The sequence below is a fragment of the Bombina bombina genome, chromosome 3 (assembly GCF_027579735.1).
Source record: "Bombina bombina isolate aBomBom1 chromosome 3, aBomBom1.pri, whole genome shotgun sequence".
Lineage (NCBI taxonomy): Eukaryota > Metazoa > Chordata > Amphibia > Anura > Bombinatoridae > Bombina > Bombina bombina.
The window spans coordinates 1,174,337,503-1,174,409,591 of NC_069501.1; the positions used below are offsets into that span (position 1 = coordinate 1,174,337,503).

A 72,089-nucleotide genomic window follows, 5' to 3' on the forward strand; every position below is an offset into this window, starting at 1 on the left:
GTGCATAAATTTGGGTACCCCAACAGAAATATTGCATCAATATTTAGTAGGGCCTCCTTTAGCAGAAATAACAGCCTCTAGACGCTTCCTATAGCCTGTAATGAGTGTCTGGATTCTGGATGAAGGTATTTTGGACCATTCCTCCTTGCAAAACATCTCCAGTTCAGTTAGGTTTAATGGTTGCCAAGCATGGACAGCTCGCTTCAAATCACACCACAGATTTTCAATGATATTCAGGTCTGGGGACTAGGATGGCCATTCCAGAACATTGTACATGTTCCTCTGCATAAATGCCAGAGTAGATTTTGAGCAGTGTTTTGGGTCGTTGTCTTGTTGAAATATCCAGCCCCTGGCGTAACTTCAACTTTGTGACTGATTCCTCAACATTATTCTCAAGTATCTATTGATATTAAATGGAATCCATGTGACCCTCAACTTTAACAAGATTCCCAGTACCGGCACTGGCCACACAGCCCCACAACATGATTGAGCATCCACCACATTTTACTGTGGGTAGCAAGTGTCTGTCTTGGAACTCTGTGTTCTTTTGCCGCCATGCATAAGGCTCCTTGTTATGACCAAATAACTCAATTTTTGTTTCCTCAGTCCACAGCACCTTCTTGTCCAAATGTGCGTTTGCATACCTCAAGCGACTCTGTTTGTGGCGTGTGTGTAGAAAAGGCTTCTTCCGCATCACTCTCCCATACAGCTTCTCCTTGCATGATCTATCTGAATCACAAAAGAAAAAAATTGGGTTCAATGTCCCTTTAAGTAGATGAAAACATGAAAAAGCATATTTATTTAATACAGTGTTAGACTGTATATATTTACTGTAAATATTTCACATTCCAATGTTCAACACATAGCAGAATATGTTCTATTTACTTATAAATAGATATTCCTATATATATATATCTGTATAAAAATGTATATATATATATATATATATATATATATATATATATATATATATATATATATATATATATATATATATATATATATATTTATATATTGTACCAAAATACCATCAGATATATGTAGAAATATGTATTTAGGAATAAATAGAACATATTCTGCCATGTAATGAACAGTTTTTTGCTCCATTGACTTCCATGGGGGGATTAGGTTATTGCAGACACAATATTTTAAGTTAGTTTTTTGCACATGTCCGGTTAGCACAAGTGCAATAACATTTTACTTTTAACTCATAATATGGGCTCAACCCGATGCATGCAAAAGGTTTACTCCTAGTGCAATCAGCACTCTAGCGAAAGCGCTAAATAGCGCTCCTCTCATAATCTGTCCTTTATGATGCAAAAATGTGTGTGTGTGTGTTTTTTTTAAGATCGTTATTTTTAAATGGAATGTTCCTAATCTAAGAAAGGATACTTTAAAAAGGTGTCTGCCTGCTTATTTTCAAACATTTGGACAGAGTTATATAACTTTCAAATAATTATTCAGTTATTAAAGTAACTAACACACAGATGTTATTGGTGTTATAATATCAGATCTGTGTAAATATTACAATACTTTAGCATTACAATACTTTACCCCGCATGCCCGATGTCTCGGGGTCACATTTGACTCAGATCTTTCTTTCGCTCCTCACATTCAGTCCTTGGCTAAAGCCTGCCGCTTCCACCTAAAAAAATCTCTAAAATTAGACACTTCCTTACATAAGAGACAACTAAGATTTTAATCCACTCTCTCATCCTTTCCCACCTCGATTACTGCAACTCTGTCCTCTCTGGTCTCCCCACCTGCCGCGTAGCTCCTTTACAATCCATAATGAATGCCTCTGCAAAGCTCATCTTCCTTACACGTTGCTCTTCATCTGCTGCACCTTTCTGCCAATCCCTTCACTGTCTCCCTCATGCCTCTAGGATCAAACACAAAGTTCTCACTCTGACAAACAAAGCCCTCAATTGCACTGCTCCCCCCTATATCTCAGACCTTGATACTCTCCCTCCCGTCCCCTTCGCTCTGCTCATAACCTCCTATTCTCCTCCTCTCTTGTTACCTCATCACACTCCCGTTTACAGGACTTCTCCAGACTGGCTCCCATCTTGTGGAACTCTCTGCCTCTCTCCACAAGACTCTCCCCTAGTTTTGAAAGCTTCAAGCGCTCCCTAAAGACTCTACTGTTCAGGGATGCATACAACCTACGCTAACCTTTCTTTATACCAGTTCCTCTCCTCCATTGCTATCCCCTGAACCCCCATAGCATGTAAGCCTAAGAGTCCAGCTGTTTGTTGATCACCTTCTCAAGAGCTAACTACAACAGTGCAACTCTTGGCAGGGCCCTCTACCCATTTGATCCCTATAATTGTTTTGTTGTACTCCGCATTTGTTTATAGCGCTACGGAATCTGTTGGTGCTCTACAAATAACCGATAATAATAATAATAATATTTTCAAAAGATTTCATCTGTTCACTCTTATGTGCCAAAAAAAAAAAAACGTGAAAGTCTATTTATGATTGCCAAATAACATAAGCCTCAAATAATATATATTTTTTTTAATTTAAATAAATACTTGGGAAACCTGTGGAGTTACATAAATGCTATGATGAATTACACAAAAAGAAAATTTACCATATTATTAGCAATGCTACTTTTGAAAATGTTTTAATTTCAATGCATTTGAAAAAAAGCATCATACGGAATATTTCAGCTCCCCCACGAAGGTGTACTCTCACCAACTAGCTTCAACTGTCAGGGTCTTCTCTTTATCTCCGAATAAAATCAAGCTGTAAGCACTCACTGAACCTCTGTAAAAAAGAAAGAAAAAATGTTTATTAGTAATATTTCGGGACAGTGCAGTGTCCCTTCCTAAGACAGCCACAAACTAGCAAGAATATCCAAGACATAAAATCCCAACTAGCACCACACCCCAATCTAGTCCAATCACAAGTACCCAGATTTAAAAGCCCAATAAGGAGGCACCATGTGCGAAAATCAGAAAGGAGAATGTACAAACAGAATATGAAAAGTAGAAACCATCATGCCCATAACCACAAATTCTAAAAAATCTAATAGTGTACCATAAAGGAACAGCATGGTATAGATAAACATCACCTGAATCACTATAGACATCCATTCCAGGTTACTGTTCAGCACTCTGTGAGGTTATTTATCCGTGCAAGTTGCCAGGGTCCATACCAAAAACCCAATAATAAATAGAAAGTTCAGGCTGCAGCAGCACTGTGTAAAAAGATTTTTATTTAAGCCAAAAAGTTAATACAACGTTTCGGACCAACTGTCCTTAATCATGTATAAAATCACACTGACACATACAGGCTTAAAATACCCTTAACCCCTCCCACTCAATTGCAATACACACCTGTGGTCATCTATCTACATCCATAAATTTGTTAACTCCCCCTAGTGTGCACAAACCTCTTTTTATTCACATACTTTTTGAACAGAATAGAGATTCTCATATAAATTCATAGTTGTTTTATCATTGTGTGTACACAATATAGACATTCTAAATCAAAGATGCCTATTCATTTGTTAGCACCAAGAATTTTTTATGAATAGAGGAGGTATGAATAGAGAGATGGACTGGAGTGTTTTTTTTTATTACTGTCCCTTTAATTTAAGAGATAAAGACAATAAAAGGGTCTAGTAATAAAAAATTCTTGGTGCTAACAAATGAATAGGCATCTTTGATTTAGAATGTCTATATTGTAGCATTATATAAGTAGCATTAACGTTGGTGAGTGCTGATCTTTTTCTGTACTATATATATATATATATATATATATATATATACACCCATACACATATTTAGACATACACACACATATTTAGACATACACACACACACATATATATATATATATATATATATATATATATATATATATATATATATATATTCATTATAGCCCTTTCCAGTCAAACAGCGGTCAGCAGAGTCTGGTAATTGGGGACCTGCCTTAAATGTTTATAAGGGATTACATGCTGTTAGAGATTTGAGAATCTTTGCCTCCTCCTATTTGTTAGGAGTTGAATCCCAGGCACAATGGCTCATGGACTCTCACCACCATGAAATAAATTAATTTATCAGGTAATCATAAATTAATTTATCAGGTAATCAATGGGTAAACTATGTCTGTGTCACATGTGAGACAACTGCACTTTTGCTTTTCCATCAATATTCTGGTAGTGACACTGAACAACTGTTTCAGTTTCAGGATTCTAGTGAATTTCTCAAGCTGCCTGATAGGAAAATTTGACAATAATTTAACCATAAAAAATGTTTTATTGATAAAGAGTTTTCTTCGAAAACATTCCAAATTTTGAAGCAAACATCACCTGCATACAACTGGCAAGATAAATAACACAGCTGACTTGTATAAAATGCTACAGCATTTCACAAAAATTGTGAGAGCTTTATTTACCCTCTCCCTCACACTTTCTGAAGTTGTGTTTTGTTTTACAATAGAGAAAATAAAAAGTGCAATGAAATGTGTAAAAGATACACAGAAATATACAATGTATGATACTGTTTTGTTGAATTAACACAGAAACTTAAGAAACATTATCAGAATTTGTAAAATCACTGCTGAATCTAAATCTAAATGTATTACAATGAAAAATAGAAAATGCAGAGTTTAAATATTACAATACAAAAATGACCCAATCTAAAGTGTAAAGCAATATAAAATACAAACGGCTAGATTACAAGTGGAGCACTTAATTATTGCACTCCCAAATGGGAAAATTTGCCCATTTGCAGGAGTGAAATAGTTAAAGGATTACTTTCTGTTATAATTTTTAAGCTAAACAACTAACATATTAAAGTTAATAAACATTAATTAAAACCTACTGACCTATATTTTCTCCAAAACAAAGTTTCATAACGTTCTAAAAGTTATATTTTTTATTCGCCGATGATGTCACGTTATCCTGCCCACTATTTTCAGCACTGTGTGTTCAAAATACTTAAACCAATAACTTTGTGTTTAAAGCGCCATTTTGAAACCTAGGTATTGTAAACGGATTGGTACAGAGCAAAGGATACCCACAGAGTGGGTTTGGAAAACAATTAAATTTGCAGACAAGATTTCTGATATACGTTAGAGATATGTTAATGAAATGCTATTGATAAAAAGCGTATTTGGGGTAGTTAGTTAGTAACAGGCATAGAAAATATTTACTTACAGTGGCCCTTTAACCAGCATTACAAGTGGCTGGTTATTGCTACCTCGACCTCGCGGTAGAAATTAGCACTCCGAAAATTAACCAGAGATTACATCTCTAGTTATTTTTCTCAAAGTGCCCCACCAGGCAGTTTTGGGGCTTTAAAGTTGGTTAGAGTGAGGTGTAAAAGTGCCTTTACATTGCGGTCTATGGGAACTATGTGTTCTCATAGACTGCAATGTAAATATATATGTACTGTATGTACTTATGTATATGCTTATTTATATATATATATATATATGTGAATGTGTTAATATGTGTATACAAATATTAACACATAAATATATATGTATATATTCATTTACATTTATATTTAAAAATACTGCCCACCGCTGTGCTACTTACACCCTTTGCTGTATGAGGTTCCTATGGAAGCACGCTCTCGTGAGCACAATGCTTCCTAGCAATGCAAAAGCGAGCTTGCGTTCATTGCGATTAACTTGTAATACCAGCTGGAACGCTAATATCGCTTGCACAATTGTAATTAAGCCCAAAGCTCTTCTATATTTCTCTAGGCATCTCTCTCCTTTACATACACAGGGCTGGCCTTAGGGCAAGGTGAGGAAGTTGGCCACCTAGGACCCTGTACCGCCTAGGGCCCTGCGTTTGTGCCAATTTTAAACTTTTTAAAATTACATATTATTTTTACATTTATTTTTGCACCATTTTTTGACCAGCAGCCCGGGAACTCAGGACTCGGAGATGGTGGTGACTGGTGGTGAGGAGTCACATGACAGTGTGGCATATCAGAAGCAGAAGAAGCTTCAAGCATCAAAGCAGCCATGAGCAGTAGCAGCAGGGGCCAGGGGTGGAACTACCAGTGGTGATGCATGCGACGGTCCCACGGGGGCCCAAATTCAGACAGGTCAGGTTGTGGGGGGGGGTTTTAATACTTTTTTTTTTAATTAATTTTTTTTTAAATTGCGGGAGGGGGCATTTTATTGCTGGGGCACCATTTGTTTGCAGGCCATACCCATCTTCCCTACTATAATTACCCAGGGATTACTGAAAGTGATCAATTAATGTGCTAATCGCATAGTATGATTTAGATGCGTGTGCCACTTTCATACTGATCTATCATCTTGTTAGGGAATTTAGGACGTGATGTTGGAAGCGCAAATTATAGCTTATTTATGTTTTTTCTAAATAACTCACAAGATTTGTCAGTGCTAGTATTTCTCATGCAAGCACATTTTAGTGTACCCTTCCTCTCTAGTGATGCTTTTGCTGGGGGGCTGAGGGCATCATTGTATTGCAGGGAGCTGGGAGCATCATTTTATTGCTGGGAGCATCATTTTATTGCAGAGGTGCTGGGGGAATCATTTTATTGCAGGGGGCTGGGGGAATCATTTATTGCAGGGGGGCTGGGGGCATCATTTATGGCTGGGGGAATCATTTATTGCAGGGGGGCTGGGGGCATCATTTATGGCTGGGGGCATCATTTTATTGCAGGGGGGCTGGGGGCATCATTTATGGCTGGGGGCATCATTTTATTGCAGGGGGGCTGGGGGAATCATTTATTGCAGGTGGGCTGGGGGCATCATTCATGGCTGGGGCATAATTTATTACAAGGGGGCTGGGGGCATTATTTATTGCAGGGGGGATGGTGCTATTACAGTATTATAAAGTATTTTACATGTGTTCTGATCCACCATATCATGGATATTGAAGCTATCCTAGCTTTTCAAATAAAAAACATCTTTGAGTAGTCTGCTTTCAGTGTGGTTACATCAGCCATTAAATGCTTCTTAGTTGTTTATCTTAAAATATGATTTGACTGTCTTCCTTGGCCGCTGACTTCTATTGGTGTGGTGCATGTTATGTGAGGTGTCACTAATAAAAGCTCAATAACACAGCTTGGCATACCATCATGTGTCACAATACCTCAAGTTATGAATTATAAATTGTATAAAGTAAATACCACACAACTGTAATTTGTAGCTAACCAGCTTGCCTTCATTACAGTAAGTACCTGCAACTAAGCTTAAGCAATTGACACTATTTCAGTTGCTTCCCATTTCTATACATTTTTGCTTTGGGTTTTCAAGGTATTAACATCTGTAAGATTATGTGAATATAGGACATCAATGTCTAATGTCTACAGCAAACAATGTAACTTCAAAGTTAAACTTTACTTTCATTCAGCTAGATTACGAGTTTTGAGAGCTATAGGGAAATTAACGACTGCCACAAAAGCGGCATTATTTTACCTCCCTATAGAGCTGCATTTAAAGGTTTACAAAAAGCAGGCTTTTGCGGGTGATATGGTGGTGTTTAGCTCCATACCGCACCGATATACAAGTGCTACTTTGACGTGCTCATGCATGATTTCCCCATAGACATCAATGGGGAGAGCTGGCAAAAAGAAGCCTAACAAAAGCTCCGTAACGCAGCCTCATTGATGTCTATGGGGAAAGAAAAAGTTATGTTTAAACACCCTAACATAAATCCTAAGTCCAAACACCCCTACTCTGCTGCCCCCGACATCGCCGCCACCTACATTACAGTTATTAACCCCTAATCTGCCGTCTTTAACATCGCCGTCACCTAAATAAAACTATTAACCCCGTAATCTGCCGCCCTTAACATCGCTGCCACCTACATTACAGTTATTAAACCCTAATCTGCCGCTCCCAATGTCGCCAACACTATACTAAAGTTATTAACACCTAAACGTCTGGCATCCAACATCACGAACACTACATACATAAATTAACCCCTAAACCTAACCCTAATGTAACCCTAAGCATTAATCTAACCCTAGCCCTAACACCCCCTAACTTAAATATAATTAATATAAAGCTAAATAAACCTTACTTAATTATTTACTAAATAATTCCTATTTAAAACTAAATACATACTTACCTGTAAAATAAAACCTAAGCTAGACTTTTTTTAAAAGAGTTGGGGGTGGGGTTGGGGGTGGAGATATGGCTGGGTTGGAGGCGAAGATTGGGCGGCTTGCAGGCGGAGATTGGGCAGGGTTGGAGGCAGAAATGGGTCGGGGTTGGAGACGGGGAAAAAGGGGCCCCATTTTTTCATCCTGCCTTGGGCCCGCAATGGCTAGGGCCATCCCTGCACATACAGAAGTGCAGATAACACCCCTTAGAGAACTATTTTTTTTTAATGAATTGGATTGTGCTGTCAAAGTCATAAATATGTGAATCTTGAAATTTACAATTATGCAAAAAAAAAAAGTATGTTAAAAACAGAATAAAAAAATTAATATACCTGTAAAAAAAATTCTACAGAGCACAAGTAACAGTCTACCTCATAGTGTAGTTCAAATGAATTAATTCAGAATGTGAGCAAAACTTTGAAGATGTAAAGAAAGAAAAATTCAATCTCATTATAGAACGTCATACTGACCTTTGGCATAACCTTTTACTCTATTACAAAGTTGTATTACTTACTGTGGAAAAATAAATTGAACATTCTACAATGTACACATATATCTAACTACTCGGCTTGTTAAACCCCTGACCTCTGCATACCCAGGTTAGAGATAATAAAGACAAGTGTTTCATATATTAGTGATCTTCCATCTTTTACTTCTGAAGATTTTTTCTGAAGCTCTATTTTCAACGACCTTTAAAGTAAGACTGTGATGATTAAATCTGAAAAATTGGTGCAATGATAAAGTTAACAGATTGACAGATATTTTTACGTAGCAAAAAAAAAAAAGAAAGAAAAATACAAATCCAGCAATGGAATATATAAAACAGATTGTTAATGGCAGTCAATTATAAAATGATGTAGCAAGTTAAATTCTTAACTTTCTTAAATATGCTGGGCATTTGCTTGTTTTACTATTGAAATGTATTATTCAAAATACTAGATTATTAATGTCAGTTTTAATATTTTTAACAAATACTTTTTATTTTTGTGAAGCAAGAATAAGTTTTTTAACATGTGTAAGATAAACAGCATAAGCCATGATTTGGCGCTAATACAGATCTAGGGCTAGTTTCTATTGAGGTGGTAAAGTTTGGAAACTGGCGGTAAAACTATTTATCTCCATTAATCCTTTCCCGCCGTTAGGACGTTCTATGCTGTAATAACTGTGTTGGGCTTTAGCGCTGTTAGAACGACATAGAACATCCTAGCCGTTTGGATGTCATGAAGCCATAACAGCTTGGTAAATGGGATCGCAGACTGGAGGGCATGCCTAGCGTCATAGGCACTCCCCCCTGACCCCATGAACGATTGCGTGATTTCAATTTGTTTACATCAGAACTTAGTTCTGATGTAGATAATTTAGTCCAGGCAGGAAAGGTTTGAAGTCTATGCAGAATTATTATGCTACTACCAGTTTCCAAACTTTACCACCTCAATGAAAGCTAGCCCCTAGTTTTTTTTTGCTATTGTAAACTGTGTAAACTGGTGAAATAGCATTAGACACACCCAGGTAATTGCTCTTTCCAGCCCAAGAAACTCCCCTGTCCCTCCCACCTTCTGAAACTGTCCGGCTTATTTCACATAGACAAAATACAAAGTGTGATGCAATTTGAAATAGAAACACAAAAATTGTTATACAAAGTATAATCCTATTATGTTAAAGTTACACAGAAACATTCAAAGTACAATCCGAATTTGTAAAATCAAAATCTTAAGCAAATTGCATACAAAATTGAATGCAATAAAAAATACAATATAAAAAGAGAAAAGCTTTAACACTACAAAACGTTAAGAGTAAAAATATGAAGTCTAAAGTAATAGAAAATACAAAGCACAAATAATAAAGGCAAATAGAATCTCAAATGTACTATTTTGTATTGTTCTTGTTTCTCTTTCCAATCCAGGTTTGCAAGGAATGCCTCTCGTAAAAATATTGAAATAAAAATTGCCTTTCTAGAATAGAGGGATCTATATGTGAGAATCATTTTAGATATTCTCATTTAAGCAGACAGATTTAGAGAATTGGGCCCTTAACCCAGAAAATGCACTGGGAGGGGCCACAAGTGCCAGAAAATCATTTAGAACTAGAAACATTTAACAAGATTAAAAAAAGATTTGCTGCATAAATGCATGCTGATTTTGCAACAATACACGTACATACAAGTCAAGCCACACATTCAATTTCATGCTTATTCAAAAAGAGAGATAGTTTGTGTTTATATATGCCAATATATGTGCCAGAATCTTTGCTTGAAAACCATGTAAAAAGTGTGTATCTCTGAGTTAAAACCATGAAAGTTTTTTTTTTTATTAAATATTTTCCTGAAAAAAATGCTGTATGTATATATTTAATAATATGCTCATTGCTCAATTGATAGTTTTTGCTGTATTTAATAGATATAGTTGCTCGTTATTTAATGAAAGCTCAGACTCATAACACAAATGTTACAAGTGAAATGCATACTATTTCATTGTCCTGCCTAATATTGCATACTATGGGCTAGATTACAATCGGAGCACTGTTTAGAGCTCCCACTCGAGTGAAAATACCTCTAGAAGTCACCATAGATATCACAACCACTGTAACTTTTTCTCCCTATAGACTTTAATGGAGAGCGTAAAGAAAAACCTAACACTTATCAATCGCGCGCTAACCTGATAGGAGTTGTTAATATTTTACATTCAAAAGTTCTTCACATACAGGACAATGTTATTTTTATTTTAGATACATATATATATATATATACAGTGGGACCTCGGTTAACAAACGACTCGGTAAACGAAATTTCGGTTTACGAATGAAAATTCTGGGGAAAAAATGCCTCGGTTTAAGAATTTTTTCGCAATACGAACAAATTATTTGGTTTTCAATGCATTCCTATGGGAAACCGTGTTTCGTTTTACGAATTTTTTTCGCAATACGAAACAAGTGTCCCGGTTTTGGAGCCATTTGCAGCAAGTTGCTGAGCCTTTTGGAGCCATTTGCAGCAAGTTGTGGAGCCTTTTGGAGCCTTTTGCAGAAGGTTTTGGAGCCTTTTTTCTCACCTCCGGAACGCATTAATTGGTTTTCAATGCATTCCTATGGGAAACCGTGTTTCGGTTTACGAATTTTTCGCAATACGAAGCGTCCCGGAGAACGCATTAAATTCGTAAACCGAGGTCCCACTGTATATATATATATATATATATATATATGTATATATATATATATATATATATATATATATCTGTTTATACCACTGGACTGGAGAAATGTACTTATATAAATATATTGAAGCCCAACTCTTTGGGCAAGATTACAAGTAGTGCATTATGGGTTTTCCACATGCAATGTGGTCGTTTCACGATCAATTTCCATTGCATAGGTATTACACACTGCATTCACCTTTTATGTAACAATTCTTTCCGCGCTCAAAGAGCTGTAGTTAGTTAACTGCTTTGGGCAACAAAAAAATTTCACGAAACACTTAACAAATACATTACAAAGTACAGTTACACTCATATTAACACTGTCTAATAAAAAATATTAAAAAAATATTGCACACAACAGTTATAAGGGCTCAAATTGAGATCTCGGGTGTTAGAAAAGAAAAACTGAGGCAGGGATTTTACCTTGACATACATACACATACTTCTCCATTGACTTCTATTGGGAATATGCGAACATGTACACGATTTCATAATTCACAGCGTGCAAAATAAGTTATTTCTCAACTTGTAATAGCTTTGCAACCCCATATGACAAAAAGCCATAACGCACGCAGAATAATCACAACTGATTTGCTGTGCGAGTTGTAATCTTGCCCTTTGTGTGGTTGTTCACTTTGTAATGCATAGCATTACATTATAAGATATCCCACAATTAAAATAAGGGGTTAATTATGCATCAAAAAAAGTTTTGTTTTTTTTTAAAAGAAAAGGCTATATTTATAGCAAAGAAAGTTAGAATATAGCAGAATATAGCAAAGGTGGTCTGATTATAAATATTAAAAACGCAGGGATGATGAAAAGAGATTTCTAAAGTATAGTTTGACAGCATTATGTTGAGAAATGTGTTTGATCACCCTGTATATTGCATTAAATATACACAGGACATGAATAATTCAGAAAAAAATTGACAGAGTGTACATGTAATCATTTTAGAAAGTGCAAAGTACTTACATTACATATTTTCTTTTTATTTAAAAAAAATATAGAGAAAACTGAATCTTGACAATCTACAAATGTCCAGTCTTCAACTTTACTTTCAGAGTAAGATGCCAGAGCCACAATAACAAAATATAGAAACTGAGTAATAAGGATGGTGGAGAGAACAAGCAAACATGCTACTCCAGTGCTATATTTTCCTGTCAATCTGAATTATCCCTTACCCAACAGAAACAGCTGCTAATTGAGAGTGTGTTTAAAGTATTAGTAAAAATGTTAAGCTTCAGTGGAGAAGACTATAAAAATATGCCACATCCCTCAATCAACACCAATCAAGCAGAGAGAACTTGAAGAGAAAGAAGACTAAACACATCTAACTAGTGATATTCCACTAAACCAACATCAATGGGACACAAGCATTGTACTTTTTCATCTGGCCATACATCTTGCTAAAAGGTTAAAAGTAAATAAGAAAAGAACAAGATCACAACAAGCAGAGATAGGCTCTATCACATTTACTAACACACTAGTTTGTACAATTACCTGGTGCAATACAGTGCCCTCCATTAATATTGGCACCCTTGGTTAATATGAGCAAATAATTCAGGGAAAATTGTTAAAAAAATTACACAAAAATACTCTGCTTTCATGGATGTCAAACAATTGTAAACACAATATAAGTTTATAAAAAAAAATAAAAAAATCTTTGTTAAATATATGTGTGGCACAATTATTGTCACCCTTTTAGTCACTACTTTGTGTTACCTCCCTTTGCCAAGATAATAGCTCTGAGACTTCTCCTATAATGCCTGATCAGGTTGGAAAATAAATGGCAAGAGATCTGAGACCATTCCTTCACACAGAATCTCTCCAGATCCTTCAAATTTTGAAGTCAACACTGGTGGACTTTCTTCTTCAGTTCACCTGACAGGTTTTCTATGGGGTTCAAGTCAGGGGACTGCAATGGCCATGGCAGGGCCTTGGTTTTGTTGTCAGTAAACCATTTTTGTGTTAATTTTGATGTATGTTTTGAATCACTGTCCTGCTGAAAGATCCAACCATGGCCCATTTTAAGCTTTCTGGCCAAGGTGTTCAGCTGCTCATTTAATGTCTGTTGATATTTGATAGAGTCCATAATGTATCCTAACAAAATGTCCAGGTCCTTTGGAAGAAACATTAAAGAGCCACCACCATATTTCCATATGGCTACCTCTCTGTGTGCACCAAACCCACCTCTGGTGTTTATTGTTAAAAAGCTCTATTTGGTTTGATCTGACCATAGAACACAATCCCATTTGAAGTTCCAGTGGTGTCTGGCAAAATGAAGATACTTGAGTTTGTTTTTGGATAAGAGTACAGGCTTTTTTCTTGAAACCCTTCCAAACAACTTGTGATGATGTAGGCAACAATGGATTGTATTTTTGGAGATTTTTGACCCAAAGACGCAACTAAATTCTTCAATTCTACAGCTGTGATCTTTGGAGATATTTTGTCCACTCAAACCATCTTCTTCACAGTGCATTGAAACAATATAGAAACACATCCTCTTTCAGGTTGATTCATTACATTTCCAGATGACCATGGCAACTTCTTAATTATTGCCCTGATGGTGGAAAAGAGCATTTTCAATGATTTTGCTATTTTCTTATAGCTACTTCTCATTTTGTAAAGCTCAACATCCTTTTACTCACACATCACAGCTATATTCCTTGTTCTTAACCATTGTGATGAATGACTAAGATAATTTAGCCTATGAATTACCTCATATTTATACCCCTGTAAAACAGGAAGTCAGGGTTGAACAATTTTCTGTTCCTAGTCACCCAGGTGTAAAAAAATGTTAAATATTAATGGGAATATGCTTCAAATATATTTTTCACATATGATTTCATAGGGGTGCCGATAATTGTGAGACATATATATATGAGAGAAGAGTATTTTTGTGTATTTTTTTAACAAAAAATCAAAAGGTTATACAATAAAAAAAACAACTCTCAGCTTTCTTTGCTCATATTTACCAAGGGTGACAATATTAGTGTAGGGCACTGTATACAGTATGCTGTACTTAGTATAGGTTGGTAGCCATGACATGACTGTTTATTAATATAGGGCAAGATTACAAGTCATGTGGTATGACTTTCTTGCATGCAATATGGTCTATTCGCAAGCAATGTTCATTGCCCTGATATTACAAGTCTTGAAAACAAGAAAGTTTTACGAAACACTTAAAAAATACACTACAAAGTACAGTTACACTCATATTAACACTGTCTAATAAAAAATATTTTAAAAAAAAATATTGCACACAAAAGTTATAAGGGCTCAAAGATAGGAGATCTCGGGTGTTACGAAAAAAAAGCAGACAAAGGGATTTTACTGAGAGATACATACAGATATATTGCTAAAGATGTATTTGTATGTACAGTATGTATATATATATATATATATATATATATATACAGTATGTGTGTATGTGTGTGTGTGTACATATATATTAATGTATTTATATGTTTATATATATATATTGACAGACTTATATAAAAATATATATGTAGACATATAGATAAATATTGACATATATATAAGTGCATTAGAGCCCTTTGCCATTAAGTAGATGACATCATAATAAAACATGTATATGCAATATTCATATTTAAGTTTTTAACTATGTATTTACTATAAATATTTCACATTTGCTAATGAGAATATGCTATGTTGTATTCGCTATGGGTGTTTTTTTTTCCAACAATTTTTTTGTTCTCCTTGACTTCTATGGGGAATGCAAAATTGCTATGGTGATTGTGCAATCTCGGGCTTTAGGTTTTATTTTCAAATTGTTTTCTCCATTGTCCTCTATGGGGGAATACATGCATGCACACGTGAAAACGCAACTTAGATTATGCGCGGTATTCAGGTTTGCATGTGCGCAAACTAAAGGCCAGATTACGAGTTTTGCGCTATGAGCGGCTCGGTAATAACTTGCAAGTTATTTCCACCGCTCACCTTTAATAGCGCTGCTATTACAGGTTTTCCAAAATCCTGCTTTTGTGGGCAATATGCCAGCGTTGAGCTCCATACCGCACACAAATACCAGCGCTGCTTTGAGCTAGTTTTACGTGCTTGTGCACGATTTCCCCATAGACATCAATGGGGAGAGCCGGCTAAAAAAAAGCCTAACACCTGCAATAAAGGAACGTAAAGCTCCGTAACGAAAAGAAAATTTATATTTAAACCTAACACCCTAACATAAATCCTGAGTCTAAACACCAATAATCTGCCGCCCCCGACATCGCAGCCACTTACATTACACTTATTAACCCCTAATCTGATGCTCCCAACATTGTTGCCACCTACATTACACTTATTAACTCCTAATCTGCTGCCCCTAACATTGCCGCCACCTACCTTCACTTATTAACCCCTAATCTGCCACCCCCAACGTCGCTGCCGCCACTATACTAAAGTTATTAACCCCTAAACCTCTGGCCTCCCACATCACTAACACTAAATAAATATATTAACCTCTAAACCTAACCCTAAGTCTAACCCTAACACCCATAACTTTAATATTATTAAAATAAATCTAAATAAAACTTACAATTATTACCTAAATAATTCCTATTTAAAACTAAATACTTACCTATAAAATAAACCCTAAGCTAGCTACAAAATAACTAATAGTTACATTGTAGCTATCTTAGGTTTATATAATTAACTATTTATATAATTAAATAAATTACATTAATTAAATACAATTAACTAAATTGCAAATAACTATTTATATAATTAAATAAATTACATTAATTAAATACAATTAACTAAATTACAAAACAAAATAAACACTAAATTACACAAAATAATAAAAGACATTATCAAATATTTAAACTAATTACACCTAATCTAATAGCCCTATCAAAATAAAAAAGCCCCCCCCTCCCAAAATGAAAAAAAAAAACCTAGAATACACTAAACTGTCAATAGCCCTTAAAAGGGCATTTTGCAGGGCATTGCCCCAAAGAAATCAGCTCTTTTACCTGTAAAAAAAAAATACAAACAACCCCCAACAGTATAACCCACCAACCACACAACCAACCCCCCCAAATAAAAACCTACCTAAAAAACCTTAGCTCCCCATTGCCCTGAAAAGGGCATTTGGATGGGCATTGCCCTTAAAAGGGAATTTAGCTCTTTTTCATTGCCAAAACCCCTACTCTAAAAATAAAACCCACCCAATAAACCCTTAATAAAACCTAACACTAACCCCAGAAGATCCACAGTTTTTGAAGACCGGATATCCTTCCTCATCCAGCCGGTGGAAGTCTTCATCCAAGCGGCAAGAAGTCGTCCTCCAGGTGGGCAGAAGTCTTCATCCAGATGACATCTTCTATCTTCATCCTTCCGATGCGGAGAGGCTCCATCTTCAAGACATCCGGCGCGGAGCATCCTCTTCTTTCGCTAGATCTTGAAGAATAAAGTTTCTTTTTAATGACATCATCCAAGATGGCATTCCTTGAATTCCGATTGGCTGATAGAATTCTAACAGCCAATTGGAAATTAAAGGGTAAAAAATCCTATTGGCTGATGCAATCAGCCAATAGGATTGAGCTTCAATCCTATTGGCTGATCCAATCAGCCAATAGGATTGAGCTTGCATTCTATTGGCTGTTCCAAACAGCCAATAGAATGTGAGCTCAATCATATTGGCTGAGTGGATCAGCCAATAGGATTTTTTACCCTTTAATTCTGATTAGCTGATAGAATTCTATCAGTCAATCGGAATTCAATGGACGCCATCTTGGATTACGTCATTTAAAGGAAACTTCATTCTTCAAGATCCAGCGAAAGAAGAGGATGCTCCGCACCGGATGTCTTGAAGATGGAGCCGCTCCGTGTCGGGGGAAGACTTCTTGCCGGTTGGATGAAGACTTCTCCCGGCTTCGTTGAGGATGGATGTACGGTCTTCAAAAACTTTAAGTGGATCTTCGGGCGTTAGTCTTAGGTTTTATTAAGGGTTTATTGGATGGGTTTTATTTTTAGATTAGGGACTTTGGGCAATGAAAAAGAGCTAAATGCCCTTTTAAGGGCAATGCCCATCCAAATGCCGTTTTCAGGGCAATGGGGAACTTAGGTTTTTTAGATAGGATTTTATTTATGGGGTTTGGTTGTGTGGGTGGTGGGTTTTACTGTTAGGGGGGTGCTTATTTCTTTGGGGCAATGCCCTGCAAAAGGCCCTTTTAAGGGCTATTGGTGGTTTAGTGTAGGCTAGGATTTTTTTTATTTTGGGGGAGGGCTTTTTAATTTGATAGGGCTATTAGATTAGGTGTAATTAGTTTAAATATTTGATCATTTCTTTTTTATTTTGTGTAATTTAGTGTTTATTTTTTTGTAATTTAGTTAATTGTATTTAATTAATGTAATTTATTAAATTTTAGTGTAATGTTAGGTGTTAGTGTAACTCATGTAAGGTTTTATTTTACAGGTAAATTTGAATTTATTGTAACTAGGTAGTTAGTAAATAGTTAATAACTATTTACTAACTAGTCTACCTAGTTAAAATAAATACAAACTTAGCTGTGAAATAAAAATAAAACCTTAAGATAGCTACAATGTAACTAATAGTTATATTGTAGCTAGCTTAGGGTTTATTTTACAGGTAAGTATTTAGTATTATTTAGGTAATGATAGTAATTTGTATTTAGATTTATTTTAGTTATATTAAAGTTAGGGGTGTTAGGGATAGGGTTAGACTTAGGGTTAGGTTTAGGGGTTAATATATTTATTTAGTGTTAGTGATGTGGGAGGCCAGAGGTTTAGGGGTTAATAACTTTAGTATATTGGCAGCGACATTGGGGGCAGCAGATTAGGGGTTAATACGTGTAGTTAGGTGGCGGCAATTTTTTGGCCGCAGATTAATAACAGTAATGTAGGTTGCGGCGATGTTAGGGACAGCAGATTAGGGTTTAATAAGTGTATTAGGTGGCGACGACATTGGGGGCAGCAGATTAGGGGTAAATAATATTTAACTAGTGTTTGCAATGCAGGAGTACGGTGGTTTAGGGGTTAATATGTTTATTATAGTGGCGGTGATGTCCGGAGCGGGAATTAAGAGTTAATAATTTTATTTTAGTGTTTGTAATGCGGGAGGGCCTTGGTTTAGGGTTTAATAGGTAGTTTATGGGTGTTAGTGTACTTTGTAACACTTTAGTTATGAGTTTTATGGTGCAGCTTTGTAACGTAAAACTCATAACTACTGACTTTCAGGTTGCAGTACAAATCTTGTAGTTATAGGCTGTACTGCTCACTTTTTGGCCGGACAGGCAAACTCGTAATACCGGCGCTGGGGAAGTCCCATTGAAAAAGGACTTTTTAAAAGGTGCGGTAGTTACGTTGCATGATGGCCAAAAAAGTGTGCGGTACAGCTGTACCTACAAGACTCGTAATAGCAGCGGTAGTGAAAAAGCAGCATTATGAGGATTTTTCACTCATAACGCAAAACTTGTAATCTAGCCATAAGTTATTTAGCAACTTGTAATACCTGCGCAACCCTAAATGTGCAAAACCCTTAATGCATGTTGTTTTTGCGGTTGCGAAAAACTGATTTGCTGCGCACTTGTAATCTAGCCCATACTGTATATAGCAATGAATATTCTCTGACCAACTTCCTTTGTCTGCAAATACAGTTAACAGGCTTTTCATCTGTTGGATTACAAAACAACTGACTACCAGCCAGGTACTGTATAGGAGTTGTACAAATTTAAAATTGACACTCAAGTGAAAACAAACTTTTATGATTCAGAAAGATTGCTGTGTCTTTATATAGTCACACTTTCTGGGGAACAAGATACTACTGAGCATGTGCACAAGCTCGCAGGGTATACGTATAGTAATCTGTGATTGGCTGATGTCTGTCACATGATATAGGGGGCGGGAAAATGGGAGAAAATGAATTTGTCAGAAAAAAAATCTTCTGTTTATTTGGAATTCAGAGTAAATGTTATTGTTTTGTATTTTTATTATGTACTTGTTAATTATGTTATTCTACTGCATTGAGTAGTCCTTTAAATTCAAGGGATATTATTAAACTTTCATTATTCAGACAGAGGATGCAATTTTAAGAGGCTTTCCTAGTATCCAATTTTGAACAGTCTTTTTTATATGCACACTTTCTGAGGCACCAGCTCCTACTGAGCATGTGCACAAGTTCACAGGCTATACTTATAGTACTCTATGATGTTTGTCACATGATAAGAGAGGCTGGCAAATGGGGAGAAAATAAATTTGTCAGAAAAAAATATATTGCTTTGAAATTCAGAGTAAACGTTATTGCATTGTCTTTTTATTATGCACTTTTTAATTATGCAATTCTACTGTATTTAATGGTGCTTTAACTATGAACTCTTGCAAAAATCTGTGAGAAAAATCACAAAGAAGAGGGCGCATCCTAGTGCAATATTGCAATGATGCTGACAACAGACAATTCTTGTATTAAAATAATACTCACAAGGGTCGCAATACACTTTTGTTCAAGGAAGCCTATCAGCCAACTTAGTAACGAATGTATTCCACTTACCAAATAATTGCCTTCATATAACTCTGTACTAACATTTCTCACCCTTGCAGCCCCCACCTCCTGTTTCTCACCCTCCAACCCTTCTAGATTATAAGTTTCCACAGGAATAGGGCCCTCAATTCCCCCTGTATTTGTTTAAAAAAATATTGTTCTGTCTCTTAATAATATTGTATTATAGTTGTACTTTTATCTTTTGTACACAAGGACAGTTCTGCGGAATTTGCTTGCACTGTATAAATAAAGTATAATAATAATCTAAGTGGTCGATCTATTGGCTGAGGCTTTTTTCCGGCTCTTTTTCTTTCCAAAAAGGCCAATTTTCATTTTGACTCAATCACAATAGACAGACAGACAGATAGATATAGATAGATGATAGATAGCAGACATACAGAAAGATAGATGATAGACAGAGAGATAGATAGATAGATAGATAGATAGATATAATTGTTATTTTGATTAAAACAAGGTACACCTATTGCTAGAAAAACTACATTACACTTATCTGGGTAAACAGGACTTTATTCTTGATATTATATTTATATGGGAGCAATGAACACAAACTTAATAGACACCCCACTATAAGGCATCATCACTCACTTAAATCATATAATATGCACAGGAAATAGAGCAAAAGGTCAACCATCATACAACACACCCCTCGACACAAACAACCTAATAACCCATTGCATAATAGGAGATGCAAACACCAAATAGGCTCTCCCTCTTCTACTCCCTCTTTCACCCCTGCCCCCTTTTTCCTTTATGAGTGAATTGTTTAACTTACGAACAAGGACATTGTGATGCTGTATTTTCTGCACTGTCAAAAATGAAGATGTTAGGTAAATTTACCCTGATGATAACCTGCTTTGTAATCTCTTGCTCATTCCAGGCTTGGGATCAGTATCAAAAGCGAAAAGGGAAAGCGATGGGATAGCGCAAAGAATAGCTGAGAGGTAAAAAATAAAGGGCCTAAATATGATAATAAAATATATAATATAAATAGTAAAAAATAGTAAAAAATGTGTGTTAGCGCCACAAATGAATAAAATGCAGCAATAAAAAATATGTTTAAAAAGATTGTAAATGGATATTCTGGCTGGATACACTAACACCAATAGGATTGAATGAGCAAGATGGATATGGCTCTTTTCTATAATATAGGACTGTCATGCCATAGGACTGTGTGGGATTATAGTATTATTATAATATACTTAATACACCTCTATGTGTGACAATACGAATTAGACCCTACTATGGGACACTATGTCATCTAATTATACTGTACTTTGCATTTACATGTTTTATGGTTTATATGGTCCCTAGTTCTTTTTCTTTGATCTTTGTATGGATGTTAATTGTATTAATGTACAAATTACTCTCCTTACGTTAATATAGTTAAAGCCATCTAATTGTATAGGCTTCACTGCCATTGCAATTTGTGCCTAGTGTCTCACACATATTAGTGTATCTACTTCTACTATAGGCATGTTATGCATTGTACGCTTCTGTTGATGCAACTATAACTGACTACAATAAGCGGTCCAGAATTTAATCATTAGTATCCCCCACTTACGATTGGTCTTATTTGATCCAGTATTTTCCTTTCACCATGAACATATATATAGTAACCCCTTTTTGAACATAACTTAAGCATAAGAAAACGTGCTGTTTATAACATGGTATCTTTTTTTGGGTAATTACTGCATTAACATATATTACATAACTTTGAATATACTTAAGGGTTATAGATTACGTTCTTTGATAATGATTTTTATGTTCTTTTGTATTGACCCAATAGCCATTCCTTTAATTCACTCTATTTCTGATAAACCTGATGTAATTCTTTAAAGGATTACTTTCCTTTTTTTTTAAGTCTAAAACAGAACATAGATTTTGCATATAAAATATGATATAAATGTAAAGTACCTTCTTATTGTTTGTAACAAAGCTCCCTTTTGCCTTAAAAGTATATTTTATTTTATGGCCATGACATCACGTCATCCAGCCCACAAATGTGGGCCGTCTAAGGGCTAACAAACTCGCCAATCATATCTCTTAATTTTGCATATAACTTACATATATTATTGGCATTCAACGCATGCGCAATAACATTTCCTTTCTCTCGCATGCGTGCATTGGGGCACTCAAGCTTTCTTGGGACTCAGACAGGCCTGCATCGCTCCAGTATTGCACTTAGATTTAGCGTATATATGAGGTCAATCCTCTTTTTTAGATAGTTCCTCTTGTGCAATCCGTGAGCCTATTTGGGTGCACACCTGCCTGAAGCTTACCCGCTGTCTATATATTTATATTGAATGCTGATTTCAATTCAATATTATGTTATTTGATTATAGTACATAGGTACGGTTGTTACCTGGGTATGCTAGCTCCCTATTTTAATCTAAGTTTTACATATACCTACATTGATAGTTTTTTTCTATCTTTTATTATATTTATTAAATGTTAAGTTTTAATATTCAACTAGTCTTGGACAGCCTCTTCTGTCATATACCTACATTGATAGTTTTTTTCTATCTTTTATTATATTTATTAAATGTTAAGTTTTAATATTCAACTAGTCTTGGACAGCCTCTTCTGTCATATAGTTACTCTACCTGTTCTTTTGAGTGCTCTATAACTATCCAATTTCCTCTTCCTTTAATACCTCATTCCAAATGTACCTGAATGTTCTTTATTAGCTGTTAATCAAATGTAAATGTTATTTTTAAAACTGAAAAAAATATTTAAGACAAAAAAAAGAAAACGTAGGTACTCTTGGTTTGTGTTTAAATGCATATTATTTATAGTTACAACTTAACTTTAATTCATTTGTATGTCTAACAACTGATAGAAAACCTTTTTTTATGTTTTACTTTTAATATATGCAATGTAACAACTGATTTCAACCAGATATACATTTAATTTGCTACAGTAAAATTGCTAGAGAAATTGAAGAAAGAAAAAAAAAAGCATTTCTGAAATTATGATTAACATTTTTTAGCTGCTATGGTCCATTCAAGAATTTTTAGATTACACATTTCACACCTCTGAATAGATGTCACTTTAGATTAATAAGAAACTAAACTTATTGAAGGAAAATTAGATATGCATTAAAAACAGAACAATAAGCAATTAGAAATTAATCTATTTCAAGTATTTGAACAAGAGCAATAACTCAGATATTGCAAATAATCTCCAGTATAGGGCACCTTGATTGAGTGAAGTTACATTAATGACACTGCATGGAAATTTAATGTTCAACAAGCTTTTGAAATGAGATTTTGGGGCAAAGGTTGGGTTGGCATTGAAGCAAAAGTGGTATTTTAAAATAGCAGGAAACATAGTCAAAGTTAACATTTTCAAGGTTGCTGGTAATAGACGGTCCCCAGCAGAGCTGTATATTCTTTATTTGCTTTCCATTTCCCAAAAGAATAAACTAAAATAGGAATACTCAGCAAATAATCATTTATATCTAACTCAAATAATATGTATTAGTCTCCCAGTTATTAATTTAAAAATACCTTTGTATTACTCTGTATCTAAGTGTTTAATCATTAAAAAATACTTTTAATAAAATATGACGTCAATGTTATCTTCATTATTTATCGGCAATACTTTTTTCATTATTTTTTTTCAAGGAAAATGGCCCTTACTAATGCTATTTTTTTCTGATCACAATTCAAATTCTCAGTACTTAAAGGAACAATAAATGTAAGATATAATGATGCATTCAAACAAAAGATTAGGCTCAGATTAACATGTAGATGTATTTATTTTTTTAAGGTTTCATTCGTTGTTTAAAGGGACAGTCTAGTCAAAATTAAAATATCATGATTCAGAAACGGCATGCAATCTTAAACAACTTTCCAAGTTACTTGTATCCTCAATTTTGCTTTGTTCACTTGGTATTCTTTACTGAAAGTTAAACCTAGGTAGGCTCATATGCTAATTTATAACCCCTTGAAGGCCGACTCTTATCTCAGTGCATTTTGATAGTTTTTTTACATATAGAGAATGTTAGTTCATGTGTACCATATAGATAACAGTGTGCTCACTTCCGTCAAGTTATTTATGAGTTAGCAATGATAGGCAAAAATGCAAGTCTTTTAAAAGAACTGAAATACATGGGCAATCTGCAGAGGCTTAGATAGAAGGTAATCACAGAGGTAAAAAGTATATTAAGATAATCATGTTGGTTATGAAAAACTTGGGAATGAGTAATACAGGGATTATTTATCTTTTAAAACAATACAAATTCTGGAGTAGAATGTTCCTTTAAATATTGACAAAATAATTGAATAGTTTTAGTGTAAATAAAACAATGTAACACGTTTCTTTCTCTGCTGTGGCCAATTACAGACAGTTATAAATAGGCCACTAGAGTGTGGAGCCAATTGCTGTATGGTATATAACAGTGCTTTGCACTTCCATTTCTAACAGCTCACAATGTCATAACGGAATTGCAGGGGAAGGGGACAATATTAAATATAGCTGCAAGCAGCAATAGAGGTGGCCAGCGCATCATTTTTGCAAAGCCATATAAGTAGTTATGTCACAAAATAAAGCTATACAACAACTGTTTACAGTTCTAACATAAGTATTTGGAAAAAAAAACGCATTTTCGAAATGTTTGCATTTTTTAAAATGGCTACCACACCATATGACCTATACTTTCAAAATGAATGAATGTTACTCTAGGTGACAATATATGGTTATACAGCAAATTTCACAGCTTTAACATAAGCGGTTGGAAAGAAAACACAGTTTCAATTTTTTTGCGTAAACCAATATGGCTGCCACAGCTTGTGACTAATTCCTTCAACATGAACAACTGTGACTCTAGGTCACAATATAAGACTGTACAGCATAAGCGGTTGCAGAGAAAATAGACTTTCGAAATTTTTGCGTAAACCAAGATGGCTGCCCGATCGTAAGATATACAGCCTCTATATTATGCACAATAGTGCTCACTATAGATGTCCATAAACATGGCAAAAATAAAGCATTTTTGTAAAACAGTTTTTGTTTTATTATTAATTTAAATATATCGTTAAGCAATTTTGAACAATTCAAAATGGCTGCCAAACAACATGACGTATCAACTTTTCTTGAACAAATCTGAATTTTAGTCCTAAGATAACTCTATAAACAAAATTTCAAGTCTGTCCCATAAGCGGTTTCGGAGAAGAAGATTTTTAGAGTTTGTAAAAATGGCGCATACGAAACAAAATGGCCGCCAAGCTATGCACTGTATGGCTTTCAAATCGCACATACTAATGCTCACTATAGACCTCTACAATTTGCAGAAGTTTCATGAAAATTTGCAAATGTTTTATTTCACGAAGGCGACTGCGCAATGCGAATTTTAACTGCAATATTGTCTTTAAGGGTTATGACTATGTGTAATCATGGGTCTATTACACTGTAATATTGTTAAATATTGTAAAACTAATGTATAAAGTGCAAAATTCCGCAATTAAATGGCGATAAAAAGGTTAATGTCTCACAGAAGCCATGTTGATTATGGAAAAATCGCAATTTTAACAATCTTGGTAGAGGACGTTGCAACGAGCATATGTGCAAAATTGCGCTTTATTGCACTAAGCGGTTTAAGAGAAGAAGATGTTTAAAGATTTTCGCAAAATGCAAGATGGTTGCTACATCATGTGACCAAGTCACTTTTTTGAGCAATGGCAAATCTAGGTCATAGCAGCACTAAGCACAGCAAGTTTCAAAGTTGCAACATAAGCAGTTCCAGAGCTAAAGATTATTAAGCAGTTCTCGAAATTTGTCGCAAAAAACAAGATGGCTGCGTAACCTTATGACCTATGAGTTCAATATTGCATGAGATGTAGCAATGCAATAGTCTGTACCAGCATACCTGATTTCAAGAGTTTAGCATAAGTAATTTGTGTTTTGTGAGCAATTGACTCAAAAGAGGAAGTATTGAATTACAAATAATTACGATAATCATAAAACCGATATTGCTGCCGCATCATGTGACTGATTCTCTCCTAATGTGCAATTATGAATCTAGGTCACAATATAAGACTGTGCTGCAAATTTCACAGTTCTTACATAAGCGGTTGCAGAGAAAATAGACTTTCGAAATTTTCGCGTAAACCAAGATGGCTGCCCGATCGTAAGATATACAGCCTCCATATTATGCACAATAGTGCTCACTGTAGATGTCAATAAACATGGCAAAAATAAAGCATTTTTGTAAAACCGTTTTTGTTTTATTATTATTTTAAATATATCGTTAAGCAATTTTGAACAATTCAAAATGGCTGCCAAACCACATGACGTATCAACTTCTCTTGAACAAATCTGAATGTTAGTCCTAAGATAACTCTATAAACAAAATTTCAAGTCTGTCCCATAAGCGGTTTCGGAGAAGAAGATTTTTATAGTTTTTAAAAATGGCGCATACGAATCAAAATGGCCGCCAAGCTATGCAATGTATGGCTTTCAAATTGCACATACTAATGCTCACTATAGACCTCTACAATTTGCAGAAGTTTCATGAAAATTTGCAAATGTTTTATTTCACGAAGGCGACTGCGCAATGCGAATTTTAACTGCAATATTGTCTTTAAGGGTTATGACTATGTGTAATCATGGGTCTATTACACTGTAATATTGTTAAATATTGTAAAACTAATGTATAAAGTGCAAAATTACGCAATTAAATGGCGATAAAAAGGTTAATGTCTCACAGCAGCCATGTTGATTATGGAAAAATCACAGTTTGAACAAACTTGGTAGAGGACCTTGCAAGGAGCATATGTGCAAAATTGCGTGTCATTGCACTAAGCGGTTTAAGAGAAGAAGATGTTTGAATATTTTTGCAAAATGCAAGATGGCTGCCACATCATGTGACCAAGGCACTTCTCTTGAGCAATAGCAATTTTAGATCATATTAGCACTAAGCACAGCAAGTTTCAAAGTTGTAACATAAGCAGTTCCAGAGCTAAAGGTTTTTAAGCGGTTCTCGAAATTTGGCGCAAAAAGCAATATGGCTGCCAGAGCATGTGACCTATGAGTTCAATTTTGCATGAGATGTAGCACAGCAATAGGCTGTACTAGCATACCTGATTTTAAGAGCTTTGCAAAAACAGTTAAGCAGTTATGGGCAATTGAATACAAAGCTTGGCGAAATAAAAAGAATAATAATAATAATAAATATAGCTGCAAGCAGCAATAGAGGTGGCCAAGCGCATTGCCTATGCAATGGCATACAAGCAGCTAAGTCACAATATATAGCTATAAAGCAAGTTTTTGCAGTTCTAAGATAAACAGTTGGAAAGAAAACACATTTTTGAAATTATTGCGTTTTTAAAGATGGCTGCCACACTATATGACCAATACTTTCAGCGTTAACAGATGTAACTCTAGGTCACATTATATGGTTATACAGCAAATTTCAAAGCTTTAACATAAGCGGTTGCAAAGAAAACACATTTTCGAAGTTTTTGTGTTATTCAAGATGGCGGCCATACCATGTGACCAATACTTTCAACATGAACAGATGTAACTGTATGTCACAATATAAGGTTATACATAAATTTTCACAGTTCTAACATAAGTGGTTGCAGAGAAAATAGATTTTCGAAGTTTTCGCAAAAAACAAAATGGCTGCCAGAATATATGATATACAGTCTCCATATTATGCACAATAGTTGTCACCATAGATGTCAATAAGCATGGCAAAAATAAAGCATTTTGGTAAAACGGTTTTTGTTTTATTATTAATTTAAAAATATTGTTAAGAGTTTTTGAACATTTCAAAATGGCTGCCAAACCACATGACGTATCAATTTCTCTTGAACAAATCTGAATGTTAGTCATAAGATAACTCTATAAACAAAATTTCAAGTCTGTGCCATAAGCGGTTTCGGAGAAGAAGATTTTTGTAGTTTTGAAAAACAGCGCATTCGAAACAAAATGGCCGCCAAGCTATGCAATGTATGGCTTTCAAATTGCACATACTAATGCTCACTAACGACCTCTACAATTTGCAGAAGTTTCATGAAAATTTGCAAATGTTTTATTTCACAAAGGCGATTGCGCAATGCAAATTTTAACTGCAATATTGTCTTTAAGGGTTATGACTATGTGTAATCATGTGTCTATTACACTGTAATATTGTTAAATATTGTAAAACTAATGTATAAAGTGCAAAATTACGCTTTTAAATGGCGATAAAAAGGTTAATGTCTCACAGCAGCCATGTTCATTATGGAAAAATCGCAATTTTAACAAACTTGGTAGAGGACCTTGCAAGGAGCATATGTGCAAAATTGCACTTTATTGCACTAAGCGGTTTAAGAGAAGAAGATGTTTAAAGATTTTCGCAAAATGCAAGATGGCTGCTACATCATGTGACCAAGGCACTTCTGTTGAGCAATGGCAAATCTAGGTCATAGCAGCACTAAGCACAGCAAGTTTCAAAGTTGCAACATAAGCAGTTCCAGGGCTAAAGATTATTAAGCAGTTCTCGAAATTTGTCGCAAAAAACAATATGGCTGCGTAACCTTATGACCTATGAGTTCAATATTGCATGAGATAAAGCATTGCAATAGTCTGTACCCGCATACCTGATTTCAAGAGTTTAGCATAAGTAATTTGTGTTTTGTGAGCAATTGACTCAAAAGAGGCAGTATTGAATTACAAATAATTACGATAAACATAAAACCGATATTGCTGCCGCATCATGTGACTGATTCTCTCCTAGTGAGCAATTGTGAATCTAGGTCACAATATAAGACAGTACAGCAAATTTCACAGTTCTTACATAAGCGGTTGCAGAGAAAATAGACTTTCGAAATTTCCGCGTAAACCAAGATGGCTGCCCGATCGTAAGATATACAGCCTCCATATTACGCACAATAGTGCTCACTATAGATGTCAATAAACATGGAAAAAATAAAGCATTTTTGTAAAACGGTTTTTGTTTTATTATTAGTTTAAAAATATCGTTAAGCAATTTTGAACAATTCAAAATTGCTGCCAAACCACATGACGTATCAACTTCTCTTGAACAAATCTGAATGTTAGTCATAAGATAACTCTATAAACAAAATTTCAAGTCTGTCCCATAAGCGGTTTCGGAGAAGAAGATTTTTAGAGTTTGTAAAAATGGCACATACGAAACAAAATGGCCGCCAAGCTATGCAATGTATAGCTTTCAAATTGCACATACTAATGCTCACTAACGACCTCTACAATTTGCAGAAGTTTCATGAAAATTTGCAAATTTTTTATTTCACGAAGGCGATTGCGCAATGCGAATTTTAACTGCAATATTGTCTTTAAGGGTTATGACTATGTGTAATCATGTGTCTATTACACTGTAATATTGTTAAACATTGTAAAACTAATGTATAAAGTGCAAAATTACGCAATTAAATGGCGATAAAAAGGTTAATGTCTCACAGCAGCCATGTTGATTATGGAAAAATCGCAATTTTAACAAACTTGGTAGTGGACCTGGCAAGGAGCATATGTGCAAAATTGCGCTTTATTGCACTAAGCGGTTTAAGAGAAGAAGATGTTTAAAGATTTTCGCAAAATGCAAGATGGCTGCTACATCATGTGACCAAGGCACTTCTGTTGAGCAATGGCAAATCTAGTTCATAGCATCACTGAGCACAGCAAGTTTCAAAGTTGTAACATTAGCAGTTCCGGAGATAAAGATTATTAAGCGTTTATCGAAATTTGTCGCAAAAAGCAATATGGCTGCGTAACCTTATGACCTATGAGTTCAATATTGCATGAGATGTAGCAGAGCAATAGGCTGTACCAGGGACGGACTGAGACCAACAAGGGCCCCCGGGCAAAAGTGTGGCAGGGCCCCCCACCTCCCCTTTGCTCCACCTACCTACCTCCTCATCTCCTCCTCCTACCCTATTGCCCCTCCCATTTCATGTGCCCCTCCCACCTCCCTTGCTCCTCCCACCTCATATGCCCCTCCCCCACCATGTTTTTACTTGCCATATAAAGAGACAATTTTTTCCTTAAAGTCATTACACACACACCTGACTCACACAAGCACGGCACACACACACACACACCTGACTCACAGAAACACTGTACACACACATCTGACTCACACAAACACTGCACCCACACACACACATCTGACTCGCACAAACACTGCACACACACACATACATACACATCTGACTCACACAGATACTGCACACACACACCTGACTCACACAAAAACTGCGTACACACACACGCACCTGACTTACACACATATCTGACTCACACAAACACTGCACACACACACACACCCGACTCACACAAACACTGCACACACACACACACATCTGACTCACACACCTGACTCACACAAACACTGCACACACCTGACTCACACAAACACTGCCCACACACATCTGACTCACACAAACACTGCACACACACACACACATCTGACTCACACAAACACTGCACACACACACACATCTGACTCACACACACACACCTGACTCACACAAACACTGCACACACACACCTGACTCACACAAATACTGCCCACACACATCTGACTCACACAAATACTGCCCACACACATCTGACTCACACAAACACTACACACACACACACACACATTTGACTCACACAAACACTGTGCACACACACCTGACTCACACAAACACTGCACACACACACAAATCTGACTCACACAAACACTGTGCACACACACCTGACTCCCACAAACACTGCACACACACACATCTGACTCACAAACACTGCACACACATCTGACTCCCACACACACCTGACTCCCACAAACACTGCACACACACACATCTGACTCACACAAACACTGCACACACACACACACACACATCTGACTCACAAACACTGCACACACACACAAATCTGACTCCCACACACACCTGACTCACACAAACACTGCACACACACACACATCTGACTCACACAAACACTGCACACAAACACCTGACTCCCACACCTGACTCACACAAACACTGCACACACACACACACATCTGACTCACAAACACTGCACACACACCTCCTCCCACCTCATATGCCCCTCCCCCACCATGTTTTTACTTGCCATATAAAGAGACAATTTTTTCCTTAAAGTCATTACACACACACCTGACTCACACAAGCACGGCACACACACACACACCTGACTCACAGAAACACTGTACACACACATCTGACTCACACAAACACTGCACCCACACACACACATCTGACTCGCACAAACACTGCACACACACACAAATCTGACTCACACAAACACTGTGCACACACACCTGACTCACACAAACACTGCACACACACACATCTGACTCACAAACACTGCACACACATCTGACTCCCACACACACCCGACTCCCACAAACACTGCACACACACACATCTGACTCACACAAACACTGCACACACACACACACATCTGACTCACAAACACTGCACACACACACAAATCTGACTCCCACACACACCTGACTCACACAAACACTGCACACACACACACACATCTGACTCACACAAACACTGCACACAAACACCTGACTCCCACACCTGACTCACACAAACACTGCACACACACACACACATCTGACTCACAAACACTGCACACACACAGACATCTGACTCCCACACACACCTGACTCACACAAACACTGCACACACACACACACACACCTGACTCACACAAACACTGCACACACACACACACACACCTGACTCACACAAACACTGCACACACACACACCTGACTCACACAAACACTGCGCACACACACATCTGACTCACACAAACACTGCGCACACACACATCTGACTCACACAAACACTGCGCACACACACATCTGACTCACACACCACAAACTCTGTAACACCCCCCACACAAACACTACACACACCTGAATCACACACCAAACACTGCAACACACCACACAAACACTACCCTACATGCACTGAAACATATTTGACTACAGAACAAGATCCATACTCTGCATCATCTTAAATTACTTATTTATTTAATTTGTTTGTCCTATTTATAGGTACTTTTCCAAGAGTAGACAGAGGCAAGCAAGTAGGAGTTAAAGCCCTGAATTAAGTGTGTAATAAAAGTTATAACAATCAAGCTAAAAGAGATGAACGATTAAAAGGACTTTTGTGTCTTACTAGCCAGATGTAGCCAGTCTTCTGTCTATTTAGATTAAATAATCTGCCTTCTCTTCTATGTGAGATAGCATCAATCATAGGCAAAGTACTTTGCAGTGATGGTCCATGTGGAACTTTACTTAGTGGGCTGTGAAACTACTGGTGCTGCCCTATTTATTGGCCCCCTCATACAAAATAATTGCTTAACTTTAACCCCTGCAAAGCATGACAGAAATCTGGAACTAGCCTGCATTTGTTTATAGGAGCAACTTTAAAGCAGTGTTCAAGTTGTTCCCTAAAAAGTTATTGCAATTAGCAGAGCTGCATGAAGTGAGCTTTGTTTTTTAAACTGTGAGATAAGCAGCAGTTTACATTAGATTTTTTTTAAAACAAAGATAAACAAAGCTAAGGCTCTTACCCTAAAGCAGTTCAGATGATAACCTGCAGACACGGACAGCTGCCTTTTGAACTACAGGGAGGACGCTTTCTGGTTGACTAGGCAACAACCAAGCCTCCTCCCCCATCTGCGACTCACAACAGAAAAGTGACAGATAGGGATATAACCTGAAGCTGCTAAGTACAGTATTAGTTTTGTAAAGCAGCATTACAGTGTTATTTTGCTGTATGTGCGTGCACCCAAAGCTCAGTAGGTTTAGAGGCAGACATTGTAATAAAACATTTAGGGTGTTAGTAGAAAGACTGTTTTCTAAAATCTAACTGAAAAATAAATGGTTCTAACATTAACATATAGTGAATATGAACAAGTAACATATATTATGAGCAGATTACAACTTGAAATCATGAATGATTTGTCCCTTTGCACTGACAGCATGAACGAGTGTGGTGTTTTGTACAGCTGCCCGGCTGCCATGATCATAAGGTTAAAGGTTGAGGGTTCTCCTGTACATAAAGGGAGGTGATGGTGAGCAGTGGTGAAGCAATCAGAACCAGCAAGAGAAGAAAAAATATCTGCTTCTTACCACATTCTCCCTCAAGTAAACACGGATCCAGCATTATAACAGCTCCTAACAGTACAGCTCACAGGAGACTTGCAGATGCAGATCATCATCTGCTCCACCCACTTCCTCTGTCTCTTTCAAAACTGTGCGCGCAGCACTTGGACTGCCTGTGCGCGGGAAATAAACTTTTATATGTAAATAATTCTAAAAATCAATATCTTCTCACAGCTCACAGCCCCCCAAAAAAATTGCAGCCAAAAAAAAAAGGTTAATGTAAAATAATTATTATAATAATAAAAAATCCTTAATGCAGTATGATACACCTGCCTGCAGTGGTTAGGAAGGGCCCTCTCAAAGAAGCCGGGCCCTCGGGCAAGGGCCGAATTGCCCGACTTGTCAGTCCACCCCTGGGCTGTACTAGCATAACTGATTTTAAGACCTTTGCTTTAGCAGTTCAAAAGTTATGGGCAATAGAAAAAGTGGCGGAATAATAATAATAATAAAAAAAAAAAAAAATAATAATAATAATAATAATAATCCTGACAATAACAATAGGTTGTCCTGCAACTTCGTTGCATGGCCACCTAATGATACAACCTAATAATAATATAGCTGCAAGCAGCAATAGAGGTGGCCAGCGCATTATTTTTGCAATGCCATATAAGTAGTTATGTCACAAAATAAAGCTATATAACAACGGTTTACAGTTCTAACATAAGCATTTGGGGAAAAAAACACATTTTCGAAATGTTTGCGTTTTTTAAAATGGCTGCCACACCATATGACCTATACTTTCAACAATATATGGTTATACAGCAAATTTCACAGTTTTAACATATGCGGTTGGAAAGAAAACACAGTTTCAAAATGTTTGCGTAAACCAATATGGCTGCCACAGCTTGTGACTAATTCCTTCAACATGAACAACTGTGACTCTAGGTCACAATATAAGACTGTACAGCAAATTTCACAGTTCTTACATAAGCGGTTGCAGAGAAAATAGACTTTCGAAATTTTCGCGCAAACCAAGATAGCTGCCCGATCGTAAGATATACAGCCTCTATATTATGCACAATAATGCTCACTATAGATATCAATAAACATGGCAAAAATAAAGCATTTTTGTAAAACGGTTTTTGTTCTATTATGAATTTAAATAGATCGTTAAGCAATTTTGAACAATTCAAAATGGCTGCCAAACCACATGACGTATCAACTTCTCTTGAACAAATCTGAATGTTAGTCATAAGATAAGTCGATAAACAAAATTTCAAGTCTGTCCCATAAGCGGTTTCGGAGAAGAAGATTTTTATAGTTTTTAAAAATGGGGCATACAAAACAAAATGGCCGCCAAGCTATGCAATGTATGGCTTTCAAATTGCACATACTAATGCTCACTATAGACCTCTACAATTTGCAGAAGTTTCATGAAAATTTGCAAATGTTTTATTTCACGAAGGCGATTGCGCAATGCGAATTTGAACTGCAATATTGTCTTTAAGGGTTATGACTATGTGTAATCATGTGTCTATTACACTGTAATATTGTTAAATATTGTAAAACTAATGTATAAAGTGCAAAATTACGCAATTAATTGGCGATAAAAAGGTTAATGTCTCACAGCAGCCATGTTGATTATGGAAAAATCGCAGTTTGAACAAACTTGTTAGATGACCTTGCAAGGAGCATATGTGCAAAATTGCGCATCATTGCACTAAGCAGTTTAGGAGAAGAAGATGTTTGAATATTTTCGCAAAATGCAAGATGGCTGCCACATCATGTGACCAAGGCACTTCTCTTGAGCAATAACAATTTCAGGTCATAGTAGCACTAAGCACAGCGATTTTCAAAGTTGTAACATAAGCAGTTCCAGAGCTAAAGATTTTTAAGCGTTTGTCGAAATTTGTCGCAAAAAGCAATATGGCGGCCAGAGCATGTGACCTATGAGTTCAATTTTGCATGAGATGTAGCACAGCAATAGGCTGTACCAGCATACCTGATTTTAAGAGCTTTGCAAAAACAGTTAAGCAGTTATGGGCAATTGAATACAAAGCTTGGCGGAATAAAAAGAATAATAATAATAATAATAATAATCCGAACAATAACAATAGGTTGTCCTGCAACTTTGTTGCTGGCCACCTAATAATGAAAGTATACTGCAGAGTTTTTTTTATATACGTATACAATTTATCATTTTCTATTATTATCTCAAAGTGTTTAATATCCATTTAATGACACACTTATTTCTCACTTTTAAATTTAACAACTAAGGACTGAGGAAAACGCCATAAAACACGTTTTGACTTATAACAGAGTAATATTTGTTTTGCGGATGCACTAAACACACTGAAATTACCTGCTGACATTGGACAACAATAGGAAGCAACATCATCAAATAGATGAAAATGTCTAATGGACAATTAATTAAAGTTAAAAAAAATAAATACAATAATATTAATAAGCACACACTTTCACACTAAATAAAATCTAAATCAATTAAACACAACAGCTCACTTTACTGATATCACCCCTTTATACACAATTACATACCTGTGAAATCACCATTTTGTTTGTTGTTAATCTTTTTTTTTTTCTGATTATGGGATTGTGAGATTAACAAAGGATATAGGGATTTTGTGTTGTGTTTGGGAGGCAATAATTTCAGACGGCTGAGGTATAAATGGCATAATCATTTGTGACTGAGATTAGAAAAAAAAAAACTGACAATGGTGTATGATGTTTAAAACTTGTTATTTCTCAAAGCAAGGAAAAGATTGTGTTCAACACTGGTAAGGATTGCACTAGAGAAAACGATAAGTCTGGTCACTGGGTTGTGTAAAGAATCAGGGGCTGGGCTAAATATGACGTTAAAAGATTAGCTGAAGCCCAGGCTGCACTAAAAGGCTTAGAGTTATTATGGCCAGCAGTGCAGGGTGAGCTATTTGGGCTCCATTTATGAAGCTTCAATATGAGCTTTGGAGCGCCATATGCCGCAGGTTCGCACAAAGAAAGCCTCCAGCCAGGGGTTAAGAAGCAGCAGTCATAAGACCACTTATTCTTAACCCTCTATACCCCCTGGTATGTGGCATATGTCAATTCCCCAGAGTTTTCTGATGGGGAGATCTACAGCTCCTGCTCTTGCATGATTGGCTGCATGCAATGATAAATTTGAGCAGCGTATTGCTGCCCACCAGACATGATGCAATGTGGACACGAGCCAAGATGTCCACCCGGTCTTTAATGAATCTGCCTCTTTGTATTCATCTATTGAGGCTGAACTCAGGAAGGTGAGCTAAGATTAGCACATAAATCTAATTCTTGTATTAATTTTTCTATGTTACCTGAGCTAAGGGTAGCGCTATTTGTGACTCTTTACCTCAGAAGTCACCCTGCAGGTTTTTTGGTGCCAAACGCTATGAAGGAGATGTTAAAATGCCCTTGCTAATGTCAAGGTTGTGCTTGATTATTCTTTATGCAGGTATTTGCATCCTTTTTTATTGCCTGTGACTTTGATTCTCACAGTGGTGTGTTTCCTGGTTTATGCACTTTGCCTCACCCTTACTGAACCTTGAACTGTGGATTGCTTAACTGGTTGCTGACCTAAGGAACTGTACTTTTCTTTTGCATATCCTTTTTTCCTGTGTCACCTGGATTCTGCCTGCTTACTCATTGCTCAACCATGGCCTCACTAACAACTACTCTTCTGCTCACTGCCTGACCCCTGGTGTTCACAGCCATCTTCTTGGAGCTGATTCAAGTCTGTTCCAGCCCTAGGCCTTCAACATATCTCCTGCAGTGTTGGTTCCATAAAGCAAGAAAGGTAATTAGCTATTTACCTTCTATAGCAAACATGAATGAGAGGAATAACCAAGCACAAATTGATGTTAGCAAGAGCCTTTAAACCCATTTCTGTAGGTCTTGGCACCAAAACACCTGCAGGGTCACTTCCAACATCCAGGTCACAAATACTGTTACCCTTAGCTCAGGGAACATAGGCAGATAAAGACAGAATCCTGTGAGCTAACCTTTAATCACCTTTCTGGGCCCAGCTTTAATAGAGAAATACAAAATGCACTGTCGGCCATGCTAACCCGAATCTTTTATCATGGCCCCAGTCTTCAGCTTTTATTTTACCTTTATATTTAGTGTGCCCCCAGATTTTATTACAAGGACAGATACTCCTATTTTGCAATAACTTTTCATTTACTAAACAGACAGCACTTAAAAGCACTGAAAATTTTGAATAAAGTATACAGAAAATTCAACCAATAATGTTACAAGTACATGTTATGTAATAAGTTAACAGCCAATGAGATAACATCCAAAGGTATAAGTGGACATAGTTATAACATCTAATCCTCTTTTCACTTTGCTGAACAGACGTTAAGTATTACATTTTTAAATTTCATTGTTAATAAATTGATATTGTTATTTATTTATTTGGGTCATTTATATAATTTTATTTAATTCATATGTATTTCTGCATGTTGTGATAAAGTTTAGTTACGTTTTTTATTAAATTATTATTTTTATTTTTTTTATATATTTCCATATATTTCGTTTTATTTTGTCCCTCAATATATAACCGCTTCCATATTAAACAGCTTCCGTTTTTAGCCCTTCTTTGTTTACCTTCTTCCTTTGGTTTCTTGTGCCTCCATTTTCAGGGCTACTCCATTGTCGGCCTTTGTCTCCGCCCCTTCTTTGTGATGCATCACTTTTTTCTTTTCCCGCCCTCAGTCCCGCCTCAGCTTTTCAGACACGGACATCGTTTCCTCCTCCTCTCACTTGTTATTGTATTTTGTCAAATTTTGTTGCAATCCATTTAGTTTTTTATTTTAATTTTGTGTCATAATTTTATTAGTTAAATGTTTAGAACTCTGTTAGTTACATATAACTGAATTATAGCTTAGTGATTAGCATTTTTAGTCTTTATTCCTCATAGCCTTCAGTTTGATTACCTATACTGGAAGTAAAATATATTTTATAAATTGTATTTTCTAAACTGCTATAATTTTGTCAGTGGAGGGAAAAAAATAATTTCCCTCATTTAAGTTAACTATATTATTATTTAATAATATTTTTTATTTTAACAATTATTCATATAAGTTATTGTGGTTAACATGTCTAATGAAAATATATGTCTTCTATGGCCTCCCTTCAACAGCAGATACAGTCTGTCATGGCTGCAGTTAATGATTCTGGCCATATCCTCAGAAAAGCAACTAGCAAAAGAAAGCATTTGAATATTAATAATAATTAAATTTCCACTATAAATTCTGCTGAGAAATTAAATAAAAGTCTGCCTGGTTCAGACAATGAGTTTGTGCTCCCCCAAAAATTACAGGATTTTTCCTTTGAGGATTCAGATCCTGTTATATTTAATTCTAAGAAACAAAAAATTAAGAGCAAGAGTAACGTTGACATTGTTTTCAACATCTGAGTCGGACGACTCCTATGCTTCTAATACATTTCTGATGACAAAGATGATGATTATTTTTATGAGGATGTTTCTGACTCATCATCCTTGAATGATGATTCCCCCAAATACAAAAGGTCTAAAAAGATGAATAAATCTAAGAAACCTAGATTATTGGATAATGCAGGGGAAACTTACCTAGATCCTGATGACATTTAACATTCCAGGTCTTCTCATTGGAGACCATCAAAATTCATTGCCTTTTATATAAGGAGACCCTTATCCAAGAAATCAAAAAGTATATTAAGGGCAGAATGTCCTAGACCTGATTTACCCAGTTTAGCTCATGCCAGTCCTGAGATTGATCTCAATTTATTAAAATTTATTGGTATAAAAAATTGTAATATTCAAAAAGGACCTGACAGCTTTTTAAAGGCCTGTCAGGACAAATGGTTGGACACTCTGGGTCCTGTTACTAAATTATTAGAATTGTCAGAAGATGCAATTTCTAAAGATTCTCAGGTTGATCCTTCAGTGGTTAAACAATGGGTTCAACACTTAGTATATTTATAAGAGGATTCTACTTCTGGTTTTGTCTCGCCAAAGAAGACAAATTTTATGAAGGAAACTTGACCCTAAATTAACAGATTTCGCACCCAAATAGATGGGAAAAAAAGGCCAAAGGTTTTTTGTTCAGTGATGCAGGACTGTAAGAACTGTCCAATTATGTTTCTTCTCTCAATTCTTTAAATAAAATAAAATCCCAAACAAAGAAAATTTTTAATCAAAACTCTAGAGTTTTTGACAGGGTCAGGAAAGGAAGGGGCCGCTTTCCTGGCCACTCATCCTACATCTCAAGGCCTTTCTACCAGAACAATCCTGTTCCATCAACCTCCTTCAACAACTTCTTTCCTACAAGAGGAAGACAATAGTCATCCAGACCATTCAGAGGGAGAACTTCTAGTAGACCCTTCTCAGGAAAATTTAAGCATTTATCATTCAATACCTTTTTCCCCTCAAAAACTAGGTGGTAGACTTGCCTTATTTATTCACAATTGGGAGAGAATAACTCAAGACCCGTGGGTGCTTCAAGCAGTGTCAGGTCTTCCCCTAAATTTCATATCCATCCCCTATCAGTCTTGTCTTCCAAATCCCATTAGCTTTTCCATCTCAGATTATCTTCTTTTACATCTAGAGATCTCAGAGTTAGCCAAAAAACAAGCTAGAGAAATGGCCCCATCCAACAAAGATTCTTTCATCAGCAACATGTTTCTGCTCAAAAAGAAACAAGGTTATAAATCTAAGAAATCTCAATTACCATTTAGAATAGAACCATTTCAAGATGGAGGGAATGTATCGCCTCAGAAATTGTCTTCTTTCCAAGGATTGGTTAGTTTGTCTAGATCTGATGGATGCATATCTTTCTATTCCCATTCATTATTCTTTCAGAAATTTTTTGAGATTTCTTTGGAAAAACAACCTTTGGCAATTTACATGCCTTCCTTTTGGACTTTCTTCAGCGCCTTGGACATTTACAAAGATCTAAAAAATGTAGATTAAAAAGCACAGGGTAGAAACACCAAACTCCTGATATACCTAAAATGTCCCCTAATATAGGTGTATAAGACTAAAAGACTAATATAGCAAACACAGAGATAATCAATGTCCCATTCATTACAGAGTATAGCGCAGATCATGGCCTAATGAGAAAGATCTTAAATAAAAACTGGGGCATACTCAAAGCAGACCCTATTATAGGAGACTCTTTACCATTGAAACCTAAAATGATTTTTAGAAAATCTAAAAACTTAAAATCTATTCTGGCACCGAGTGCACATTGCACTAAAACAAGGGCAACCATACAGAAAAGTTTACAAGGAGGGAAAATAGTAGGTTTTTTTCCCTGTTATTCCTGTAAGGCTTGTAAACACAGTGACAAAAGAAGTACAATAGAAGTTCAGAAATCGGGGAAGGACTTTAGTATAAAAGAGTGTATTAGATGTACCACCAAAGGGGTCATCTATATTTTAAAATGTACTTGTGATTTGATATATTTTGGGGAAACAAAAAGAATGATAAAAGACAGGATAAGGGAACATCTCCTCTGTATTGAAAAGGGAGTGGAAGACACTAACCTCTATAAACATTTTCAACTAGTACATAATGGGAGAAGCTCTGATTTAAAATATTGGGGGATAGCACATTTTAAGCAAAATTGGAGAGGTGGGAATATAGAAAAAATGTTGAAACTCAAAGAGGCTGAACTCATATATAAATACAACACTCTATTTCCCGCTGGTTTGAATTCAGAGTTAGATATCTCTCCATTTTTATTAGATTCATTTTTATTAGATCATTTTTAAGTTGTATCCCCTGACTTATACCTGTGTCCCTTTTAATAAGATGCCCTTTTAATATATATGTATTTTTATTTCAACAATACAGAAAATTCACTTTTTCATAATAAGGGTATAGATATGTTTTATCCATAACCAAGCGCTCTGCATTATGTTTTTACATATTTTTTATTTTTTTTCAATGCCCTCATTTTATCATGTAGTTTGTTCCAATACTTTTATTTAGCCATTTTTTGCACCTAGTTAGAACACCACTATCACTATTGCACTTTATAACTGACTATTTTAGATAAATATATGGGGTTTATTCCTAATTTTTAATCTAATAACTAAAGCTGATATATTATTGTTCTTAACAAATGTTGATCTGCCAATACCACCTTTAAATAAAGACATACACCCCTTTCTCTATGACTAATAAAATGTAACCAATAAGAGACTGAGATACACCTTTAAAAAAGGTGCACCTGCTGCAACACCTCATCTTGAGAAAGCCCTGCAGAGGGAGAAACGCGTTGATGTTTGTTGCTAACTTTTAAACTTCAAGGAGTATATCACAGCCATCAGTTGCTGTTACAAATTGATGCTGCTTGTTGTTTGTGGAACTTTTAACTTTGCATCTTCCTGGTACTTGTCTATGTACCGACATTACAAGCCTTATTGAAGGTTATAAATGGAACTTTGTCTCTACTCCAACAGCTGCATTTAACACACAACAGCCGTTAACAGTATCCTGCGTGCATTTGGGCACATAAAGAGCGGATACCTTACTACTGTGGAACTAAGAAGCCGATACCTGAAAGCGATCGCAACAGGAACCAATCGGAGTGCTCAATCAGGCCAGCGCCCCTATAAGTGACGTCACTTCCACTACGACGGTAATTTTCTTTCTTCTTTCATCGAAAGCCGCAATTGTTTGAGGGTAAGACTGTATCACCAATCCACTTAATAACCTTAACTGGGACTGTTGTATCCCTTCTCTGAATATAAGGAGATACATTCTGACAGTATTGGTGTATTGGCATATTTAGCTATATACGGAGACGTCCATTTTTTAATATATTGTGTTTTTACTCTGTTATTTGTGTATGCTGCATTAAATAAGAATTTTCAGGCAGAGCCCTGCTAAATATCACTTAACTTGTCACTGTTTTACTTTAGCTTATTTTGCTTTTTAAATAACTTTTTGTAACCGCAGTATGCACAAATCACTTTATCATTAAGCACCTGACACTTTCTTATTATTTTAAATTATTATTGAAGTTGAACACGTAAATTGTGTAGTTCTGACACTCAAAAGTTTGTATATTTATTTCACTCACATCCGCACCTTTAGCTATAGCGCTCCTGTTTAATTCTAACATTTACAAAGATCCTTTGCCCTATAGTTGCTTGGCTACGGATGAGGGGTGTTCGTCTTATAATTTATTTGGATGACATCTTTATCATGCACCAAGATCGTCATTGTTTGTTTTCTCATCTCAATTTAACAATAGATCTCTTTCAGAATTTAGGATTTGTTATCAATTAACAAATCAGAGATCAATCCTTCCCAATCTCTAAATTTTCTGGGATTTCTAATAGATTCTCATTCTGCAACTTTGAATCTTCCTTTGGACAAAGTCAAGAAGATAAAGAAAGAAATTTCTTATTTGCTCAAAAAAACTCTATTTCCAATTCAGACTATAGTCTGTATAATTGGTCTTCTTTCATTATCCATCCAAGCTATTTTTCCAGCTCCTCTTCACTACAGGGCTCTTTAGAGACTGAAGATTTTTTTTATCTTCAACAAGGTTTTTCTTATTTTAACAAGATTACTTTGTCCAAAGAAGCAAGATCAGAATTATTATGGTGGTTAGCCAATTTAGAGGCTTGGAATGGGAGGGCCATTTTTGGATGTTCTCCCAAGATAATTTTGGAATCAGATGCCAGCAATTCAGGATGGGGAGCCAGATTAGGTCCCTTCATTACTGGAGGCAAATGGACTTCAGAAGAAAAGAACCTTCATATCAATTGTTTAGAGCTATTAGCAGGTTCTTTTGCCATCAAGAGCTTTGTACGCTTTGATCATCCTATTTCTGTCTTACTCAAGATAGACAATATTTCTGCTGTCAGGTACCTCAACCGTTTAGGAGGTACATCAAAAATATTGTCAGATTTAACATCAGATTTTATTCATTCTTGCTTGGATCACAATATTCACATTCAAGCAGAATATATCCCAGGTCAGAGCAACATAATGTCTGATTGGGGTTCTCGTCACCTTCAAGATTCCAACGATTGGAAATTGAACTCCAAGATTTTTCAAATTCTGTCTTACTGCAGGGTTTTTTTTCCATAGACCTCTTTGCCTCTTGATTGAACCATCAACTGACTCCATTTTTCAGTTGGAGACCAGATCCTTTAGCTTTAGCGACGGATGCATTCCTTCAGGAATGGCCAAGTATGGGAGCTTATGCATTCCCTCCTTTTTCAATGATTCCATGGAAAATATCCTTTGTCAGAAGGAATCTTATATCAATTCTTATGATAACTCCCTGGTCATCAGCCCAGTCTTGGTTTCCAGCCCTCCTGGATATGTCTTACCTTTCTCCTCTTCTTCTTCCTCTCCAACAAGATCTTCTGTTGGACCCGAAAGGACAACCTCACAACCTGGTTCTTCAGGGATCCCTTCACCTGTTTGCTTGGACGATTTCAGGGGATCCTGGTCATTTGAGGATCTTTCGGAAGAAGCTAAATCATTACTCCAAGAATCTTGGGCACCAGGAATCAAGAAATTATACAAATATGCATGGCTCAAATGGTCTGATTGGTGCAGGTGCAGAAACTTGGATCCCTTTTCAGCCCCTGTAAATGAGGTCATTAACTTTTTGACTTCTTTGTTTAAAGCAGGTTTGGCATATAGGTCTATTAATGTTGCACAATCTTCAATTTAAGCTGGACACTATCCTTTAGCTAATATTCCTATTGGCCAGATACCATCTGTTAAGAAACGTCTTAAAGCTATAAGAGTAAAAAAACCACCTGTTCCTAAACATTCTTATTTTTGGGATGTAGACTTATTAATTAATTTGTTTAATACTTGGCCTATTAATAAAGATCTTTCTCTTAAGCAATTAACCTGTAAATTAGCTACTTTATTATGTTTACTTTCCTGTAAAAGAGAATCAGATGTTAGAGCAATAGATTACAATTCTAAAATGTTTACTCCTCAAGGTGTAGTTTTTTCTCTATCTAGGAGAACTAAATCTCTATCATTCTCTATTTTCTACCCTTACTTTTTTGTATTGTCCTAAATTATGTGTGGTTACTTGCCTGAAAGAGTATGAATCTAAAAATGTACCTTTCAGATTATCCTCTTCTTCTTCTCAACTCCTTATTTCTTTTGTTTCTCCTCATCTACCTGTATCAACTACCACTATAAGTAGGTGGGTTACATGGATTATGTGTTTAGCTGGTGTGGAAGACAAGTTTTCAGCTCATTCAGTTAGAGGAGCTGCTGCTTCTAAAGCCTTTGTCCAATCTGCTTCATTACAAGAAATTCTTAATGCAGCAGATTGGTCCTCTGATTCTGTATTTCGTCAATTTTATTTTAAACCAATTACTTCGATCCCACACCATCTTTTGTCATAATTCATTTTTCTTTAAACTTGCAAAATAGGAGTCTCTGTCCTTGTAATAAAATGACAATTATCCTAACATAGTGATGGAATAATCTAGATTTTATTAAAAGAGACAGAGATGAGTATTTCCCCCTCCCCCTTATTTTTCTATGTATGTTATTTAAATTACGTATATATTTTTCTCTCCCAGTTATTTGAGGGTTTACTATATTATGTTATTATTATTTTACATCTTATCTTTTGCAGCCCAGAACTCTGCGAATTCAGGATTCCAAGAATGATCAAATGATATTATTATCAGGTATTTGTAGAGCGCCAACAGATTCCGCAGCGCTGATATTTAATATTTTTCAACAATGAGTTCTTCTCTCCTTCAGAGTGACATCGGATCTCTTCAGGAATCTTCATATCGTCTCTGGAAACAGTTTCTTTCAATCAAGTTTTCTATATTCTTCACGATTCTGTTTTGCATATTTGCATGTGTTTCAGAATTTTGTTTCATATTTGTTCCTACTTTCTTTATGTTATTAGCAGCAAAGTTCAAAGAGGATTAGATGTTATAAATATGTCCACTTATACCTTTGGATGTTATCTCATTGGCTGTTAACTTATTACATAACATGTACTTGTAACCATATTGGTTGAATTTTCTGTATACTTTATTCAAATTTTTCAGTGCTTTTAAGTGCTGTCTGTTCAGTAAATGAAAAGTTATTAAAATACTCGTCTTTGTCTCTTTAATAAAATCTAGATTATTCCGTCACTATGTTAGGATAATCATCATTCTCCTCACAACCATGTGGCCAGACTTAGAACAGTCTCTAGAGCACTCCTGACAGTTTTAAATTGTATGTAGTTTTTATTCTAGGTACATTAATGTAAGGCTATATGGAGCTATTTTTCAACCCATTTGAATTTTATCAAACTCCGGCATTTTTTTTTTTAGGCTTTTTAAGTAATTTTCACGCAGGTTTTCAAAGATTCATGGCAAAATAAAAATAAGCAGCCAATATGTAAAGGCAAATCATAGCAGCTTTTTGATTCAATATCGAAGATGAATGACAGTCAACACCAGAATTGTTGCTGTTTAAAAAGAAAGATAATCCCTTTATTACACATTCCCCAGTTTTGCATAACCAACACTGTTATATAAATATACTTTTTACTGCTGTTATTACATTGGGGCATATGTATCAAGCTCCGTATGGAGCTTGATGCCCGTGTTTCTGGCGAGTCATCAGACTCGCCAGAAACAGCAGTTATGAAGCAGCGGTCACAAAGACCGCTGCTCCATAACCTGTCCGCCTGCTCTGAGCAGGCGGACAGACATCGCAACAATACAACCCGATCGAGTACGATCGGGTTGATTGACACCCCCTGCTGGTGGCCTATTGGCCGCGAGTCTGCAGGGGGCGACATTGCACCAGCAGCTCTTGTGAGCTACTGGTGCAATGATGAATACGGCGAGTGTATTGCTCGCCATATTCAGCGAAGTCTGGCGGACCTGATCCGCACTGGCGGATCAGGTCCGCCAGACTTTCATAACTAGAGGCCATAGTATCTAAGCCTCTACAAACTGCCCCCTTATTTCAGTTCTTTATTTCAGTTCTTATGACAGACTTGCATTTTAGCCAATCAGTGCTCACTCCAGGGTAACTTCACGTGCATGAGCTCAATGTTATCTACGGTATATGAAACACATAAACTAATGCCCTCTAGTGGTCAAAATGCACTCAGATTAGAGGCAGTCTTCAAGGTCTAAGAAATTAGCATATGAACCTCCTAGAATTAGCTTTCAACTAAGAATACCAAGAGAACAAAAGCAAAATTGGTGATAAAAGTAAATTGGGAAGTTGTTTAAAATTACATTCCCTATTTAAATCATTAACTTTTTTTTAGACTTGACTGTCCCTTTAAATACTGTTTTTTTAAACTTCACAAATAATATTCAAAGGTAATGATTGGAAATGAAACTATCTTATCAGTCTGATTCATTATTAACTTTAAAAATATAAATGAACATTCAGACGTTTATGACATTCGGATATTCATACTTTATGACACATTGTTAAAAGCTGTGATAAAGTAAAAAAAAATGTTTTCAATAGGTTAAGGGGGGTAGTTATCAAGCCGTCTACTTTTCTGGCTTCGCCGGCCCAATACGCCCGCCTAAGCTCGCCTCACATCGCCGCCGCGGACCTGAAAAAATACGCCTAAGTTATCAAATAAAGCTGTCAAAAAGCCGCGGGGCGATGAGCAGCGGACTGTGAGAGTTATCACTCATCCGATCTCGCTGCTCTTCGGCTTTTTCCCAGCTTTATTGCTAGCCTGTCACTAAGCACCCACACTAAACTACACTGTTCTATCCCTATACCGGTGCCCCCGGAGCCTCCCGCAACTAAATAAAGTTACTAACCCCTAAACCGCCGCTCTTAGACCCTGCCACAACTCTTATAAATGTATTAACCCCTAAACCGCCTCTCCTAGACCCTACCGCAACTCTTATAAATGTATTAACCCCTAAACCGCCGCTCCTGGACACCGCTGCCACCTACAGTATACCTAGTAACCCCTATCCTGCCCCCCCTACACCGTCGCCCTCTATTATAAAGTTATTAACCCCTATCCTGCTGATCCCGCACCTCTCCGCAACTAAATAAATAGTTTAACCCCTAAACCGCCGCTCCCTGAACCCGCCGCAACCTATATTAAACCTATTAACCCCTATCCTGCCCCCCCTACACCGTCGCCACCTATAATACATTTATTAACCCCTAATCTGCCTCCCCTACACCGTCGCCCCCTATAATAAATTTATTAACCCCTATCCTGCCCCCCACTACGCCGCCGCCACTGTAATAAAATTATTAACCCCTAAACCTAAGTCTAACCCTAACCCTAACGCCCCCCTAACTTAAATATTAATTAAATAAATCTAAATAAATTAACTCTTATTAACTAAATGAATCCTATTTAAAACTAAATACTTACCTTTAAAATAAACCCTAATATAGCTACAATATAAATAATAATTATATTCTAGCTATTTTAGGATTTATTTTTATTTTACAGGTACCTTTCAATTTATTTTAACTAGGTACAATAGCTATTAAATAGTTATTAACTATTTAATAGCTTACCTAGCTAAAAGAAACTGAAATTTACCTGTAAAATAAATCCTAACCTAAGTTAGAATTACACCTAACACTACACTATACTTTAAGAAATTATTTTAAAAATAAATACTTACCTGTAAAATAAACCCTAAGATAGCTACAATATAATTAATAATTATACTGTAGCTATCTTAGGATTTATATTTATTTTACAGGTAACTTTGTATTTATTTTAGCTAGTTATAATAGTTATTAAATAGTTATTAACTATTTAATAACTACCTAGCTAAAAGAAATACAAAATTACCTGTAAAATAAATCCTAACCTAAGTTACAATTAAACCTAACACTACACTATCATTAAATTAATTAAATAAATTACCTACAAATAACTACAATTAAATACAATTACATAAACTAACTAAAGTAGAAAAAATAAAAAAAGCTAAGTTACAAAAAATAAAAAAAATAAGTTACAAACATTTTAAAAATATTACAACAATTTTAAGCTACTTACACCTAATCTAAGCCCCCTAATAAAATAACAAACCCCCCCAAAATAAAAAAAGGTGAGGTGAGTTCATTGGCCCTGGTTTGATAGTTGATACATCACTTTGCACACAGCAATGTACACAGTAAGTATATATATGCTAAAACCCTTTGCCTGCTTTTTTTTCTAAAACCTGAGACCTCATTTCTTTGAGGCCGTATAACTTTTTTGTGCAATATTATTTTTTTAATAATTTTTATTAGATGGTGTTATTATGAGTGAAACTGTACTTTGTAATGTATTTTTGATGTTTTGTGCCACTTTTTTATTTTTGCAAAACCAGTTAACCACAGCTCTGAGCTCACTCTAACCTGATGATCATTAACTTCAATTGTGCTCAAGCGATTGTGTTTACTTTCAACATGTAATACGAGCGAAAAACCTGACGCACGCAAACAACCGTGATAAACCCATTTTCACTTGCACAACTTTTAACGTGCAACTCGTAATCTAACCCTAAATAGGGGTGTTTCCAAACTAACATCCAAATGAAGTGCACAAACCTTATGAAATAGACCCCACAAGTGAAACATCATTACTCCACAAAAAAGTTTCATTGCACTGATATGACCATTGTTTTTAAATTTGCTAACACATTTTTTTAAATTTAATTTTGTAATTAAGTTGCTTTTATGAAACTTTGGATGAAACATGTCACATAAAACATAATTTCACAACATGATATATATATATTTGAACATTTGAGTGCTAGAAGTATATTATGTTCAGTAAGCTAACTGAATTTAAAGTTTATACTCCATTTATACTTGTATGGGCAGCCAAAATGTCCAACTAGGGAACTAGCCCAGCCATGATCATGGGGAGGAAGCAGGATTGAACTATCCACATTTATCATTGTATGAACAGACTCCCACAACAGAATAGTCAGGTCTTATTTTAAAGCACCAGATCAAAGGTGGTGGAGAGGTAAAGAAACAATATTCTTAAGACCACAGCTTATTAACTATCAGCTAAAACCTTGCTCAAGTAAGCCAACATCACAAGAGCAACAAAGCAGTATCTGCAGCTTAATAAATGGAGTCCTATGTCTAACCTTATATATTATATTACTATGTTACTAAATCATCTCTAAATGCTGCAAGTTGTGATGGGATTGCTGTGCTCCATGACCAGTTAATAATCATCCAGGTCACAATTAATGGGACAGCCACTTTCATTACTTTGCTGCCTGGTCCTTAGGAGTTCTTTCCTCAGATGCTCAGAAGCCATTATCATTTGTCTTGCTTATACAGCGCACTTTTTGTAACTTTTAGGACAAAGCCGATATTCCCACGTTATGGTTTCCTCCGTGAACTTGTTCTGAAGTTCTGTTATGAATGTTTGCAAGTTACTCACCATACATTATTTTTGCAACTCTACAATTGTCGACTAATAATAGAATGGTTCATTAGGGTTTCAAGCCCTTATAGGTTACATTATGTCTGGAGGTTCAGACTATGGGGCATATTTATCAAGCTCCGTTTGGAATTTGAGGCCTGTATGGAGCTTGAGGCCTGAAGGCTCTCCAGAAACAGAAGTTATCAAGAAGTTATGAAGCGACCGTCTAAAGACCATGGGGCATATGTATCAAGCTCCGTATGGAGCCTGATGCCCCGTGTTTCTGGCGAGCCTGCAGGCTCACCAGAAACAGCAGTTATGAAGCAGCAGTCACAAAGACCGCTGCTCCATAACCTGTCCGCCTGCTCTGAGCAGGTGGACACACATCACCGGAAATCAACCCGATCGAGTACGATCGGGTTGATTGACACCTCCCTGCTGGCGGCCACGAGTCTGCAGGGGGCAGCGTTGCACCAGAAGCTCTTGTGAGATGCTGGTGCAATGCTGAATATGGTGAGCGTATTGCTCGCCGTATTCAGCGAGGTATGGCAGACCCGATCCGCAGTGTTGGATCAGGTCCGCCAGACCATGATAACTAGAGGCCCATAACTTGTCCACCTGCTCTGAGGCGGCAGACAGAAATTAATCCAATTGAATGTGATCGTGTTGATTGACACCCCCTGCTAGCGGCCGATTGGCCGCAAATCTGCAGGGGGCGGCATTGCACCAGCAGTTCACCAGAACTGCTGGTGCTATGATAAATGCCATAAAATCAAAATAAATAATCAAGGATCCAAGATTTTACAATAAGTTAAAATCAAAAAATAAAAACAATTATTTCTTTATACAATTTATATTAGTAAAATTGCTAGCGGTGTAATATATCCGGATGTATAGGTGGAACAGTGTAGGTGATTCCGCTAGAGAGACACTTCCTTATATTGTGGTCTGTCTAATGGTGACTAAATGTCTTGCATCATGTGGTAATATTTACCGTGTGTTTTCTAATTTCTTAATGTGAGTAAGGAGTGCCTGATGGTACTAAAAATATTTTAAAAATATATATAAAGTGAAGTGTTTGAATAATTTCTTAAAAATGTTGAAAAACAAATGTTGAAAAACAAATGATATTCAGAGAACAAGGTGAACAAACAATAATCAAAATGCTGTGTGAACAAACTTATACTCAATAATTGGTAGAAAATTCTTCAAGGATATCACAGTTAAAGGTGGTCAAAGTCAATGGTGATGTGAAGACACAAACGTGTAACAAAAATGAAAAAAAGAGAATGAAAAAAATAGAATGAAAAAAATATATATGAAAAAATAGTCCTGAAAAAATGTGAACAATCACGTATCCATAAAATTGTCAATTAGGATAAAAGTGTGTACTTGTTATTTCTCCCAAATGGAGTGTAGAAAGTTATCTCCCAATGTTCCTCTCGCCAGTGTGAGGTGCAATCTGTCTTCTAGGTGGTGACCCAAGCGGTCAATGTAATTCTCAGCAATATTCTATTCTTTTCTGCCAAAAACAAAAACAATAATAGTGCAGATGGTTTTAAACAAAATAATCCTACCAGAGTGTCACTTACCAGTCGACGCGTTTCGGTCATACACTGACCTTTCTGTTCCACCTATACATCCGGATATATTACACCGCTAGCAATTTTACTAATATAAATTGTATAAAGAAATAATTGTTTTTATTTTTTGATTTTAACTTATTGTAAAATCTTGGATCCTTGATTATTTATTTTGATTTTATGGTTTAACGTAATGTTAACTTTTATATGTATAAATAAACGGACATAATTTTACATATCCCAGACCCGGCCATTTGGTCTTTGGCGCTTTGATTACCTCTTATCTGATTATCCATATCTTTCTGACCGCTAGGGGTCAATTGATTAAAGCAAAGGGTCCTTGGCAATTGGCGCTTAGTGTAACTTACCAATTGCTATGATAAATGCCAACAGCGTATGCTGTCAACATTTAACGATGTTCTGCTATGTGCAGCGAACATGATACGCTACTTCGTATGCCCCTATATATACTGTATGTACTGTATGTTAGAAAATGTTATTAATAACATATTTCATTACAACCTTGATAAACCAAAGGCAATTGTGTACTTGTTCCTACTTATCATAAATATATATATATATTTTAATTTTCTCAATATGATACACTTTTGTTTGATTCTTTCACTACATTAATTTGAATAAATCTCAAAAAGATGCATTCCTGTGTAATGCCTAGCAATAATTCACACAGTCTAGAGAATGTTTTGCCTTTATTAATATTTCATTATTAAATAAAGATAACCTCCAAATACAGTATTTTGGCATTGGTGAAACAATAAAAAGAACTGTATACATTTTCTAAAGGAACTGCCTGGTATTGTAAGAAATATTTGATAGGTAATAAATTAAACTTTAACTTTTAAACAAAGTTATACAAGTCATTACTGATTCTAGACACAGTACATTAACAGTTAACCTTAGATCTCACATACTTTAATGACTCTCATAGGGAATAGCTTTAAATTTAAATAACTTTTTTTCCATGATTACTTGAATAATTTTTCTGCATCATGAAGATATATTTAAAATGTTCTCAGAACTAAATAAAGTAATAAAAGAAAGGACAAGCTTCTCTTTGCATTTCTTATATATTTCATGCTACTAGAGTTGCTTCATTTTAACTATAATGTGACTGAAAAATAAAATGACATAGTAGGGAATTGAAATGTGTTTGCTGTTTTGTTTTGGAATAAAACTGATAAGATTGGATAGTGGTATTTGTTTTAATTTAAATAATCATATCTTGTTATTTGTATTGTTTATATCATTTTTATATTTGTATGTCGATAACAATGAAGTTGGTTTGGAATTCAGCATAACAATTCCCCCCCCCCCCTTTATTTATGTTTTTAATCTCTTTGCAGGAGTTAAACACACAGTTATATACCAGCAACAGTGCAATAATAAAGTGTTCTAACATATAATCAAGATCATTTCCTTTTTTGCGCTTATATATCCCTTTAAGCGCTTCTGGATTTGTGGAACTTATGCATAAATGCAGACTTTCATAACAATATACAACATGATAAATAATGGCAAATCAATCAAAATAAATCATTCATAACGTGATATTTAGGCTTGATTTCCATATTTAATTATTTATTTAAGCATAAAACATTTATATCATGATTATTACTGGTATGTAGTTAACGTCTCTGGGCTGGCAAGGTTATTAAAGAATTGCTTGCCAGTCCTTCTATTTCCCTGATGGAATGATCTAAAGCCACTTTTTACCCTGAAAACAGGGTGTCTCGCTAAGTGGCGTATACTGCATTTTCGTATGGGGAAGAGATACATACATTACAAAAGTGCACTATAAAATTTGTATTATTTTTTTTTATATATTTTTATTGAGGTTATTATAAAATACAAAGATTAAATATACATGTAATATGACTGTTCAATGACACGTTTTCTACAGTTAAGACAGTGAGATAGGGTACATGAACATTGTACAGGTTATACAATTAACTATGTTCTTGCAAGATAACAGATATTGCAGTAATTATAGTGGTAAACACTCAAAACTGAAACCTCTTTTCAAATAAGATGATATAGTAAAATATGATATAAGTCTCTCTTGCGTTACTTTGGGCCACTCATGGACCGATCATGTGAAAATTAGCTATAGAGAGAATGTGTTAAACAGTAGTTTTGGATTAGATATCTTTAACTCAATTTGTAGGTAGTATTGAAAATTGTAGAAGTGCGGCATTGGCTAGAGAAGCCGCAAAGTTAATCCTCCTAAATTAGTAGGTACATTATAAGGGGGGGGGGGGGAGATTATATGTAGATAAGACAAGTAGCATATACAAGAAAGATGTAGATCTAGCCTGCACTAGACATGTATCACAAGCTATGAGGCAGAACTGCACAAGCCAATAGAGCTGTGGTCATAACAACTATTTATGAGTATTACCTATAACTTCATATGTAGAAAGCAAAGAGCGTAACAGATCTATTGGTGATAACAAATAGTAGTAAGTGCTCAACTACAAGTACTATGAGTAAAACAGTGTCGACAAAATGAAATACAAGCTAATAAGACATACTTTATGTTAATTAAAACAAAGAACTGGCAAATAGTTGTTAGGTGTAAATTGTACCTCCTAGTGATGGTTAACTGTATGTGGCTAGAGCTGACAGTTATGTTTATAGTCACAATACCATAGGGATAGACTGACCAGAAAGAAAGGATCCACAGGCCTGGAGCAAAGAAAATCTGTTTAAACCTAAATTGACTAAAAGCCAATCTACAGAAAGATGTAAGTCCCACCATCATATACAGTTAGACCCCGTCTCCTGGGCATGGGCCCTATACCCAGAGACAGGTAGATTAATTATGAGATTAAATAGGTCCTAGTGATGGAACATTCTGTGCCTGGAACCTGCAACATATCAATTCTTACCACGAAGCAAAACTGTATAGTTTAAGTTTGTCAGCACTCCGTTTGTAGTTAAGATAAATTCACCTGGACAAGGATGCATGCATAAAAGTTAGACCGGCCATCTAAACTATATGAAGTAGGAGAAAGCCTCACCATTGAAATTTACATATAAGACATGTCCAGAGTCCATCTTAGATAACAGGGGGACAGTTCTTAGGAACTCCCAAAGGAATAAACATCCATAATAAATAGTCGCTCAGTTTAAACATTTAGAAACACATTGTTGTTGTGAGATGCAGTCTTATCTGTAAAGCACTGTGTTTAAACCACACATGGCATATAAATCTACAGTGTCTCTCAATTTGCAGTCCATAACCCATGTCAGACTGAACAGGTGGTGATACAAATGAAGTTAAGGATTAACTCTTACTCTATACTTTTACAGTAAGACAAATACTAAAGATAGTGGGTGCATAAGATATCTGGTAGAGGAAATAGTATCAACAAGTTTAAGCTACAGCATATGGGTCTGCATTCATTATATAGGGTTACTATTTGAGAAAACTGTATAAATGTATGTATATAGAAGCATGCCACACATCACTTATGCTTATTGTAAGTTCCTCTTCAGCCTAAAACTAACACTAAAGCTGAATTTAACAGTCAACACTGAGACTCAGTCACTAAATGAATAAACTATTAACAATAATATAAGATAACACCTGTGAGCCACTTCAGTGACTGGGATAACTCCAATGGGGATGATAGGGCTTAATTCAGCATTATGGGGAATAGCATGCAGGACATTTGAGAAAAATCTATAGTTTAGGTGGTTACCTTATGGGTAATAAAATATAGGAAAGATAATGCCCCTTATGGACAAATCTTATATTATTAATTACACAAACCCCAAAAATATAGGTGTAGTCATTTGAGAATGGTAATGTATCACACATAGTTTCTCTGAGAAATTAGAGGTCTGGGTGAGGGGTAATGCGTTGGCGCAACATACTAAAATAATAACTCTTTTACCCCACACCAGAACGCAAGATTCCAGGGCAAATACAACTTAACATTGAAACATCGTAGATGCAAGGCAGCCTATCCATATCTATCCATATACAGATAGTTATGTAGTACATCATTTGAGAACATGGCTGTAGCAAGGACAAGAAACCCATATATGACATTACAAGTAAGTCCAGTTCCTGCTATGACTGGCCAGACCCATAACCGCTTATAATTAATAAAAGGCTCACTGTCCACCTCTCCAGCTGGCTGCTTTGCTGTAAAAGTCAACTGATATGTTCCAATATGTACAGCCATCTCCCTGTCATGGTGTGATGGGCTAATAGGAGTTCTCTATCCTACACCAGATCGCAAAGCTGGGTGTATTCTCCGTTCAGCTTCGTTGGGAAGCTGGCCTTTGATGTATAGTGCTGCGGTGACTCACCCAGATAGAAGAGCTTTTGTGGGCATATAGGGTAAGGTCCGTTCCCTGCCGCCGCTCCACCAAACTGATCCTCACGTGGCTGGTCCAAGAAGCCACTACAAGCCATAGCACAAAATGCTTGATTATTCACTGTGATACTACGGTCTGCTGCATCAGGTACAGTGCAGGCTATGTTGGCGATGTTTGTGATCCTTGGGTGACTTATCACGGACGATTTATCTACTGTGCCCGCCTTGTTCTTGCGAGTTGTTTCCAATACCTGCCTTGTTCCCAAGGCGTTCTGTAGCTGCTGGTAAGCTGATGGTGAACGCTGGGACCTCAGGGCCCCCCTATCTTCCGAAGCAATTGCGGGAGTCGGTGAGAAGGTAGTGCATGTTACAACCACTTTTGCAGACTGCTGGGGCGGCATAAGGAGTAAGTGTACGAACACATCTCTGCACCCATCTAAGAAGCTGTGCATCTCCTCCATAATACGCTCTGTGGCTTCCATTAGTAGGCAGGGTATTAGGCTCGCAGCTGAGAGGTAAGGTAGCAGTCTCGATCACGCTCTCTACTGTGCTTGTCGCTTAGGCCGTAAGATGTCTACCCAAAAACCTGTTGTCGATGTTGCACGCGTCAAGGGTTATATGCCACTCCAGTGCTATGGCGGGCAGTTGCGATGCTTTGCAGAGACTCTAGCATCCAAGCTGAGTGCAGGGGTTGGAAATTATAACTTTTAGGCAGATTTACACATTTTAGTTTTGTCCCCTAACTAAACTTAGTGCAGAGCTCTGGTGAAATGCGACCGACCATGTCGGTAGTTGGCTCCGCCCCCAGCATAACAATTATCACAAACACATCTGAATAGACTAAAATGATTAAGGGCCGTGCTCTTGTGTTTACCATAAAGACTAATTAATACCTAGTACAGAAGTTTACTTTTAAGGAAGAAACGTAAAGAAAACGCAAACTTGTCCAACCCATACTATACTTTTAAATGGCCATTAAAAGAACAGTCCACTCCAGAATTTGTATTGTTTAAAAAGATAGATAGTTCCTTTATTACCCATTCCTCAGTTTTGCATGACCAACACTGTTATATTAATACACGTTTTACCTTTGTGATTACCTTGTATCTCAGCCTCTGCAGACTGCTCCCTTATATCAGTTCTTTTGAAAGGCTTGCATTTTAGCCAATCAGTGCCCTCTCATAAGTAACTCCACGGGTGTAAGCATAATGTTATGTATATGGCATACATGAACCAACACCCTCTAGCTTTGAAAAACTGTCAAGTGTATTGAGATAAGGGGCAGCCTTCAAGGGCTTAGAAATTAGCATATGAGCCTACCTAGGTTTAGCTTTCAACTAAATATACCAAGAGAACAAAGTCAATTTGATGATAAAAGTGAATTGGAAAGTTGTTTACAATTGCATACCCATATCTGAATCATTAACAACATTTAAGATTCATTTTAAAATCACCTCCTTAAAGGGACATTATACATTAGTACATTTGAGAAATTAAAGGGACATGAAACCAACATTTTTCTTTCATGATTCAGATAGAACATACAGCTTTCCAATTTACTTTTATAATCTAATTTGCTTAGTTCTCTTGCTATCCTTTGTTTACAAGCATACCTAGGGAGGCTCAGGAGCTGTTAGCTAGGTGCTTATTGGTGGCTGCACATATATGCCTCTTGTGATTGGTTTACCAATGTGTTCAGCTAGCTCCCAGTAGTGATTTGCTGCTTCTTCAACAAAGGATTCCAAGAGAATGATGCAATATTGATAATAAAAATACATTTGAAAGTTTTTTTTAAATTGGTATGTTCTATCTGAATTGTGAAAAAATGGGTTTCATATCTCTTTAAACAGTGCATTGCAAATATATATATTTAATTTAAAATAGTATGTACATATTTGGCACTATGCAGAAAGAAATGCAAAATACAAATGGCTTTTAAATTAGGTTTAGTTTTATTTTGGTATTTTGTTTTTTTATTCCATAAGCAACAATGTGGAGGATGACTGTTCTTTCTGTGTCCAGCCCTGAACCACAGTAGTTCATGAAAACAAACAGTTATTTTTTTGAGCTACAGCTCACAAATCAGATCATTATGGTCCTTTTGATTTTCTTAAAGTTGATGCAATGATTTAATAATACTTTTGCTAATCTGTTCTTCATAAAACCATGTTGATTACTACTAATGATATTGTTTAAAATGTATTCCTGAACAGTATACCTTAATAATCTTTCAAATAATTTCATACACTGCAGCTGTTAAGCTCACAGTTAAGTGATTTCCTGCCTGATCTTTGTTCCAGTTTTAAATATGGGCACATCTGGTTTACACCAGTGTTTCTCAACCACGGTCCTCGAGTACCCCTAAAAAGCCAGGTTTTCATTGTAGCTGAACTAGAGCACAGGTTAAAGAATCAGCTGATGGTTGAGATTAGTAACCATGGTAATATTACTGATTATTTCACCTAGTTCAGCTATGATGTTGGGGGTACTTGAAGACCGCAGCTGAGAAACACTGGTTTCCACCACTCATTATGGAAAACCCAAGAATCCTGGAAGATTAAAACACACACACACATACACATATACACACACACGCACACACACATACACAAACACAGGCATAAACACACTTTTACACACACATATACGCACAAACACATACATACACACATACATACACACATACACATACATACATATATATATGTACAAAAAAACATACACACACACATATACACACATACACACATACGCACAAACACATACATACACACATACATACACATATACACACATACACACACATACGCACAAACACATACATACACACATACACATACATACATATACGTACAAAAAAATACACACAAACACATATACACACATACACACATACACATACACACACATACACACACACATATGCACAAACACATACACACACACATACATACACACATACACATACACACACACTCACATACGCACAAACACATACATACACACATACATACACACATACATACACACACATACACATACACACACATGCACACACACATACGCACAAACACATACATACACACATTCATACACATACACACACACACACATACATACATATACGTACATAAAACATACACACACACACATATACACACATACACACATACACATACACACATACACACACACACATATACACACATACACACACACACACATAAACACACACATGTGAATGAATGATGAATGATTTGGCTATTATCTAGTTTGCTTAATTGTATTGGTATCCATTTGTGAACGAGCAGTAATGCACTACTGGGAGCTAGCTAAAAGCCAATGATAAAAGGCATATATGTGCACCCACCAATCAACAACTTCTGAGTCTACCTAGGTATACTTTTCAACAAAACATAAAAAAGAAACACATTTGATAATATAAATAAAATGGAAAGATATTCAAAATGGCATGATGTTTCTAAATCATGAAAGAAAAAGATTGGGGTTTATATCCCTTTAACATGATTTAATTGTTTAAACACTTTACCCAATGTCAGCTAATCATGTTTTCTCTGAGGTTTCTGTCACGTTGTCTGCTAATCTACAGCCATTGGTTCTTCCTTCTTATATACTAAAGACCCTCACTAAATAAACTCAGATTTTAATGGGTCAATATTTTCATTCTTACATTTTTTGACACATATACTTAAAGGATACTAAACCCACATTTCTTCTTAAATGCTTCAGATAGCGCAAGCAATTTTAAGCAACTTTTGCATTTACTCCTATTATCAATTTTTCTTTGTTCTCTTGCTTTCTTTATTTAAAAAGCAGGAATGCAAAGCTTAGGAGCCAGCCCATTTTGGGTTCAGAATCTGGGTTATGCTTGCTTATTGGTTTGCTAAATGTAGCATCCAATAAGCAAGTGCTATCCAGGGTGCTGAACATAAAATGGACCGGCTCCTAAGCTTTAGGGAAAGGGGAAGGCGTTGGGGGTTATCTGGGGATCAGGGGAAGCATTTCAGGAATGAGCCTCAGCCAGATAAAATGTAAAATGTCACTATCTGAATTCACAGTAGGCCTAAACCCGGCATTTAGGCTTCTCATAAATTACAGATGGATATATAAATAATTCAGGTTTTAGGAAGCCTATACCATTCTTAGAAAAAGGAATGGAAAGGGAGGGGGAAAAGAAGGGAGTAGGGGAGGGGGAATTAGGGGAATTGAGGGATGAAGGATGAAGGGGAAGTAGAAAGGGGGGGATGGGGAGGAAGGAGGGGAGGAGAGGAAATTGGGGTTACCAGGATTATCTGTAGACAGTAATACACATAAGTATGCACCTTGAGGTATAGGAGAAAGGAATATTTAGAAAATATTTGAATGTACAATCAGCGGATGTAGAATTACAACAGGTGAGTGGCCATGTGTTTGTGAGAATATCTTAATATATCTGGCCATTGTCAGGAGTATCTGCCAGAAAAGGAGTCCTTCTACTTTCTCGTGGAACAACATTAAATCATGTATTTATATCAAAACAAAACATATAGACAAATAGGTTAGAAGTTTATCTGGAGTCAATCTGTCCCCTCAATCACAGGGAATGAGACATACTTGAGAGAAATTGAGAATAAATGTGGGGAATGGAGAGGGATGGTTGATGAAAGATAAGAGAGGGGAAATAGGGAACATGAGGAGGAAGGGACACTGGTAAAAGTTAGAGTTGTTTTGGACGAGTGTAGTTTCATAAGGACTTGAAGTAGCTATAATCATGGCAAATAAACATGTAAACGTTTGAGAGTGTAGGAGGGACACTTTGAATCCAGATACCCTCAAGAAATGAGACAATAGGGTAACATATAGGTCAACAAGAATAACAGAGTTGAATCTCTATAGATATGAGTAGTCATATGTAAAATATAGATATCAAGAGATGTCATTACCTATTTTAATCAGGGATGGGAAAGAAGGGAGAGAAGGGGGAGTGGGGGAGGTAATGGAAAGGGAGAAGGAGAGGGTGGGGGAAAGGTGGCAGGATGTTTTAGGAATATTCAAGCATGTTTGTAAGCAAATCTAGTAATACGTTGACATATGAGGATATAATCATAACAAGTAAAATAAGGTACTTAAGTGATCAGGAAGAAGATGCAGGCTCCAGGCAGAAAGTCTGTAATACCCTTCCAAGGCAGTTCATGGTGGTTGTAAAAAAGTCACATGTCCTCAGGCTGTTATGAAGTTGAAGTATCTCTTAGAATGTGGATCATTCCACTTCTTGTGCTGAAGATAAGGACTTGTAATGGTATGACTGATGGGATCTTGATTGTTTCGCTCTTGGGGCCAATGTTGCCAGGAGGGGGCATCCGCTCAAAGTGGAATAGGTGGTTCTGTGCTAAGAGGAATTTTGTGAGGGAATAAGGTCCCATTTGGTGAGGAGGTCTTTCGCTTGATCTGGAGAGGAAAATATGAATTGAAGATCATCTTTTGAAATGAACAATCTGACCGGGAAGCCCCAGCGGTATTTGTTCCCTTTATCTCTTAGGATTCTAGTATAATTCTGGTAGGCCTTCCGAAGTTGAAGGGTGTGTGGAGAAAGATCCTGGAAAACTTGGACAGAGTCAACTTTACTGGAACGAAGTGCCCCTGAGTTTATAGCCTTTAAGAGTCTTTCTCAGAATGTGAAAAAGTCTGACCACCACATCTCTTGGCTTGTCATACGCGAGGGATCTCACCTGTTTGCCCTGTGCGCTCTATCTATGAGGGATTCTGGTTCTATTAATGTACCCAGAGCTGAGGAGAAGAGGTCTTGAAGGTAGGGTTGTAGACACTGTCTCCGGAATACCTCGTAGCCTGATGTTGTTTCACCTGGAGCGATCCTCTAGGTCAGCAAGTTTTGTTTCCATAAATGTAATCTGCTCAGCAAGAGATTGTGAGTAGGAAAGCAAGTTAGAATGGTCTACTGTGAGATCCCCTTGCTTACACTCTAGGGTGTCTGTGTGGTCGCCTATGGAGGCAATGTCTCGTTTTAGGTCCGAGCAGGACTTATCAAAGAGTTTGCAGAGGGAATTATAATGGGTTGCTAGGATAGCTTTAATGGTGTCTACTAGATTATTATTTGAACCTGGTATGTCCGTGATGTTCAGAGGAATAGCTAATGCTATTTGTAGGAGTTCATAGTCCATTTCTGGAGTATCCTCAGACAGCTCATCATCTGATCTGCTGCTCATTGAGGCTTGAGAGTGTTGGAAGTGGTCTCTTACCTTTTTTTTTTGAGTCAGGCAACCTTTGGATTTTTTCTTTAGGGCTTGAGCCATGTTAGGGAGATTGTGGTCACTTTAGTGGGTTAGGGCGAAACTTTGTAAACTGTGTGGATTGTCAAGTTTGAGTAGAGAGAAAGACAAGTACTTAATTTGTTTGCTTGATACTCAGTGAAGTGCTCAGGGGAGGACTATGGAGATAAGCCCATACTTTTATGCAAAGATCATGGCAGTGCCTTAGGGCATAGGGGCTTCAGCTACACGCTGGTGAGGGTGCCCGATCACAGTAAAAGGGATTTTGGGTATAACTCGCTGTCACCATGGGCAGAAGGAAAAGGTAGGGGAGAGGGAGTCTCTTGATGCTAGAGTGTAGTGAGCTTTCAGTAACTCATAATGGCAGCGCTATAGAGAGTGAAATAACACAACTTTTTGGCCATTATTTTTGCACCCTGTTTAGCGCAAAAGTAATCTAGGTGATTGGTACCTATATAATACAGGTGCTTGAAGCTGCTTACAGAGATGAATTTTTTGTTAACACAATGATTTACTTCTAACAGCTCTTGTTTCTATATGCTATTCTAGTATTAATTTAAAACGGGATAAAGTGTAAAAAACAAAACTTCCATTAGCTATTTTGAATGTTTTTGTTTAAAGGACAATAAGGTTTTTACTGAGCAATACGCATTTTCCACAATCAAAGGCATTCTGATCCATAAACAAACTCTGGTTATTGAATGACTTTGCACATTGAAAGCCTTATGTGATAAGAACAATTTTGAGTGAGTGCACCTAAAAGTGACGAAAGTAAATATGTAATGCTCTAACCCTAAAAATACAGTTGTTCCTTCAAACAACTGTCTAATGGATACGGAGTGGTGCAGATAAGGGGAGCTGAGATTAGACTTCTGAGTCTAATTATCTATAGATTTTGTTAATTAGAATTCAGAGATGTACATACACTAGTGAGGTGTTTATGTGAATAGAAGATTCCTATTGTGACAATTGAGTTATAGAGGCTCAATAATAAATAAAAAATAATTTGGTGTATAATTACATGTTGATATTAATAGTAAAAAGTATAATATATACAGTGATTGAGGTTTAATGTTCTAAAATAGTATGGTGGTATGAGTATGAGTCAATACTATAGTGACTAGATGTGCTATTAGTTCGATATATCAATGTGCTGATTACAAAATTTGCATATACAAAGTGAAATTTTTCTCTTTAGTGTGAAAATAAGAATGTACAATTTTGTAAAAATATAATACATTTATTGCTGATATAGACAATGTAATACAAATTGAAAATTAAAATTTTGGTATAGAGCTCTTATACCAGATAAAAATAATAGAAAAAATAAGAACAGAAAAAACATCTTCTCTTAGTATAAAATGATCTCACTGCAGTGGATAATGTTCAAAATATATCTGAAATAGTCTCATAAACCACTTCTATAAACTCAATAGCTTATAGTGTTTCAAATGTTTAAAATAAAGATTAATTTGGATAGTAATTGCCGTTGGTTGTTCAAATCTTAATGATGCTCCGTTAGTGCAGAGGATAATTATAATATAACAGTGTTCTCACTTGAAGTCTCGCTTTATACAGTATATTACTAAGTTGCAGCTGGTCGCTGGTTGTTACTCACGTTTAGAATTGATCCGTTTGGAGGATTTTAAATTTGTCAGTATTTCTGGTCAGCTGACAGATGACATTGAGTAAGGTGTCTGATTGGTTGATGTTGCTCAACCTTTATGATGGAATAAAGTTTGGAAGAATGCTGTAAAAAATGCCGCTATTAGTAATAGCAATACTTTGTTAAGGGAGATCCTTTGTTGAATCTTTACGATGTTGCAAATAGCAAGATGATTTATAAAAATGCCGCTATTAGTAATAGCAATACTTTAAGGGAGATCCTTTGTTGAATCTTTACGATGTTGCAAATAGCAAGATGATTTGTACACGCTGGAAATTCCTCGCAGCTTGTATGTGGGAAAGCACAATGTCTCTTTGGGAAAACTGAAACTATGTACCTCCGTGAGGTTTGCAGGAGTCTCAGTTTCCAAACTTGGATTTTTGCAAGTACAGGAAGTCCCCGGGTTACGTACAAGATAGGGACTTTAGGTTTGTTCTTAAGTTGAATCTGCATGTAATTCAGAACAGGCACTTTTTTAGGTGAAACTCTAGCCAAACAATCTTTCTAATGAGGATACAGACAGCAGTGAAACCTCAAGTGGCTCTAACCCCATACCATACTCACCAGAACTAAATTGAATGGCGTTCTACTCAGGAAATGCAACAAATGCAACTTGGACAGATGTTTGTCTTAATATATTATTTATTTTTAACTGTGCATGTAAATGCTTAAACATTTTCAAATACAGGTATTGTACAGTACAGTACTGTACACTACAACCTTAAACAAACATTTTCAAATATTGCAGTACAACCTTAAACAATCTTGGTATATTGTAGCTATCTTAGGATTTATTTTTATTTTACAGGTAACTTTCAATTTATTTTAACTAGGTACAATAGCTATTAAATAGTTATTAACTGTTTAATAGCTTACCTAGCTAAAATAAACTGAAATTTACCTGTAAAATAAATCCTAAACTAAGTTACAATTACACCTAACACTACACTATACTTTAATAAATTATTCCTATTTAAAACTAAATACTTACCTGTAAAATAAACCCTAAGATAGCTACAATGTAATTAATAATTACATTGTAGCTATTTTAGGATTTATATTTATTTTACAGGTAACTTTGTATTTATTTTAGCTAGTTAGAATAGTTATTAAATAGTTATTAACTATTTAATAACTACCTAGCTAAAAGAAATACAAAATTACCTGTAAAATAAATCCTAACCTAAGTTACAATTAAACCTAACACTACACTATCATTACATTAATTAAATAAATTAACTACAAATAACTACAATTAAATACAATTACATAAACTAACTAAAGTACAAAAAATAAAAAAAGCTAGGTTACAAAAAATAAAAAAAATAAGTTACAAACATTTTAAAAATATTACAACAATTTTAAGCTAATTACGCCTAATCTAAGCCCCCTAATAAAAATAACAAAGCCCCCCAAAATAAAAAAATTCCCTACCCTATTCTACATTAAAAAAGTTCAAAGCTCTTTAACCTTACCAGCCCTTAAAAGGGCCTTTTGTGGGGCATGCCCCAAAGAAAACTGCTCTTTTGCCTGTAAAAGAAAAATACAACCCCCCCAACATTAAAACCCACCACCCACATACCCCTAATCTAACCCAAACCCCCCTTAAAATAACCTAACACTAATCCCCTGAAGATCATCCCACCTTGAGTTGTCTTCACTCAGCCGAGCCACCGATGGAACTGAAGAGGAGATCCGGAGCGGCAGAAGTGATCCTCCAAGGGGCGCTGAAGAAGTCTTCCATCCGGGCAATGTCATCTTCCAAGCGGCGCTGAAGAAGTCTTCCATCCGGGGATGTCATCTTCCAAGCGGGGTCTTCAATCTTCTTTCTTCAGGATCCATCTTACTACCGACGAATGAAGGCTCCTTTAAGGGACGTCATCCAAGATGGCGTCCCTTCAATTCCGATTGGCTGATAGGATTCTATCAGCCAATCGGAATTAAGGTAGGAAAAATCTGATTGGCTGATTGAATCAGCCAATCAGATTGAGCTCGCATTCTATTGGCTGATCGGAACAGCCAATAGAATGCGAGCTCAATCTTCTTCTCAAAGACTTCTTCAGCGCCCCTTGGAGGATCACTTCTGCCGCTCCGGATCTCCTCTTCAGTTCCATCGGTGGCTCGGCTGAGTGAAGACGACTCAAGGTAGGATGATCTTCAGCGGATTAGTGTTAGGTTATTTTAAGGGGGGTTTGGGTTAATGTAATGATAGTGTAGTGTTAGGTTTAATTGTAACTTAGGTTAGGATTTATTTTACAGGTAATTTTGTATTTCTTTTAGCTAGGTAGTTATTAAATAGTTAATAACTATTTAATAACTATTCTAACTAGCTAAAATAAATACAAAGTTACCTGTAAAATAAATATAAATCCTAAAATAGCTACAATGTAATTATTAATTATATTGTAGCTATCTTAGGGTTTATTTTACAGGTAAGTATTTAGTTTTAAATAGGAATAATTTAGTTAATAATAGAAATATTATTTAGATTTATTTAATTAATATTTAAGTTAGGGGGGGTGTTAGGGTTAGTGTTAGACTTAGGTTTAGGGGTTAATAAATGTATTACAGTGGCGGCGGTGTAGGGGGACAGGATAGGGGTTAATAAATGTATTATAGGTTGTGACGGTGTGGGGGGGCAGATTAGGGGTTAATAAGTTTAATATAGGTTGCGGCAGGGTCCGGGAGCGGCGGTTTAGGGGTTAAACTATTTATTTAGTTGCGGCGAGGTGCGGGATCAGCAGGATAGGGGTTAATAACTTTATTATAGATGGCGGCGGTATAGGGGGGGCAGGATAGGGGTTACTAGGTATAATGTAGGTTGCGGCGGTGTCCGGGAGCGGCGGTTTAGGGGTTAAATACATTTCTAAGAGTTGCGGCGGGGTCTAGGAGCGGAGGTTTAGAGGTTAGTAACTTTATTGAGTTGCGGGGGGCGCCGGTATAGGGGGTAGAACAGTGTAGTTTAGTGTGGGTGCTTAGTGACAGGCTAGCAATAAAGCTGTAAAAAAGCCGAAGAGCAGCGAGATCGGATGAGTGATAACTCTCACAGTCCGCTGCTCATCGCCCCGTATTTGGTGCGCAGCTTTTTGACAGATTTATTGCTAACTTAGGTGAATTTTTTCAGGTCCGCGGCGGCGATGGTAGGCGAGCTTAGGCGGGGCGTATTGGGCCGGCGAAGGCAGGAAAGTTGACACGTTGATAACTACCCCCCACAGAGTTCTTCTAGGGAGACGCATCCACAGACCAATGAGAAGAGGGGTGTGTACAGGTCATGTGACCGGCGAGTGCAGACGTCAGTTCTTACGGAGGCGATGAGCCGATTTGAGGAGGGAATCCCTTGATGACACATAGGAGCGACGGCACGGAGCGATGGCACGGAGCGACGGCACTCTCGGTGATGTTTAGGTACACTTTTGTTTCCCCCAGGACCAAGCAACACTGAACACATCAGTAAGTGTTTATTGCTGTACTGTACTGTATTCACTTTTGCTTGTGGGGCTTGATTTACAGGACCGTTCGTAAGTGCGAGTTGTATGTAAGTCGGATGTTCGTAACCCGGGGACTGCCTGTATTAGCAAGTTATTAGTTGTTTTTCTTCACTGGGTTCCTACCAGCTAAAAGTGATCTTTAATGATCCAGCATCCTGGATAGATATAAAGGTTTCTTTAAGGTGCTGGAACTGTTTACCTTCGTATGGTTTGCAGGAGTTTCAGATTTTAGGTGGAATCGTTCAGCTGTCTGTTTGACAGAAGGCTGGAGGAATGCTGTTAGCAATAGCCTTGTTTTCGGTTTGAGAGCCTTTTAGGACTGGCAAAGTTCAAATAGCTTGGCAGGATAACTGAAAGTAAAGCCAAGAATTATGTCCACTACACTTGTGGATATTTAGTATACACTCAGAGGGCAAATCTACGCGTTTTCGGCCGTAGCCTTTATCTAGATGCCCAAGGCGTGCAGATGGTTTACTTATAAAGGTGAGATTGTATCCTCATTGGAAGATTTTGAATCTGTGTTAGCCTATCAAAGGGATACTTCTATCGTGGAGGAATGTGTTTCAGCTGGTTGTAATTATTGTAGGGTCTCCACAAAGTTACGTAGCGATTGATTCACAATATATGACAATGAATAGGTCCTTTAGAAATTCTATACATATAGAGATAAACTATATGAAATGGACAATTAAATAAACTAAACAATACATAGAAAAATGTCTTATTCTGATAAGACATTCAGATTTGAACAACCAACGGCAATTACTAGCCAAATTAATCTTTATTTTAAACATTTGAAACACTATAAGCTATTGAGTTTTTAGAAGTGGTTTATGAGACTATTTCAGATATATTTTGAACATTATCCACTGCAGTGAGATCATTTTATACTAAGAGAAGACGTTTTTTCTATTCTTATTTTTTCAGTTATTTTTATCTGGTATAAGAGCTCTATACCAAAATTTTAATTTTAATTTCCAATTTGTATTACATTGTCTATATCAGCAATAAATGTATTATATTTTTACATAATTGTACATTCTTATTTTCACACTAAAGAGAAAAATTTCACTTTGTATATGCAAATTTTGTAATCAGCACATTGATATATCGAACTAATAGCACATCTAGTCACTATAGTATTGACTCATACATTGAAAGCCTTATAAAATGTTATTTAAAGGGACATGAAACCCAAATTTTTACTTTCATGATTTAGATAGAGCATACCATTTTAACCCTTTAAGGACACAGCTTTCAGTTTGCTCAATTGTTTTATGACGGAAAAATTCCGTAATATGTCCTTAAGAGGTTAAACAACTTTCCAATGTATTTATATTATCTAATTTGTTTTTGTTGTCTTTGTATCCTTTGTTGAAAAGTATACCTAGGTAGGCTAATAAGCTACTGATTGGTGGCCGCACATATATACATCTTATCATTTGGCTTTCAGTTTGCTCCCAGTAGTGCATTGCTGTTCCTTCAACAAAGAATACTAAGAGAATGAAACTAATTAGATAATAGAAGTACATTGGAAAGTAGTTTAAATTATATGATCTATCTAAATCAAGAAAGAAAACAAAGTGGGGTTCATGTCCTTTTAACAGTAAACTCTAAGGGGCCTATCTATCAAGTTCCATATGGGGCTTGAAGCCCCGTGTTTCTGGTGAGCTGCTTCATAACCTGTCTGCCGGCGCACAGACATCGCCACAATTCAACCTGATCGAATATGATCGGATTGATGGACAACCCCCTGCTAGTAGCCGATTGGCTGCGAATCTGCAGGGGGCGGCGTTGCACCAGCAGTTTACAAGACAACACATCTACAGCTGACTCTCAGCGTACATAGAGGCAAACTCTTGCACACCTTTAGAAGCGATCCGGATTTCCCCTCCTCTCAGCTGGTTGGAACTCAGCGGTGACGTCACACGCCATCAGCTCTACTACCTCTGCTGCAGCTCGAAACTAACCGCTCACATTAACTATATTCCTGGCAATCTCAGGTCAGCTCTCTCATACTTAGTTATCATCTGCTTGGTTGTGGAACATAATCTTTGTGTGTCCTGCAATTCTATTCTGGATGAGTAACTTTCTACGATACCATGTTTATTTTATGTGTGATACTGAAACCACCATATCCATCCTGACATATTTTGCTTTGCAACATTACACTGCAGTTTAATCCTATGTGGCATATATTTAATCTTTAGCAAAATTGTTGATTCCTGTTTGGAAAATTGCTTAGCTATTTCTTTTATTAAACATGTTATATTACTCATGAGTTATAAGGGGCAGTGGATAGCGACTACATCATAGAATCTATGTAGTTGTCAAAACATAGCCTCAGATTAACTGTTTGTTTCCCTGCTTTCATTCTGATGTTCACATATGAACAGAAGTTGTCTCTAACCACCTGCAGGGTTACTTACATACATTCCATACAAAACCTTAAGATAGTTTTTATATCTGCAGTTGTGATCCTCATATCTAATCTAAAACTTTCCACAGCTATATCTGGAACCAGATTCTCTGATAGAAATACCAAGCCACATGGATCCAGCAGATATAGTGAATCATGTGCAGGTTCTTACTGAAAGAGTTGAAACCATGACACAGGGATACAATAATCTCCATCAAGAGAATACTAATTTAAAACATTATATTAATGAAAAAGTGCAGACCCTCAAACTTACAGATTCACCTGATCCACAACCCAATCCCCCAGATAAATTATCTGGTGACCGTAAACAGTACAGAGAATTTAAAAATGCCTGTCTCCTGTACTTTGCTCTTAAGCCCAAAACTTACCCCACTGATCACATAAAAGTCCTCACCACAATTTCATACCTCAGGGGGGAGCCCCGTAGTTGGGCAAATACCTTCTTTGAAACTGGTGACCCCATCCTCCACTCTATAGAATTTTTTTTCAAGGCCATGAGTCAGTTATATGATGATCCAAACAAACAGCTAACTGCTGAGCCAGCCATGAGATGATTAAGGCAGAATAAAAGGCAGGTGGAAGAATATATCACCGAGTTCAAAAAGTGATCGAAGGGCACGCTATGGAATGACCTCTCACTGAGGAATCAATTCCGTTTGGGATTATCCGATGCTCTAAAAGATGAGTTGGCAAGGGTGCAGTTGCCAGATTCTCTTGAGGAATTAATTAACCTATGTATAACTTTAGATAGGAGGATTAGGGAGAGGAGATTTGAGAAATATCATACTGATTTCCCTATTAAAAAGATGCACGTATCACAGTATCCAGAGACCAGTACAAAGTCATCTGTTAAGGAGTTTTCTGAACCAATGGACTTAGGATTCATCAGAGGGCCTTTGAATCAGCAGGAAAAGCTAAGGAGATGAAGTAACAATCTCTGCATGTACTGTGGTGCACCAGAGCACACAGTCAAAGACTGTCCTCAACTGCGCCAATGGAAGGGTAAGACATTTAATTCCACTAATTGCTTATCAACATTGAATAAACATCTTACTCACTGCTCATTGTCTGTTCTCTTGCAGTGGGATCATCTGCAAATCAAAACCCAGGCAATCCTTGATTCAGGAGCTAGTTTAAATTACATTGATGTACATTTTGTTCACTTAAATAAAATTCTGCTGATAAAAAAAAAAACTACTCCTACTGTCTTATGTTTTATAGATGGTAAAGAAATTACCTCAGGTCCCAAACAGTTTCAAACGATACCCTTACGTGTAACCACCAACCAGTTTCATACCGAGTATATAACTTTTGATGTATTACCATCTCCACTCTATCCCATTATACTTGGAATAACCTGGTTCACTATACACGATCCCAAAATTACCTGGTCAGAATCTACTGTTGAGTTTACTTCAAACTATTGCAGAGATACATGTTTTCATTCATGTTTTGTTAACAGAACCATTCCTCATGAATATGAAAAATTTGCAGATGTGTTCGATAAGAAAGAGGCAGAGAACTTACCTCCCCATAGGAAATATGACTGCCCTATAGATCTGTTACCAGGTGTGGACATCCCTTATGGGCATGTGTTTCCTCTATCTGACTCGGAACTTGAGTTCCTTAAAAATTACCTTGAAGAGAATTTGAAAAAAGGGTTTATAAGGCCCTCGACTTCTCCTGCTAGAGCGGGTATTTTCTTTGTTCGCAACAAAGACTAGACATGTGCGGTTCGTTTCGTATTTATTCGGAAATTCGGAAAATTCGGTAAATTCGGAGATTCGGATCGATTCGGATTTCCGAATTAAAATACTTCCGAATCTACCAAATGAATCCGAAATAGCTGCCGTATCTCCGAATAAATCCAAATTAGCTCGGTAAAATTTGGCATTTCCCCATAGGAAACAATGGGAGTTTCGGCTGAAAAAAAAACTAACACCGCAGCTCGATTGTTTCCTATGGGGAAACACTAAGTCTGCACCTAACACCCTAACATGTACCCAGAGTCTCTAAACACCCCTAATCTGACACTTATTAACCCCTAATCTGCCGCCCCCGCTATCGCTGACACCTGCATTATTTTATTAACCCCTAATCTGCCGACCGAATATCGCCGCCACCTACATTATAGCTATTAACCCCTAATCTGCTGTCCCTAACATCGCCGACCTCTACATTATAGTTATTAACCCCTAATCTGCCGCCCCCGCTATCGCTGACACCTGCATTATTTTATTAACCGCTAATCTGCCGACCCGATATCGCCGCCGCCTACATTATAGCTATTAACCCCTAATCTGCTGTCCCTAACACCGCCGACCCCTACATTATAGTTATTAACCCCTAATCTGCCCAGCCAACGTCGCTTAAATCTAACTACAAGTATTAACCCCTAATCTGCCGACCCAATATCGCCGCCGCCTACATTATAGCTATTAACCCCTAATCTGCTGTCCCTAACACAGCCGACCCCTACATTATAGTTATTAACCCCTAATCTGCCCCCCCAACGTCGCCACAATCTAACTACAAGTATTAACCCCTAATCTGCCAACCGCAAATCACCGCCACTATAATAAATGTATTAACCCCTAAACCGCCGCACTCCCGCCTCGCAAACACTATAATACATTTTATTAACCCCTAATCTGCCCTCCCTAACATCGCCGCCACCTACCTTCAATTATTAACCCCTAATCTCCTGCCCACAACGTCGCCGCTACTATAATAAGGTTATTAACCCCTAAACCTAAGTCTAACCCTAACACTAACACCGCCTAACTTAAATATAATTTAAATAAAACAAAATAAATTTACTATAGTTAAATAAATGAATCCTATTTAAAACTAAATACTACCTGTAAAATAAACCCTAATATAGCTACAATATAACTAATAGTTACATTGTAGCTATTTTAGCAT

At 36.5% G+C, this 72,089-nt stretch overlaps 1 long non-coding RNA gene across 1 annotated transcript; it reads right to left on the minus strand.

Annotated features, from left to right (window-relative positions):
* Positions 1–1,607: 1,607 nt before the first annotated feature.
* On the minus strand, positions 1,608–33,061 carry LOC128652128 (uncharacterized). Its single transcript, XR_008401275.1, has 3 exons — positions 32,970–33,061; positions 2,664–2,772; positions 1,608–1,645 (listed from the first exon to the last, which is right to left on the minus strand). It is a non-coding gene; the product is annotated as an uncharacterized LOC128652128 (long non-coding RNA).
* Positions 33,062–72,089: the final 39,028 nt, after the last annotated feature.